Genomic DNA, 72,089 nt, shown 5'->3' with positions numbered 1-72,089 from the left:
GGCACCTTGGCTCCCGCCCCTCCTTTCTAAGGAGGGTGGCTTAGTTCATGTCCCTTGTCAAGTGCGCACCATCCTGAAATTTATCACAACAACACAATTATCAATGATCCTCAGGATCTAGACCAAGAGCTCTAATACCAACTATAACAAGTTGGATTTTCAAGCCCAAAACAACGGTATATATATATATATATATATATATATATATATATATATATATATATCTTGTCGATAATCGGCAAACCTGTTCTTTCTCATTATCAAGATACAATCCATACACCAACTTCAAACAACATTTCATTTAAAAGTGAATCTTACATATACACATAATATTATGTTTGGATGATTATAAGTTCATATTAAAAATATACATACATAGATATGAGTTTGCATTCTTATCCTACTAATAGTCATCATGAATTTAAACAGAAAGATCTAATAATAGTTAAACATTTAGTACATTAATCCATACAAAATGCATCGTGATTTCTATGCAACTACATGATTCCTTACAAAAGTAGGTTTCTGTGTATTGGGTTTCTTAGGCACCTTGTTGGTGTGACGTCCCTATTACAGTACAAAACAATTAAAAGAATTCCATTACTTAATAATAATAAGTAGTATGGCAGTTTAATGAAGCATTAACATTATCAAATGTTTGAAGCGTAACATTCATAGTTCCTTTATGTATTTGGTATGCACAGCTTGGAGTATATTATTTAAAATTCAGTTATCCTCTTAAGTCATCATTAATCAAGGTTAATTGTTCACTTGTCCTGACTATTCACTTTGGATGCCATTAGCCGAAGCTCATCAACCATTTATCCCGGCAATCCATTTGGATGCCATTAGTCGAAGCTAATCATTCGTTTGTCCCAGCCATCCATTAAAATGCCATTAGGCAGAGCTAATCATTTAATTGTCCTAACCATCCATTTGGATGCCATTAGCCGAAGCTAATTAATCAATTATCCTAGCCATCTATTCGGATGCCATTAGTTGAAGCTAATCAATCATTTGTCAACATTTACCCATTTCGCAGTTTGATATCTATACTAACACAAAACGGTAACAATTCATGATAGAGCATTTCATATATCAACGTTATGAAAAAGGAAGGTGGAAGTCTCTTACCTGCTCCACCTGTGGGTTTTCCTTGTCCTGACGATGGTCCGATTCCAGCCACATCACCTTTAGGATCTAAGTTTATTTGGACAATTTGGTAGAGTTCCTTCTCTCCTTCTCCCGGTTCTCCTCCTTCTTTCTCTCTCGATTCTCTTTCTTCTATTAGTTTCTTCACACCCCTTCCAGCCCCCTTTTCCTTCCCTTTAAGCAGTTGTTCAACCTCCACTCAAGATCTCAACTCTCTTTCTATCACACGTTCACACAGGTACTCTCTACTGGTTTTGGTTCAGTTTCTATTGGGAAGGAGGATGAGAAGAGAAACATGTAGCTAGATATACAACTGCTGCTGGAAAATAGCTATCACAAAGATTCTACAAGAGTCTGAGCTATTACAAGTTGATTGATATAGATAAAGATTCCCTCGCTAGTGTGATGATGACATCAAGTTCTTGAATCCATAAATAACAACCATTGTCACCTCATGAAGGGGTAATTTATATTTTACTTTCTACACACATCATCATTTTTTCATCCTACATTTTTGTAACATCATGAGTTCTTACAATTGTTTGTCTTTTAATCACAGGTTAAATATGAGTCCCTCAAAGAATTGATTAATTAGAATCTATAACACTCGACTTAAAAAAAATTATGGAGAAAAAAAAGGGTAGAACTGGAAGTCCACCATCAAAAAGAGATGAGCAATATCAAAGGAGAGGTCTCTCGGCTTGACAGTATGCTCGAACAAAAAGCCCAATAATCCAAATCATTAGGACAACGACCATCAACATTACTTACAGTTACTACATGACCTATACATTTGCAAACAACTCTTTTCACCTCGTTCCAGAGAGTTTGGGGGTAAATGGCACTTTATTAGAATATTAGTTCATTATACATCTTCCAAATTTGAATGCTGATAAAACATAAATGTTGTAAGGGAAACTGATCTAAGAAGGGTTGTTGTATTGTGAATCCTTTGTTATGGAAATTTTATATTCTTGTTTTTAAGTATGTTTTCCATATGTGTTGGGAGTTCATTATACATCTTCCAAATTTGAATGCTGATAAAACATAGATGTTGCAAAGGAAACTGATCTAAGAAGGGTTGTTGTATTGTGAATCCTTTGTTATGGAAATTTCCTATTCTTGTTTTTAAGTATGTTTTCCATATGTGTTGGGCATCACATCTTTTTAATGAAATATGCTTTTACTTTATCTATTTATTTTTTGTTTTTGAAATCAACAAGTGTTTTTATGAAGTAATACCTAGTATTTTTTTGTTGTCAAACCCCAAGGTGTGCCATGCAAAATGCTAGGGGAAATACCTACCTTTTTTAGACTTAAAAAACTAAACCTCGTAACTAATCTTGTGGCTCTTTCAAAACATTATGACCAAATCAATTTTGTAAATAACCATTTGCGAAAATAATCATCAAAAATTAAATTTCTTGTTTTAATTTCACAAATAATTCTATATTTTCTCTAACAAGCATTTAGACACCTTTTTTGTAGTGTGGCAAACAAATCAATTAAGCAATTCTCATTCTAAAGTGACCAAACAATTTTGAACCAAAAGCCATGAAATGAAAAATATGCTATTACCCTTATACCATGTCTCTTGAGCAATGTTTTAGCTTTATGTACAATGACATGTAGTGGATTCAATATTAATAGCCTCGTGAAATGCATTTTTTTTGCAAGTCCAAAGCATTACACTAGATGGGATCTAAATTTATCAATTTTAACTATTTATGCTTAAAATGAGGAAATGACATCTTTGGTATCCTTTTTACATTAAAAAATAAATATACCCCTAGTCGGTCATCAGAACCTCCATGTATTAATTATGGTTTTACTATCACTAAAACAATATTTCATAGTATGATGGTGAAAATCAGGTCGAACCCAAGGAAAATTTTTACTAAGACTAGATTCAATGCAATTAAAAGAAAATGAGGGGGGTTGCTTCAAAAATTAAAGTAGCAAGATTCTGAAAATTCAAAACCTAATCAATATCTTGTTAACTCAGATCAAAGGGCTATATATCCATCCTTAGGAATTTTTTGATCATAGGAGCAAAATAATTGTCCTTTCAATTCAAGTCAATATACACAATTTCTTTTGAAGCTAAGGAAAATTGGGAAAATTAACAGCCAATTAATTAGGCAAATTTCTAATCAATTTCTTAACACCAAAAAATTCAATATTGAAATGTAATTTTCATTCACTTGGTTGCCTTAAGAGCAAGTACTATAAAATTTTACTCCAAGCAACCATTCAAAAGATTGAAAAATTTTACTTGATTTATTCCCCTAAACAAATTAAAGTGATAGATGAACAATCAAATTAACTTATTTGCTTCTTGTTCTTGTACTTAACAACAATTACAAATTGAAAGAAACTAGAAAGCATATATGTTATCTCTAAGAGATTGAACTAGCATGAATAGAAATCAATAGTATAAAATTTAAAACAAAGATGAATAAATAATTGAATGTTAAGAGATTACAATGGTATCATTACTTCTCACAACCAATAATGGAGATGGACTCTATTCCTCTAGAACTGAATGGAAAGATCAGTTGCTCATTCTTAAAGAATTGCCAAAAACTAAAAGAGAAAAGAGAGGAAACAAAATGATAATTTTTTATCTGATTCTTTTATTTTTCTTTTTTAACCTAAAAAGCGTAGCCTTAATGATAAGATATTAAGGATAAAAACTAGGAGATTTGATGTTGTAGAGAAAATTTCCCCAATCCCTTCAGATTTGCAACCCAAATATCAGTTTCCCACAAATTAGGAAATGAATCTTGCCTTCTAGCTTTCATCAAACTTTTTATATTGTTAGTGCAACCAAATTGCAGTTTGATTAAGAAAGGGTATTGTCTATCATCTTGAGAAATTATGACAACTTCCGCTCTTTTACCATATATGTTCACAACTTCATCAAAGTACATCATCCACCAATCATTCCCTTCTTCCTTTTCAATTGTTAGGACATCTTCATCTGGGAAGTCAAAGCTCAAAGGTTCATATTCCTCAATGGAATTTGTCAACCAAATGATTAGCAATGGTGCTTGATTTTACAAATTTTCTAGTTATGTACACTATGTCACACTTTAACAATAAAAGTTGTTATCTTGCATTCCGACCTGACAGTTATAGTTTCTCTAATATGTACTTCAAAGCAAGGTTATTAAAATCGCGATTCAACTCAATCTTACGACGAAATATAGGCTTTACGTGCTAAATCATACATAAAACTCGAAAATGAGTAAAATCAGGTCAAAATCGGGTAAAATCGTTAAAATCAGGTGAAATTGCGTAAAATCGCGATTTCACCACCGATTGAACAAGTTTGCCCACAGGAAATTTTAATTCAATGTTGCTGCCACGTGTCTCCCTCCTATTGGCTCTAACAGATCGAAGGCAATTAACTTAATGTGGCGGGTTGTTCTCTTCTCCTTTGTCCAGTGACTCCAGTCTCTCCTTCCTCCTCCTGTTCGTTTGTCTCCTCTCCACTTTTGCCTGGTGCTGCTGGAGCTTGATGACGAAGACAATGGCGGAGATGTGTTGATTGGCCAAAGCTAACTTCTCTCCTTCTCTGTTGCTGTCTCTGCTGCATGCTCCCTTTTGTTTTTGTTTTTTTTACTGTTGTTTGTTCTTTTTCCCCTGTATTCTTCTGGTTTTTCATCTCTGTTTCCTCCCTAGTTTTGTTTCTTCTGTGTTCTGGGTTGTTCTTCCATGTTCCTTCCCCTTGCTCCTCTGTTACGAAGACGATGACGACGGCGCAAGTGTTGGAGACGATGAACAATGCTTCCAAAACGGCGCCGTTGTGTCCTTGGGCATGGCTGTTTTTCACTTTAGTCCCTAGACAATTTAAACTTAACAATTGGGACCCTAATCAGAAATAATTGATTTCTAATTGTGCCCTTGGATTAAATTCAATTGAATCCTTGAGTTATAGCGCTATTTACACAACAGTCTTGGGTTTTTGGACTATTCAATTTGGTCATTGAATTTTAATTTTCAAGCAATTTTTCCTTGAATCAGCTCCAAACTTTGGTATTTTTTCAATTACACCCCTGATTCCTTTAATTAATTAAATCAAAGTTTAATTTAGTCCTCAAACTCATTAATTCTTCAATTAAACTCTTGATTTCATTAATTAAAAAATAAATTTTTATTTCTAAATTTTTATTTGAAGCATGTTTTTTAAGGTGCTTGAACTATGTATGAATTTTTTATTTGAAACATGAATTTTTTTAATGTATTTTAAAATTCCTTACGATTTTTACGATTTTACGATCCGAGTTTGTGTAAGGCTTTCCATGCTGTGTTAAAATCGTGATTTTAACAACCTTGCTTCAAAGGATCTATTTTGGAGATGAGCCATGTGGTGTAGTATAATATATATTGACATAGTATAATATATACTCTTTTTATTTTATTTTATCAAATATAAAAAAATATTATAAATAAAAAAGAACAAGGCTGGAGAATCTACAAGTACAGAAAGGAAGACAAATATACAAAAAATAAGCAATAGGGGAACAAAACTCCTTGAAACAAGACCATGTGTTACATTGGTTAGCTTAGAAACCTAATCAAAGATAAGGTGTCCAACCTAACCAAACTGAACAAAGAAACCAAATACAATTAATCAACATAAAAACTAAAACCACGGATCCATCACTCAACAATCTGTCCGGCTAGATAGCAAACAAAGAACCAGACAATTCTCCCTGAAACAGCATACACAGCCATATAGAATATCATACAAAGCAGTAGACACTCGACATCTGCAACCAGTAAACTATGGTAATCAACAAAACTATGCTCACAAATCCATCAAGATAGGAATCCCAGCTGCAACTAGCTTAATCATTCAACAACATTGTATAAAAGATGATTGTTTTCATGAAAGTGTAGAACTGTATAAACAATATCTGGAACTTATGGAAGATGGTGTCAACTATTTTAAAAGAGGCTTCAAAAATTCTTTTGTTTCGCTCCTCCCAAATTAGGTACAAAGCAAAGCCAGGGACACTTTTCTCATTCTCTATTGTAGCCCTTTCCTTCTACCATTCAGACCTCTAATTGTGTTGCTAAGTGTAAGCATAGCTTGATTGATTCGAAGCCAACATTTTGCCATGCTCCATAATAAAGAGGTTCATTCATAGCTAAAAAAAAGGTGGACATGAGACTCCTCTCTGTGTTTGCAGAGTGAGCATAAATTTTATATGGAGATAAAGTTAAGCATGTTTCTTGTTCTAAATTTACCGAGGACAACCATCCATAAAATGAAACTATATCTTAGCAGAGACCACTGCTCCTAGACCACACTAACCCATGAAACACGATCACTTTTAAATCTAAAGAACTCATGTGCATTTGCAATGAAAGAACCTGATCCATTTTTCTAACTTTAAAGTGTAGAAGTTGCATCTGAAATTCCACCGCATTATTCTACCAGCTAGTTTTTTAGGGCACAAATGGATTTCCATAAAGGAGAAGATGTTTTCCTTAAATTCAAAAACCATATTAATAATCAACCCATTTAATACAACAAGAGTCCTTTATGAGATGTATGTTTTAGAGCTATTTAACTAGAAAACTATTGTTTTTAGCCTTGATATCTAGGAGAGCTAGACCACCTTCTTTTCTAGGTAGACATACCTTCTTCCAGGTGACAAGAGCAAAGTCACTTGTTAAAGGATTATCGCTCCATAGAAAATTACGGCATAGACTATTGATCTTGCTGAGAACTAAAGCTGGCATCGGAAAAATACTAATCCACAATTGGACCATGCCATGTAAAATTAATATGATTAGCTCAACCCGACTAGCATATGAGAGATGCTTGCCCATCCAACTCTGAATTGATGATTCTAGCTTGTGCAAGAGAGGGGAGAATTGGCTAGCCAATAATCTGTGTGGACTTAGAGGAACGTCAAGATATTTGAAAGGGAAGCTCCTTTTTGGAAAACCAGTGTGATTTAAGATGGATTGCTTAATGTTGTCTCCAACACCACCGAAATAGATGGATGATTTTGAAGGATTAGTATCAAGTTTAGACATTCCTCCAAAAGAGAGAAGTTGTTGGTAGAGAATGTTAACTGACTGCACATCACACCTGCGAAGGCAAAGAATGTCATTTATAAAAGCCAAGTGACATATTCCGAGGGCACTACATTTTGGATGGAAATTTAAATCTGATCATTGTGTGCACTGCTTAAGCATCTTAGAGAAATATACCGTACATACAATGAAAAGAGATGACGATAGTGGACCCCTTAGTGAACACCAAATTTTCCATTGAAAAACCGTAACAAATCACCATTCACCGAGATAGAATAAGAAGTGGTCTCAACACATTTCATAATAAGGTGCACAAAATGAGCCGGAAAGCCTAGTAACAAGAGCAAGTGCCACTGAAAAAGCTACTGAACAGAGTCAAAAGCTTTTCTAAAATCAATCTTAGTGATACATCTAGGAGGTGCCTTCTTTCTTCCATTATGTCGAAGGAGCTCCTGTATTAGATGAATATTATAAGCCATATTTCGACCTCCAAGCAAAGCATTCTGAGCAGGGCTGATGATATTTTGTAGCATAAGAGCCATCCTACTGGCAAGAATCTTAGAAATCACTTAATATATAACATTGCAACAAGAGATTGGCCAAAAATCTACTGCCGAGTTGACATTGGCTGATTTCGGGATAAGAGCAATGATCGAATGGTTAACTTGCTTTAAAATCTCCTCAGCAGCAAAAACAAATCCTTAATAGAAGCATAAAAATCTTCTCCTACGATGCTCGAGGCTCTCTTGGAAAAAAAAATAAAGAAGAGTAACCGTTTGGCCCTAGGGCCTTCGCATTTCCAATTCTAAAAAGGCCATGTTATTTACTTTTAATTTATTTTTAGCTGTTTTTATTTTTGTTATTTTGTTGTTTTGGTGTTTTTTTTGATAATGTAGATAAAGTTTTGAATTTGTCACATTATTAAGGTATGTATATTTCGTTCCTTTTATTGATGTAGGTTTTTTTTTTTGAATTTTTTGAATATTTTTTATTGTTTTGTTGTCATAATTATAATGATTAATTTGTTGAATTATAATTGTTAATGTTGAATTATAATGATTAATTTGTTGAAGTATAATTTGTTGAATTTATTGAATTTATTTTTTGTCATATTTTTTATTGTTTTGAATATAATTATTGATTAATTTGTTGAATTATAATTGTTAATGTTGAATTGTAATGATTAATTTGTTGAATTATAATTTGTTGAATTTATTGAATTTATTTTTTGTCATTTTTTTTTATTGTTTTGAATATAATTATTGATTAATTTGTTGAATTACAATTGTTAATGTTGAATTAAAATGATTAATTTGTTGAATTATAATTTGTTGAATTTATTGAATTTATTTTTTGTTATATTTTTTATTGTTTTGAATATAATTATTGATTAATTTGTGAATTGTAATTGTTAACGTTGAATTTATCTTAGGATTAATAGTTGAATATGTTGGAATAATTAGTATAGATTGGTTCAATTGGTTGTGGTTATTGTTAATATTTGCAGGTTTGTGGATTTGGGTAGTATCCAGTATAGGGGAGGTGCTGCCGATTTTTTTTTAACTTTTGAATTTTATTATACAATTATTAATATAAAATTGTTTAGATGCGCAAAATAAAAACCAGAGTTGGTCGTTCACGTCCAGTCGAATCAAGTTCGTCTAGCAGCGATGATGATGTTTCCTTAGGTGCCTCTCAAGAAGAGGCACCTACACCACCTGCGCCGTCAACCGATGCTGCCTCTTCCAGCGATGTTTCACATCGCAAAAGCGGCGTGTCTTCGAAGCGGAATTAATTTACCCGCCAGTACGAGGCACAGTGGAAGGACGATCTTTCAATGTAAGTTTGTTAAGGTTTTAGTTTTTTTTATATAAAAAAAACAAATTTAAAACATAATTTATGAAGTAATCACAAATTAATTTCATTTCTTTTCAGGTTCACAAACATTGAGGCTGCCCGAGTAATATCATCGGTGTTTAAAGCGTCGATGGAGATTCCATTGTTTCAATGGAGTCAGATATCCAGACATCCTGAATGGATGCCTCAAATCAATGCATGGTTTTGTAGATTTGAGGTTCGTGTTAATATATAATTTTCAGCTTATTTCTAATAAATTCTAGTTATAATTGTAAATAAATTATTAACATTTTAAAAAATTATTTTTTTATATACAGCATCGATTCTACTGGGACGATGAACATGACACTGTTGTGAGGAGGGTGTGGGAAAATCACGTCGCAATTAGGTAACATCGAAAACAATACGACTTTTTTTTACATAATTATTTATGTTTCGAAATGTAATTTTTTCGTGCGTGAATTAGGTTGCGTGATTTTTTGGTATGACACCCAGAAAAAAGCAAAAAAAAAACAGCAAGGGATAAGGGGTTCCAAGGCTGGAACGATGTTGCGGTTTGGAGGGATTTCAAACCAATATACATCCTGGAAGATATATGGCCGCACTATCTTCAGCACGTGACATCTGAGCGGTTCACTCGACGCTCACAGTCCGGTGCTGGCAACCGGAATCGACCAATTCATGGCTCGGTGACAACGCACACCGGCGGCTCCGTTCTGTTTTCTGCACATGCGAAACGGATGGTAAGATTAATTTAAATGAAATATATCATTCAATTAATTCGTTGTTAATACATTTTTTTCATTATAGGCTACGTCTCTTGGACGTGAGCCGAGCCCTATGGAGCTGTTTGTGAAGACGCACGTGCGAAGTCATGACTGCCAAAAGGGGATGCAACAGTTCGTTGACAACCGTGCTCAACATTTTGTGGTATGTTTGTTCAACCATTTTATTTTGTAAGTTATTATTATGTTTATTGAATTGAATATGATGATTTTTTTTTTCAGGAGACCTATAATAATCGGTTGAGGGAGAGATACGGGGACGATCCATCGACCCATCCGGAATTCGATCCGGATTTATGGATGGAGGCTGGATCGTCAGGTGGACCCGATAAAAATCGGGTTTACGGGCTCTCCAACACTACCGTGGCCAACTTGCGGTTGACCGGTACTGCTTCAACCGCTGGGAGCTCCCAATCTGTATCGAGCTCCCAATCTAAGGAGTTTGTGGCCTTGCAGCAAAGGTGCGACCACCTATCAGAGGCATACACACAACTCAAAGAAGAGCAAAGATTGGCGAACGAACAACACAGAGCAGAGTCTGAACAACAAAGAGCGGCCTATGAAGAGCTTCGGCAAATGGTCATGAACATGACACAAAGTGGAACATGTGCGCCTAATCCTTTTTGGCTGCCTAACCCCTATCCTCCTCCTCCTCCTTCTCCTCCTCCACCTTTATATTAATTTTTAATAAACATTATTTACATTTAAAATTTTGTTTAATGTTTTTTTGAAACACATTCATTTTGTAATGAATATTATTTCACTTTGAGTTTTTGTTGCTTAATATAAATTTTATTTGCATAATTGGTTTGTATTACCATTAATTTATATTATTTTTTCAAAATAATTAAAAAAAAATTAAAAAAAAAACAATTACACAGGTATTTGCCGACGGACAAACTCCGTCGGCATTGGACAGTGTCTGCCACGTCACCGACCATCACCGACGGAACAAATCCGTCGGTATAAACTTACCGACGTATATACCGACGGAAATATTCGGTCGGTATAAAATATCACCAACACTTTTGCCGACGGAGTTATTCCGTCGGTATATTCCAAGCGGGAAACGTTTTTTTTTTGGCGCGCACGGTCCGTCGGTAAAAGTTTTTTTTGTATTTCCGACCGATATAGCGACGGAATGTGGAATCACCAACAAAAGGTATTCCAACAGGAGTATTCAGTCAGTAATAAAGTCGGTAAATAATTTACCGACGAAAGTTCTATCACACACCGACGGAATATTTCCGTCGGTAAAACTGTGAAATCTTATAGTGGTTTGATATCATCATCTGTTATCGTGGCCAAAAGGGAGGCATGAGATGCAACATCAGGACATGGTCCACAATGAATGACACTCTCAATGATCGGATGAGTGGGCTTTGAAGTGCCTAGAAGATCCCGGTAATAATTGACAAACACTTGTCCCACCTCTTTAACCGAAGAAGCAATCACACAATTGGAACATTTAATAGCAGAAATATGTTTTCTCCGGTGCTTTTGGTTCATCAAAGCATGGAAGAACTGAGTACCTTTATCAACATCCTTTAAGAAAATGGATTTGAGCTTCTGACCAAAGAACATTTTCTCCACGGACTTTAAATTCACAAGCTTCAATCTGAGTTGTTTATCTTGCAACAGGAACTGAACATTATCTCTATCCTGGCATAGGAGAGATTGATGTCTATCCAAATCACTTTCAGCCCGTGCAACCCTTTCATAAATGTGGTTGTAATGTAGTTTGTTGAGCACCTTCAAAGACCTTTTCGGGATCTTTACTTTTCTGCAAAGAGTGAACATACGGGTTCCATGAACATGAGCATCCCAGGTTTGCGCAGTTAACTCCAGGAACTAGGTGTGATCAGCCACAGAATTTGAAAATCCTTTTTCTAGGAGGCAGCTGAGAACCAATCCTAATAGAAGCTAGGGAGTGATCTGAGAAAGCACCAGGGTTACCAAAATGTACATGAGCCTACTTCTGCAAAGTGAACCAAAGAGGATTTACTAAGACCCTATCAAGTTTGCACCAGGCATGCCCATTTGACCAAGTGAAGAGACAACCCATTGAGTTTAAATCTGCACGTCCCAAATCATCATAACACTCCCTAAAGTCTGAAACCTCATAACTAGAAACAGGTGCACCATTGTATTTATCCTCCTGGGAGAGCATAAAGTTGAAATCATTAAGAACTAGCTATGGAGAATTAGGACTCCACCTCCTCGAATCATCCCATAGGGCTCTCCTAACAGTAATGGTGTTAAAGCCATACACAAAAGTAGCAGCAAAGATAAAATGGTGAATGAGACACTGAATAATAACATGGAGCCTTTGATCAGACATTGAATTAAGATCAATATGAATAATATTAGGATTCCACAAAACTATAATTCTTGCATTGCTAGCAACATCAACATTAGAAAGTAGTTTCCATTGTTTTAACCAAAACTTATACATATGACAAAGCTTAGAAGATAGAAGCTTAGTTTCTAAAAGACCAAATACATCAATATGTTGTTTCTTCACGAGGCCTACAACCTCATGTTGCTTCAAAGGGCGGTTAAGACCTCTTACATTCCAACAGTAGACTAATATTACAAAGGGAGAGGGGCAGGAGAATCCCTACCACTGCCTGATGCTCTATTGGTGCTGTACTTGCCCATATTGCTGGTGACTGCAGTTTCCAAAGATACAGCTAAAAGTTTGCCTTTCAAGGTTGTTATAGGAACAACTATTGCCTTCCCTTTCTTACTGCTATGGTCAATCAGAGGACCTTCACTGTTAGACTGTTGCAATGTTGCAGTCGCACAAACTAATTAAATAAAATCACAAAATTATTAATAGAACAAACCTTGGTTGTAAGTAAATATTCACCTACAAAAATCAGAACTAATCATAGAAATGAGATGTCAATTTATACTCTGAATATCTATCTTTTCTTATGTTGATTAGTTAACAGATTCACTGTATAACTAATCCAAACCATCAAACAACTACAGTGTCTGCACTATTGATTTTATTTAATGGCAGCCTTAAGAACTAAATGAATTGATTAATCTAATCAACTTAATTGTCCATAGTCCATGTTTGATTTGATAAATCGAATGCTTTCCCTAAGATTACTAATCTAGATTCACCACAATTATTAATCTCAGTTGCTTCACAAGTTTATATACCACAACTCCGGTTTTGATAGCAAACTTAGCAATAGATTGTTCACATTAACAATTTAGAGTCCTCTCTAACAATTAAAATAAACAATAATAGGAAATACGCATACAAAAACAAACATATTCATTCAACATATAAACTAAAAAGAAAAGGAAGAATAAATCTCACAGTTCCTGAAATCCAAAAAGTTTATGTATCCTTGCAATAATGAAAAAGAGTTTAGCCTTGCATGTTTGTTGAACAACTAATTAAAAAGGAAGAAGAAAACATGATTTCAGGTTTTTGGAGGAGAAGGGGAGTTTTTTCTTTCCTGGTTGGTTGTTTTCCCTTCTCTCCTCTTATTCTTTTTATATCCTATGAAACCCTAGTCTCTATTTTACAAAATAGTCCTCCTTTAAGTAGACAATTTACATTTAAGTACTTCAATAACTATTTTCCTAAAAAAGAAGAAATAGCCTTGCATGAAATCTTCAAGCTTTGACTTAAAGGAGCTAAATTGCTGAAATAAAAACTTGGATGTCAGTTTGGAAGCTTTGGGATGTAATTTGCACTCGTTTCTTCACAAAACCTATTTGTTGGCAAAATTCATTTGTCATCTAACAAAAATCATATTTCCCTCATATGAGTTCTGCTTTAATTTGGTAGGCTAATAGTTCTTCGAGTCAGGGATCCAACACAATTGAGTTTGCATTAAATGGACTTCTATAGCTCAAGATATTCAAGTCAAAATAGCCAAAAGTCAACCATGATAGATTACGAGATTTGACTTTGAAGGCTGTGATTTCCATGCGCTTCCTTATTTTATTTTCTTTCCTTAGATGTCTAGAAATGTATGGATGTAAGCTTTTTAATTCCACTAGAATCACTTTATTTTTACCTTTACAGCTTACGCTCTGCACAAAACATCGATTGAAGCTCAAATCTGCCAATTACCTCTAATTTACTCCTTTTTGCATCTTTCATCCAAGAGTGGCTTCAAAACATAAAACAAAGAATATCAATGCATTATATATATATATATATATATATATATATATATATATATATATATATATATATAAGAAAACACTAGTTAAATATGGGTGAAACTATCGAATAATATGGTTACATCACAGACAAACCCCTGTTGCGAGTCTAGTACCTCTTTTAACTTTTATTTCTACCCCTGGTAGTTTCCCACCCCTCAGTTACAGCTTCAGCCTCAGCTTGCATCGAATCATCAATGACAATTACCATGGTTGAGGAAGCAATATGGAGATGATCCTAACTAGTTTGCATATGAGTAACAGATTCCTAGCCACCCTTTTTGTATCCTATACTAGTAGAGCTGTTGTTCCTTGCACATGGTATGTCCCCCCTATCAGTCACAACCTTAACTACAAGTTCAATTTGCATATGCTCATGTAGATGCTCACCATGAGGCATATTCCAATTACCCTGATTGCTTGCAACAACAGTTGTCATAGCATAAAAACCAAGCTTTGTATGAACAGAGCCCCTTTTGGCCCTCCCAAAGTTTGGCTGGATTATCTTCTCTGCATTGGTAAATAAAGCTTTGGAACAAAGCATGCGCCTAAGGAGCCTATAGTGCTTGCAAAACTTTGAGAGAGTTTCATAAACAACAAGTTGTAATAAAGGCACTTCACTGGGCAAAGTGATATTAATTGAATTAGGAAAATCAGTAAGCATGTCCAACTCGATGAGAACTTTAGCATATGAGAGCCTAGACATAAAAGAGGTGAACATATGACATTGAAGAGGTTTGCCAATAACACTTGCAATTTTAGACAAACATGTTGAAGACTAACATTTGAGTGGAAGATTAGTAAATTTAACCTAAACCGAGGCTGTGGTCATGGTAGTAGAAGCAAAGTCAAAATATTCAGGCATGGGTTTCAAAACCAAAGGAGAAGGAATTAGTGAATTACAGAAAATGGGAGATCTTAAAGTTTGTCATCGTGAGGGAAATGATTTCCATGACAGGTAGAGCTTATCTCTCTAGTTTCTCTCTCATGGGTTTTTTGGTGTTACAATAAGTACTTAATCATATTATAATGTGCTTCACAATTTATGAACTTCTTATTGATGTAATAAATGGCCTTTTCTTTTCTCCTTGTATCATCGTGCTGTCCTAGCACGCCACCCATGGCTGCTTCATTGACTATTAAATATAGTACCAAGGGTTTCCTAGGAATTAGTGGAACTAGTATCGGTGGGTTCATAAGGTATTGCTTAATCTTATTAAAAGCTTCTTGACAATCTTCATTCCAATTCCGGGAATTATTCTTCCTTAACAACTTGAAGACTGGTTCACATGTATTTGTCAACTAGGAGATAAAACAAGCTATGTAGTTTAGCCTTCATAAAATGCCCTTTACTTCTTAGTTTTAGGCGCTGATATCTCTTGGATGGCTTTGACTTTGTCTGGGTCTACCTCAATTTTACTTCTAACAAGGTATTGACTTTGTTTGGCTCCTCTTGACAATCTTCATTCCATTTCAAGGGGTTATTCTTCCACAACAACTTGCCTTAAAGTTTGCACATGATTTTCTTTCGTCTAGGTTTTGGCGATCATATCATCAACGTATATTTAAATGTATTTATACATTATATCATGAAAGAGTGTAACCATTGCTTGCTAATATATGGCTCCAACATTTCTTAAACCATATGGCATTACCTTGTAAAAAACGTTTACCATGGCATAACAAAGGTGGTCTTTTCCTTGTCTTTTTTGGCCATCTTGATTTGGTTATAACCTGAGAATCCATCCATGAAAGAGTAAGTATATTTCCTTGCAATCTTGTCAACAAGCATGTCAATGTGAGGGAGTGAAAAGTCATCTTTCATCTATTCAAGTCCCTAAAATTCACATATAAAACCCTCAAACTTATATCTTGAGTTAGTATTATCAATTAGGTGAACATATAGAAAAACATCAACAAGAAAGAAAAGACTTATGAAAAGCATGAAAAGACTAAACACATCATACATAAGCATTCTTGCATAAAGTTACTTTTTTAGGACAATTAGGGTATCTTGAGTCTCCTAACTATTCAGTTCTTCTCCTTTGACAAGCTTCCTTATGAAACTTTCTATAGGAATGCCCTTAAGTGTATTGATTATTAACTAGGCTAAGAATAGCTCAAAAAGGTTCTCTTTAACTTTCTTAGCTTCTTCCAGACAACTGATTATAGAACTGGCAAAACTTTCCTCCAAGTCCTTCTGCCCTTGTCTTGCCCTTGTCATATTTTTTCCTCATTGAGCTCTCTTCCCATAAATACAAACCATTTTTCTTTCCCTTTAAATTCCTACTACCCTTGCTTAGTCCTTATTTAAGGGCATGAACCGTAACCTAAATCTTTGATCATCTACTCGTAAATTTCTTATGTTTACCCTTTTAACAATATCGATGATTAGGTCATACTAAAAAGATATCCCATCCTTGAAGAAGCATTTTACGACCATGATCGTAACTTCTAAAAAGCCTTTGTATGCTTTATATGGTGTTTTTGGGCACCCACCCATCATTTATGATTTTAAAAGCATGTAGATCACCATTTGTATTGTTTCCAGCTTGAATAAATAGAATTGAAAATGCTTATAATGATGGCCTTGGTGTTCCATTATAAGGTCTTATAATCATGGTATTAAGTTTCATATGAGAAGCATCAATGAGCATTTGGTCCATCACATGTTTTGGTAACACGTTTAGAGCAGACCCGTTGTTTATGAGCACTTTGGCGATGACATAATTTTTACATTTCATTATGATATATAGTGGATTATTATGCCTAGTTCGCTCGGGATCATATTCATCTTCAATGAAATATAAGTAGTTGGCATACTAGATTCTCCCTAATAAATGCTCCATAGAGTCTTACATTAGATCTTAAGGAACATAAGCTTTATTACAGACTTTTTAAAGTGTATTTCAATGTGATTACGAGCTTAGGATTGAAGATATTGGAGAAATTTTGGTTAGTGTTTTCTTTAGCCGATCTACCACGTTGTACTCAGTAGCTTCCTCCTTACTCACTAGTTTGTTGACCTCATAAGTTTTGATTAAATTTGTCTCATCCTTTCCCCTGGCTTTCCGTTGCTTTTCCAGTTCTTCAGGGGTAAAACACCTCTCACTTCTCATCAAACCTCCAATTTCATCATGGAAAATTGGTGCATAAATTATGGTAGGGTGGGATTGTCTATAATTATAAGGCAAAACATTATAATTTCCATTTTTATTTATCATCGTCTTAGTCAAAACTGATTTTGGTGGCCCATTCTCTGTTGGCTGATATCTGCATGCTTACCCAACCACCATTCCTTCCTTCTCTTCTCTTCAAGTGTGTCAATTCTTAGCAACTCTTGTGGCATCATAACTTTCACTTTATCATGAAATTCTTCGCAGTAATTAATGTTGTGCCCATTGTGCTGGTGATATAGGTAGAAGTTATTATTTTTTATGGCTTGTTTTTGTGATGATGTTTTGAGAGCTGGCATTAGAACCTTGTGTAACTCACTCATGGTTATCCTTATAGCTTTTGCTTCCTTCCTTCATGCCTTTACAACATTGACATTTGTACTTCCCGAATTGTGGTTAGGAAGAGGATTGGAATTCACATTCGGTGTATCATCAAAAGTAATCTAACCAGCTTTAATGAGTTGAAGGACTTTCTTTTTTAAAGTGAGGCATGCCTCAATGTTATGTCCTAGAGCATCGACATGATATTCACATTTTAAGTCAGGTTTGTATTAGTGGGGGAATGGTGGTTGTTTGGTTAAGAAGGGGATGTGTGTTACTTGGCTGATATTGAAGAGACATTGATATAACTTCTTCTTTTTTTTATAGAATGTAAGCAATTTTATTGATAAAAAAAAAACTAAGTTGGAAGACCAATGAGTCAAAGATACAAACATGTGCAATCTAATGAAAATGAACATAAGGGAACAAGCTCCCAATATGAACATAGTGAACCAAAACAAACAATGTAAAACCAAAGTAGTGTTCAAAGGGAATAGGCTTCCTGAATAGTGAACGCATGTTAAAACTAGCATGAGTTAGGCCAACCAACACAATGTAACAAGCTCCCTGAATAGAGAACACAAGTTGAAACTAGCATGAGCATAGGTGAAGACCATAGCTGCCCAATACAAGCAAGCACAACAAATTAAAGCTCATAGTAGACAAAAGTAAGAAAACCATCACAGAAGCCATTTTATGCCACAGGGTATAGTAACCAACCAATGAACAGTAGGCCAGCCAACACAACGTATAGGAGCTAGCTTTCACTAAGACTTAAGAGCAAGGCTATGGCAAGCACAATTATTTAGTGCAATGGATCACATATTAGTATGAGTGCCGCTGGGTACAGCCCTACAGACGATATCATAACAAACTTACATGCACAACCCTGCATGTAACAACAACCAAAGAGAAACAAAGTTGGAGACCATCAAGTTCAAATGTACAATAAACACTAAGTAACAAAGGGAACATACTCCCTTGAACTAGAATTAAATCCACATACAAAACATACTGTAAAACCAAAACAAGACTACATAAAATAGCGTCAAAATCCAAATGGAGTCATAAGGAAGGAGAAGGGGAATTTGAACCCTCATGCCTGCCCTGAAGCCTATTGCCTACCATAGGCCGAACCTTAGCATAACAAGTGCCTTCACAAAGAACAACAACATTAGTCTATGCATGCTGGTCAGTATTTGTAGAACCAACAGCTCTACTACGGGTCGTATATTACTTCCTGCCTTTAAAGGGCTCTCCTCATGTAGCAACAACCACATCCTATATAGAATCATCAATAACATGCATGATTTTTAAAGGAGCACAAGACACAGCAGCTAGGAGGGGGGAGGCATGTGCTACTAGCCCAACTTGAGCATATTTAGCCTTCTTATGACCAGGATTTGCAGCCCAGCTATCAACCATCGCCACCACTTCAGCACACATTGGTATATCATTTTAGGGATATGAGAAGTGTAGGAAGTTGTTCATTGTTTCTCTAAAAGTCATTTTGAGGGCGAAATGTTCTTTTAGTTGGGTTAACTTGTTGGTTTTTTGGGGGTGTTGGGTTGACTTTTTGAAAAAGTTCACATTGGATACAAATGAGGGTTTCTGGTAGGAATTATAATAACTCACTTTTTCAAGGTTGTTTACATTTGTGTCTTTCTTCTTCCCAGTAAATCCTTTCTTTTTAGTTGGGTCCATTATTTTCCTAACTCTAATGGTTTGCTCCATTTGTTCAACAACAATCATAATATATGTGAAATGTTGTGTAGAGACACCTACTAGATGGTCAAATAAAGGTGTTTTAATGTATTAGAAAATAAATTGATCATTTCTTTTTCTAATAGTGAGGGCTCAACTTGGGCAGCCTTCTCTTGTCACTTTTAGGCTAGATCTATCTAGTTCTACCAAATCTTTTTGTTGGGGATTGTCTTACAAAAGCTCCTATCAAAATCTTTCCACCCTCAAATCTTGGTATTGTTGAGCCTCATATCCCTATATAGCATAACATCTTTGAGGCTATCTTGGAAGAAGTGGATGAGTAGCTTTTTTTCATGGACCACTTGAGCCATTTTATTACAGAAAGCCTTTAAATGAGTGAGTGGGCATTGCATTCCAATTTTTTTGATGAATTTAGGCACTTGAATATCCTTTGGAACTATGACATTCAATACCAAGGACATTTTAGCTGCTTTCATAGGGTCACACATATTAGACCCCCATATCACTTTCTTCCTTTTTTTCAATTATATCTACCTGTCATAAGTCTTGTCACCAGGATTCTTTTTAGGAGCTTCTTCACTAACTAAGCCTACCATTAAAGGTAGCCTTATGGGGCAAGCATGTGGGATGTATAGGAAACTTGTGAATTAGTTTCCAAAGATGTCCTAATAAGGCCTAGATTCCAATGTTGAGAGGGAAGTGTAACTGTTGGATGAGGGGTTACTTTAGTTTGAGTAACCAAAGCTTCCACTATTCTTGCTCTCAATGCTTGTTCAAATAGGCTAGTTAGCCTTGCCACATCACCCTTAAGATTCTCCATTTCCCTCTAATGTTCAACTTTTAAGTGTGAGCACTCTTCGTTCTCCATTAGCTTTTTTTGGATCTTGTGTGATAAATTCATTTAACAAGAAAAGTATATTTCAACTCCTGTATATGCATATGTGTTAAAAATGTTTGCATGTTGTTGCTTATGTATTAGAATGCATATTGGATATGGATTGGCATTTTCCAAACTGATTCATGACTCCCATAGTTATTTTAGAAAGATTTATGAGTTCAACTAGTTGCTATAAATAAGCATTTGCCAAGTTCTTATCATGTTTGAATTACCAAATATATTAGAAAGAAAGATAAGTTGTTACCCTTTTATAAATAATACAAGTGTTCATACATTGTTTAAAAAGTTCAAAACTCAAAAGCCCTATACATCACTACTCACAAAAAGCATCACCTCTATTAGTCATGTTTTTAATAAAAGATGTGATGGAACTAATGTGTTCTCGATACTTCATAACATCATTTCCAATATGGGTGGCCCGTTATTGCAACCTTTTAGCATGACAAGTGATTAGTACTTAAAAGTGCATGTTTATCAAGGTTTTATATCATCATTTTGCACTTGAAGTATCAATCACTCCTTAACTAAATCATGTTTTATAATAACAAGTTTGATATTATAATATACCTTAATTTATGGTAAATGCTCATTTTAAATGCAGGACTATCACATAAATAAAAGGATTGATTGATGAGTTTAAGCATTGAAAGTTAAAGGACAAAGAGATGACCAAACTTAGAAAAGAGATGTCGGTGCAGTCCAAACCGGAACATTGCTCGGTAATTGGATCATATCTCGAGCTCTAGATCTCGGATTTAGGTCCATTTTTTATGGATGGAAAGGTAAAACATAGGCCTACAACTTTCATTTGGACACCAAGATCTAACAAGGCCGTTTTCAAGTCCAAATTATAGGAACAACGAAGAAGTCCGAAGCTGTCCTGCAGCCCAGACACTATTTAGTGTTCAACCCATATCTTGAGTTCTAGAAGTCCAAATGACCTCATCTTTTTTTTGTTGGAAAGCTGAGACAATTTCCTAGAACATCCCTGAGGATTCTGGGCAAATTATGATGTTAGCAATGACGTCTTGTTCAGACAAGAAGATAAGGATTGTTATCAAGTCAAGATGTGGCCACCCACTCATCAATTAATTAACAAATCAATAGTTCCAAATTTTGGCCTATAAAAGGAGGCACTTACCATGTATTGAGGCATCTTGGTTTCCAGATCAAGATCATGCTCTTTCTTTCTCTCTTTGTATTGCTTATGTTTTGCTTTCATTAATATCAAGTTTATGCACTTTATTTCCTTTCCTTTACTTAGTTAACTTCTTTCTCATTTATGTTCTTATCTTGTTCATTTATGTTTCTTTCTTTCATTATGTTCAGCTAAGTTAATTATGTCAAGGTGAAAAGGGTACACTAATGGTGTAAGAATAAGTATAATATAAACTTAACATGGACCTTAACGTTGGATACTAACATGTTTTATATTTGTTATCTTGTTCACTTTTAATACTTTGCTTGTTAAATGGTTAATCTAGATTTATGTTGTATAACACTTGGTACAACAAATACTTGGCACTTTCATAGCTCATACTGTATGGTATAACCAACACCTGAGCTATGAAAGGAACTTGATTTGTTGTTAACATAAGTTATAATCATGAATGCCTGCCAACATTTACAAGTATTAACTTTATTCGAATAAGATAACTAATGTAATCATGTTAACAATTTATAATTTGATTGGAACCTCCTTTATGTGTGGTTTCCAATTGAGTAATAAGAGTTTATACTATACTTGTTTGAAGTACCATTAGTGGATCCTCTAACCTTGACATTTGTTTTTATCATTGTTTAATCCTTACATTAATCTTTCATCTCAAAGTTCTCATTAATTTCTTCATCTTCTGCTTTTATTATTATTATTATTATTATTATTATTTACATTATATAATATATATCTTTGATCTTTTCATAAACTCAGTATATAGGCTGGAAACCTGTGACCCGATCTTTAGATCATTCTCAGGTATAACAACGCCACGTACTGAGTATAATAATTATTATTATTGTTATTATTGTTGTTGTTGTTGTTGTTATCGTCTTGTTATTTATAATTTATACAATTAACCTCTCTGTGGTTCGACCCCGGTCTTGCCGGGTTATTTATTACTTCGACACTCCTGCACTTGGGAGAAGACATCAATCGTTTGGCCGTGTCAAGTTTTTGGCGCTGTTGCCTGGGAGGTAAATTCTTGTATAAATTATAATATTTATTTATTTTCTCTTTTCACTTTTCATTTTTCTAACTCTTGTTTCTTTTTTTTGGTTTTATTTCTTGTTCTTTTCTTTTGATTTGTTCCCTTTATTCTCTTCTTACACGTGTATGAGAGTTTGGTCACGTACATTAAGTGGTCGACTTTGTAAGGTATCCTCATCATTTTCAGAAAATATGGCCGAAGAAGATAATCAATCACTTCATAATGAGAATAATGAGAATAACCGTATGAGAACACTTAGAGACCATATGAATCCCACAATAACAAGTGCACCCTCATGCATAGTTTTCCCTCCTGATGCATCTCATTTTAATTTTAAGCCAGGCATTATTCAACTCCTACCTTCTTTTCATGGTTTAGACTTAGAAAATCCATACTTGCATTTAAGGGAGTTTGAGGAGGTCTGTAATACCTATAATGACTCAAATTGTAGCATGAACACTATCAGATTAAAGCTTTTTCCTTTTTCATTAAAAGATAAAGCTAAAACATGGCTACAAAATTTGAGACCAGGATCCATTTATGCTTGGGATGATATGCAACAACAATTTTTAAAGAAGTTTTTTCCATCTCACAGAACAAACTCTTTCAAAAGACAAATCATCACTTTCACTCAAAAACCAGGAGAAACATTTTACCAATGTTGGGATAGGTATCGAGATTTGCTTAATACTTGCCCACATCATGGTTTTGAAACATGGAGATTGGTTTCACATTTTTATGAAGGTTTAACACCTAGAGATAGGCAAATGGTTGAATTGATGTGCAATGGAACTTTTGAAGATAAAGACCCTAATGAAGCAATGAAGTACCTAGACTTACTAGCCGAAAATGCTCAAAATTGGGATACCACAGGTACTTATGAGGCACCAAGTAAAACTCAACCTCATACATCTAGTGGAGGTATGCACAACCTTAGGGAAGATCATGACCTCCAAGCCAAGTTTGCATCTTTAGCTAGAAAAGTCGAGGCACTAGAATTGAAAAAGAGTGGTCAATTAAAATATGTTCAAGACATTGTGTGTCAAATCTGTGAAACAAATGAGCATGCAACCAATGATTGTCCAACTTTGCCTTCTTTCAAGGAATGCCTCCATGAACAAGCTCATGCTTTAAACAATTTCCAAAGGCCCAACCATAACCCATATTCGCAAACATACAATCCTGGTTGGAGAAATCACCCAAATTTTAGTTGGAAGAGTGATAGCAACAATGCACAAACTTCACAACCACCGTTTCAAGCACACCATAATTTTCAAAATTCTAATGGATATGCACCTCCTTATGCTCCACCTCCTAGAAGAAATCTTGAGGAAACATTGCATACATTCATTGTAAAGCAGGAGACAATCAACACTCAACTTGCTCAAAGCATGACAGATTTTAAAGATGCTCTTGCAAAATTAACAACTGCTCTCAGTTTCCAAGAGAAAGGTAAGTTTCCTTCTCAACCACAGCAAAATCCAAAGGGGCAATACAATGCAAATGAAAATGGTTCTGGAAGCCAACACATGGATCAAGTCAAATCAGTCATCACTCTTCGTAGTGGTAAGGTTATTGAAAAACCCATTCTTGAACCTTGTGAGAAAGATGATGAGTCTATCTCTTAGGGTAAGGAAGGGGTTGAACCTGAACATTGCAAAGAGAAGCCTGATTCCCCGCCAGCACTTCCATTTCCTCATGCCATGACAAAACAAAGGAAAGTCAATCACAACTCTGAAATCTTTGAAATTTTCAAACAGGTAAGGATCAATATACCTTTGTTGGATGCTATGAAACAGGTACCTTCCTATGCTAACTTTTTGAAAGATCTATACACTGTGAAGAGAAAACTGAATGTGAAAAAGAAAGCCTTTTTAGCCGAACAAGTAAGTGCCATTCTTCAGAACAATAATGCTTTGAAATATAAAGACCCTGGTTGTCCTACAATTTCTTGCTTTATTGGAGAACATAAAATTGAAAGAGTCTTACTTGATCTTGGAGCTAGTGTGAATTTACTTCCATATTCAGTTTTTCAGAGTCTTAATCTAGGTGAGTTAAAACCAACTTCTGTAACTCTTTTACTTGCGGTAAAAGTGCTTAGAGGAATAGTTGAAGATGTGTTAGTACAACTCGATAAATTTATTTATCCTGTGGATTTTATTGTCTTGGACACGCAACTTGTTGAAGCATGTAATTCATTTCCTATTATTTTAGGACGTCCGTTTCTTGCAACTTCTAATGCATTGATTAATTGTAGGAATGGACTCATGAAGTTATCATTTGGAAACATGACATTGGAGATGAATATTTTCAACATTTTCAAGCAGCCCGGAGATGATAATGATTTACAAGAAGTAGATCTTATTGAAGAATTAGTTCATGACCAACTTGAATCTACTTTGAGTAAAATTGAGTTGGATGAATCTGTAGATTTGCAAATGATTTATTCCCAGGAAGAAATCACGGATGAAAAAGGCACCAAAAATATTGATGCCGATCTTTTGTCAAGAGTGACAACAGATTTGACATCTGACATCACATCAATCGATGATTACTCTCCTAACAAATCCTTACTTTCTCTTAGTTCAATGCCTTGGTTTGCTAAAAATATCAATTTTCTTGCTTCAGAAGATTTGCCAGCTCATTGGAGTACTGAAGACAAAGGAAAGTTTTTGAACGAAGTGAAGAACTTTTATTTGGATGACCCTTACTTATTCAAAAATTGTCCTGATCAAATATTTCAAAGATGCATTCCCGACAATGAGGTACGTAGTGTCATTAAACTTTGTCATTCTAAGGCATGTGGGAGTCATTTCTCGTCAAAAATGACGACTGCAAAAATCTTACAATCTAGATCCTATTGGCCCACCATGTTCAAAGACACACATGTGTTCTGCAAAGCTTGTGAAAATTGTCAAAAGTCAGGATTTATTTCAAAACATAAGGAATCTTTAGATAATTTTCTATTGACTTTTGCAACATATCCTGGTGGCAATGTGCATTGTGCATTTCATGACTTATGACCCAATTTTCATAAAGAACATGCTCGACTTAGTCTTGGGAATCTGACTAAAAAAGACCCTGTTTGCCAGTTTTTAAGAAAACTAGATGGGAAGCCTATCCCCGACCCATAGAGGGCGTTTAAGCCGTTCTTGGACGTAAAACCAAGGGAAGATGTGAGCCACAATCACAACTACCTGTACATACATGCTTTTTCAAAATAAATAATTAATAAAGAGAGAGTGTGAGACTACAGTTGGCCTACATATAGGTGGTATGATTGCATTTTCCATTTTTCATCTATAAATTCTTCTCTTCCTTCCCTTCATTTCTACTCATCCCATACATTCATCAAATATAGAAGTGTGTAGAAATGACAGGTTCCTCAAGTCATCACATAAAAAATATTTGTGTTTTCAGTGGATCCAGTCCTGGGAAAGAAAAAGAGTTTTTAGAATCAGCAAATCATCTTGGTCAGATACTAGCTGAGAGAAAGATTCATTTAGTGTATGGGGGAGGCAGCCTTGGGTTAATGGGAGGTGTGTCAATGGCTGCATTTTTGGGAGGCAGTCAAGTTTTGGGGGTTGTCCCCAAAGCTTTAGCAAATGGGGACATCATTGGAAAAACAATTAGAGAAGAACTACAGGTCCCAACAATGTCTGACCGACTGAATACCATGTTTAACCATGCTGATGCCTTCATTGCCTTACCAGGTGGTCTGGGCACATTGGAAGATATCTTTCATATTTCATCTTGGGCCCAACTGCACATTCACCATAAACCTATAGGTTTGTTAAATGTTAATGGTTTTTATGATAAGTTGCTGTCTTTCCTTGATCAAGCTGTGGAACAAGAATTTCTAACATCTTCGGCACGGCAAATCATAATCTCTGCTACTACTGCTGAACAATTGATTGACCAACTACAATCTTTCATCCCTGTCATTGATCCTTGCATGAGTCGCCTAAATTGGTCAACTAAGGAAAGTCGTAAAAAGCTTAGATTAGATTTGAGCCTTCATCTGTGAAACCTTGTGTCTTTTGGTTTTATTAATAGCATAGTATTTTGTTTTGTTACTTCTTATATTTGTTTAAGTGTGTTTCAGGTTTGTTATTGTTCGCTGTTTCAGGTGATGTCTTCTATACTCTATCTTTCTACCTTAGGACATTGAGGACAATGTCTCGTTTTGGTTGGGGGGGGAGGGTAGTAGTTAAAAAAAAAAAAAAACTAACTTACTAACTGTAGTTGCTATTATTAAAACCATTTGACAAAATTGTTATTAGGATGGCAGAGTATGGAATCAATTTTATTGACTCTAGAGACGCATCTTAGTAAGTTTCATTACCAAGGTCTATCATAATACTTCTTGAAATATTCAGGTTTACAAACTCTCGCATTGTTATCACTTGATTCTGCTCATATACTTATTTAACAAGTATTATTAAACCTTCATTTTCACACACACACTTTAACATATGATTGTGGGTTGCACATTGGATTATTACATTATTTATGTTCTTTTGTTAAAGGTAACAACTAAGGGAAAGGGATAGTATATAATTTGCAAAAAAAAAAAAAAAAAAAAATGATAATATTGATGATAATAAAAACGTAGATAAGTTTGGTTTTGTAGCCTCCTTAACCTAAGCAATTAAGCCCGAAGGGGTGTTTTAACATCTAATACCCTAAAGTCAACTGACTTGGGAGCTATTGGCCCAAAGCTTGTTACATGGGTTAAGGAGAAAAGCTTAAGGGAATCAAACATTGCACTATCTACGTATCAGTATCTGCAACCCGAGTTGTTAAGCTCGTAGGGGTGTTTCAACACCTAATGCCCTAAGACCAACTGGTCTGGGAGTCATTAGCCTAAAACTCGTTACATGGGTTAAAGATACATTGTGTTTTAAGTTGTATGTGTACATAAATAAAAAGAAAAAAAAAAGAAAAAAAAAAGAAAAAAAAAAGAAAAAAAAGAAAAAAATAAAAATAATAATAATCTCAACCCAAGGAAGTTCACCTTAAACATTTGAACATAATATTGTTTTCTTCCAACAAAAGCCCCATCATCTATGTTTTCATTGAGCACACAAAAAGAAGGTTTATTAATATCTTGTTTAAGAAGTATGAAGCAGGAATATAAATTTAATGAGAGTTTGTTTATCTGGATAGATTAATGGAAGTTGAATGATGAATGCCTTGCTTTGTGGAACTTGCAAATTGTTTCTCTATTTTAACGCTTTAGATTACTAGGGACTAGTAATAAGCTGGTTGAGGGGTGTGATTAGTACTTAAAAGTGCATGTTTATCAAGGTTTTATATCATCATTTTGCACTTGAAGTATCAATAACTCCTTAACTAAAGCATGTTTTATAATAACAAGTTTGATATTATAATATACCTTAATTTATGGTAAATGCTCATTTTAAATGTAGGACTATCACATAAATAAAAGGATTGATTGATGAGTTTAAGCATTGAAAGTTAAAGGACAAAGAGATGACCAAACTTAGAAAAGAGATGTCGGTGCAGTCCAAACCAGAACATTGCTCGGTAATTGGATCATATCTCGAGCTCTAAATCTCGGATTTAGGTCCATTTTATATGGATGGAAAGGTAAAACATAGGCCTACAACTTTCATTTGGACACCAAGATCTAACAAGGCCGTTTTCAAGTCCAAATTATAGGAACAACGAAGAAGTCCGAAGCTGTCCTGCAGCCCAGACACTATTTAATGTTCAACCCATATCTTGAGTTCTAGAAGTCCAAATGACCTCATCTTTTTTTTGTTGGAAAGCTGAGACAATTTCCTAGAACATCCCTGAGGATTCTGGGCAAATTATGATGTTAGCAATGACGTCTTGTTCAGACAAGAAGATAAGGATTGTTATCAAGTCAAGATGTGGCCACCCACTCATCAATTAATTAACAAATCAATAGTTCCAAATTTTGGCCTATAAAAGGAGGCACTTACCATGTATTGAGGCATCTTGGTTTCCAGATCAAGATCATGCTCTTTCTTTCTCTCTTTGTATTGCTTATGTTTTGCTTTCATTAATATCAAGTTTATGCACTTTATTTCCTTTCCTTTACTTAGTTAACTTCTTTCTCATTTATGTTCTTATCTTGTTCATTTATGTTTCTTTCTTTCATTATGTTCAGCTAAGTTAATTATGTCAAGGTGAAAAGGGTACACTAATGGTGTAAGAATAAGTATAATATAAACTTAACATGGACCTTAACGTTGGATACTAACATGTTTTATATTTGTTATCTTGTTCACTTTTAATACTTTGCTTGTTAAATGGTTAATCTAGATTTATGTTGTATAACACTTGGTACAACAAATACTTGGCACTTTCATAGCTCATACTGTATGGTATAACCGACACCTGAGCTATGAAAGGAACTTGATTTGTTGTTAACATAAGTTATAATCATGAATGCCTGCCAACATTTACAAGTATTAGCTTTATTCGAATAAGATAACTAATGTAATCATGTTAACAATTTATAATTTGATTGGAACCTCCTTTATGTGTGGTTTCCAATTGAGTAATAAGAGTTTATACTATACTTGTTTGAAGTACCATTAGTGGATCCTCTAACCTTGACATTTGTTTTTATCATTGTTTAATCCTTACATTAATCTTTCATCTCAAAGTTCTCATTAATTTCTTCATCTTCTGCTTTTATTATTATTATTATTATTATTATTATTTACATTATATAATATATATCTTTGATCTTTTCATAAACTCAGTATATAGGCTGGAAACCTGTGACCCGATCTTTAGATCATTCTCAAGTATAACAACGCCACGTACTGAGTATAATAATAATTATTATTGTTATTATTGTTGTTGTTGTTGTTGTTATCGTCTTGTTATTTATAATTTATACAATTAACCTCTCTGTGGTTCGACCCCGGTCTTGCCGGGTTATTTATTACTTCGACACTCCTGCACTTGGGAGAAGACATCAATCGTTTGGTCGTGTCAACAAGCTACTTGTTCAATTAGTTTTGTCTTTTGTGTTATTTTTTCATGGAATATAGTACTATCAGTGATCAATACCCCGTTATTGGTTGCTAAAGCCTAATTGCATATCTCTAGCACTATAGTGTCTAACTATGCTACCTTTGATTTTGTTCTTTGCAGCTTCTCTCTCTCAATGTCAAACTTAGTTATTTTAATGTTAATTTAAACCTCAAAATTATTAATATAGTCTTAAGATCCTTAACGTTATTGCTTAATCATAATTAACTATTCCTCCATTTCAAAGTAATTGCTTCTTAACTCCTTTTTACTGCTCCTCTCAGATTTCCAACTTCATATTACAATGCCATGATTTCTCCCTATGAAGACTTAGATCTCTTCAAATAGTTCTTATGTTAGACGCAATAGCTTTCCTAGTGCTCCTCTCTTCCTTAGACTACGCTACATACTAGGACTGCATTCTTCTTTTCTCTTACATATCAATCCTAGCTAACCAATTTTTATCTTTTTTAGTATCCAACTTCTTTCTAAAGCTGTCTCTTTCCTTTTTTAAAAAAAAGGAATATATTATTCCTTTATCGGTATTTATCTTGTCTTTGGATGACCTTTGGCTTTGGCCAACTCCTTTTCTTTTAGAACATGTTTGTTAACTAACTCATCGTACTTGGTTATTTGAGTTCTCAACTCATTTTAGATACACCCTTGGTTATTTCTTCGGCTACCTTGATCTTTTTCTGCCATTCTCTTACTGCTTCATAATTATTTTTCAAAGCTGGTTCAAGCAATTCCTCATCTTATCTTCCTCTTCCAACTATTTTCCAAGAGCTATTGTTGCCTTTTGTAATGGTAGAAGTCAATTCTACACTTCTCTAGTTACTTTCATAACTCTTCCTCATTATCAATCCATTTTCTTTTTTGTTGCTCCACTTCCAATTCTAAATTTCTATGCTTTGAGAATCCTATCATTCTATAAAGCTTTTATTTATCCAAATCATGTAATTTTGATTGGATGATAATTCAACCCCTTATTTCTGCCACCTTCACCAATAGAAGCCTTCTCCTATCTTGTCTAACAAGTTCCATCTCCCTGAAGATAATTGATGTCTAACAGACTGGTGAAATCTGTTAATCGTAGAGTTCTTAGTACATACTACATTCCACTCAATTATCTTGTTACAAGTCTAGGTGTATAGTTGATATATCAAATTACACCAATCAGAGGAATCCATATCTTTCTACCATAACTCATTATGTAGACTACATCATTCATCCATTGTGTCTTGCACTTGAAGTTGCTTTGCAATAATGTGGCATATTTCTCTACACATGCTTTCTTATCCAAATTCTTCCAAGTCTCATCTGTAATAATCTTTAATGGTCGAAAATAAAGCCACCAAAAGTTATTGAAAATATCTTTTGGTGTTTTGATATGACTGATAATCTATAAATGCAACATTAGAACACATTATCTCATAGCTCCTTTCCTATGCACCCTCAATGGTTAAGTGATAGCATGGTTTTAACAGAAATTACAACAAAAAGGTTGATTCAATCATGAAAGCATACTTTATGAAAGCATTTGTAGCTTTTAAACTGATGACTCTAATTTATGATGGGCACAAAACTAACCCAATTATGGCAAAGGCCACTAACTTATATCATTCATCTCTTAATTTTTCTTCCTCAACATTCTTCCTCATTTTGGCTTTAATGATTTCTCACTTGAATCCTCCATCTGTTACCTCACACTAGCTGATTTTTCTTAATCCTAATAACCTGACTAGCTTAGAAGTTGTATCTTTAAATTTTCACATGAGGTAGATCTTATGGTTGTTGTTTGGAAAATCTAGGATCCTCTTATGCTCATCCAATATAGGTGTCATATCGATGTTCCTAAAAGTAAAACACCCATAACCAGGATCCTAAAAAATTAGTAGGGCTTTTACAACCATTACTTGTATTAAAAGCCTCATTAGCCATGTAATCTTCCCATATTTCCTCTAAAAGAAATTCTCATGAACATACCACATGATGGGTAGTAGTTTTCCAGGTCATTTACCATGCAATTTATCTTTGTAATACATGGGAATTCACTAGCATATATTCTTTGACAATTTCCTTCAACTAATTATGTCATTTTAGATTATTGCCTAAACACTTGAAAAGGTTGATATTTTATGGATGTTATGATTTCAATTTAGAATCTTGTACTACAAGATTAACATGGTCGGGCCAGTCTTGATGTAAATCATAGGTAGCACTTACAACTTAAGGACAATTTCTATTCATTAAATGAGCACGAATAGGTTTTCTACTTGGTCTCAAAAGGTCTTAGATTTTTCCAGTGATGGTCTTTGTAAAGACTGTATAGGGATGTTGCAAGGAATAATTAAGGCATGTATATTCACCATTATCAAGCAGACACTCAAATATGAGTTCGATGTTTCACACATTTGAACTCTAACTAATAGTTATAAGATAGATCGTTATCCCCCACCTATCCTAGAAGCTTGTGTGTGCTTTTAAAATTTAAAGCAAGTGATGCATAAGGCATTAATTCATATTAAATATACAAGTACATGCACGATATATATTAAACTATAAAGAAAAAAACCGCATGTTGATAAAACATGATAAACAAAAGCAATAAAAATTTAAAGCATAAAAAATGCATAGACTAACTTAAAACAAAACATAACAATCAAGCAAACAAAAAAAAACTTAGTTCATAGGGTGTCCCCAGTGGAGTCATCATTTTATTACACGTGTACGGCATCGTGATGATCGTCGTCCCAAGCTGTGATATTTGTGGTGATGGGTGAAAATAATAAAGAATTCTTGATATTTATCGGTAAAAAATGGATAGAGTCACCACCTAGTATTTGGATCACTAGGAACCCTGATTAATACTTAAAAGTATATTTTTATCAAGGTTTTATATCATCATTTTACACTTGAAGTATCAATAACTCCTTAACTAGAGCATGTTTTATAATAATAAGTCTAATAACATAAAATACCTTTAATTTATGGTAAATGTTCATTTTAAATGCAGGCCTATCACATAAATCAAATGATTGATTGATGAGTTTAACTATTGAAATTGAGAAGACAAAGAGAGGGCTAAGCTAAGAAAAGAGATGTTGGTTGAATTCAAACTAGAATACTTTTCGGTTATTGGATCATAACTGGAGCTATAGAACTTGGATTTAGGTCTACTTTATATGAATAGAAAGTTAAGACATAGGTCTAAAATTTTCATGAGAGTCCAAGATTTAAAAGGACCATTTTCAAGTTTAAATTATAACAACAATAGAGAAGTCGGAATCTGTCTTGCAACCTAAACACTGTTAAGTGGTCAGCCCATATCTCGAGTTCTAGAAGTCCAAATGACCTTATTCTTATTTTGTTAGAAAACAAAGACAATTTCCCAAAACTTTTATGAGGACTATCTATTCAAATTCTGATGTTAGCAATGATGTTTTCTATAGACAAGAAAATAAGGATTGTTACCAAGCCAAGAGATGGCCACCCACTCAACAATTAGTCATCAAATCAATAGTTCTGAATTTTGGCCTATACAAGGAGGCATTTGCTATGCATTTTCGTATCTTGGTTGTTCAGATCAAGATCTTGCTCTTACTCTCTTTCTTTGTATTTTGTAATGTTCAAGTTTTATTTCATGTTATATTTTCCTTAATCTCTTGTTTATGCTTTTCATTTATTTTCCTATACTTATATAATCATGTTCTCCACTTGTTTATTTATGTTTATCTTTTTCATTATGTTTAGCTAAGTTTATCATATCAAGGTGAAAATGGTACACTAATGGTGTTTAGCTAAGAAACATGGACTTTAATGTTTGATACTAACATGTTTTGTATTTGTTATCTTGTTCACTTTTAATACTTTGCTTGTTAAATAGTTAATCTAGATTGGTGTTGTATAACACTTGGTACAACAAATGCTTACCACTTTCATAGCTCAACTGTATGGTATAATCGACACATGTGCTATATAAGCCTCAGGGACAACAGGAACATTGGTGGTGCATTATTCCACGCACCAGCGTCACTAGCGGTATGCGGGTTCACGCGTTGCCATAAAAAAAAACAGCAACAGGGGAGATCTGAAGCGGCTTCCTCCCTTCTTCCTCACCAGCGGTGACTACTACCTCTACCTGCATTAAGAATAACAAAAAAAAAACCACAAATAGTTTATTTTAGCTTTTTCTTTCTTTGTTTTTTTAGATTTGCATTTCTCCCTTCTCCTTCTTTGAATATGCTTCACATCGAGTTAGTTTGTTATGGGTTTCATCTTCTTCTCCTCTGCTTCAGGTGGCAGATCGGGTAGTGTTGTAGTGTGTAGAGGGCAACAATGAATCTATGGCCATGTATGGACGGTGCTGATGGCTTTATGGGTGCTGCTTCTCTGTTGTTGGTAGTCGGCCAAGGGAGTGTGGACGGTGCTGATGGCTTTGTGGCTGCTGCTTCTCCGTTGCTGTTGGTAGTCGCCCGAGGGAGAAGAAGGTGGTGTTGATAGGGGAAGGAAGGCAAATCTATTCTGGGGTTGCAGATCTACAGCAATATTGGAAGGAAATGGAGGAGATGGGCTGGCTGAGAGGCTGGTCTCTTTTGGTCGGTTTTGGAGTTGGGGAAGAATGGAGTGACCAAGGGAGGTTGGCACTAGCTTTGTGTTGATGAGAGGGAGAGGACTGGGGGTCGGTCTGGTGAGGGGGGTTGATCGACTGTGGAGCTGTTGGATGGGGGAGCTGGGTCTCCTCAAGTTAGATGAAGGAAAAGGGAGGGTTGGTGTTCGGTAGTGTTCAGGAACATAGATGGTCGGGGGAAGGAAGAACAAAGAGTTCTATTGTGTTTAGGGTTTTTTTTTTTTTTGCTGGGGGGGCAGGGCAGTTTGCTTGAAAAAGATGGGTTTTAGGGTTAGGGTTTTTTTTGTGTTTTTTCTAATGTTTCAAAATCCCCCCACCCTTTTATGTGTGTTGAAGGCTGCTATTTATAAGCCAAATGTTGCTTGAGCCTCAAAATTGGTCTCTCAACTTCTTTTTTTTTTTTGTAAATTTTTATTTTTCTTAATGTTTTTGTATTTTTTTTAAAAGAGCAATATCAATATCGACTCAATGAGAAAAATAAATGATTTTTAAAATAACGCGTGAACAGTCGAATGCGTTTGAAAGACCCTTGAAAATTTAAGTTTTTTTCTTAAATGACATTGAAAATGTTAAAAACAATGCAAATATATTAAAACCAATTTTTTTGGATTTTTTGTTGTTTTTCTCACACTAGTCTATTTTATGGGCGACTTGCCCAAGTGGAAAAAAGGAATAGTGGTCTCATTGTAATAGGTGACCAACCCAGGTGGAAGAATGGCCTCATTGTAATAGGTGACCTACCCAAAAAAAAGAGGAATAAGGGGTCTCATTGTAATGTGCGACATACTCAGGTGGAAGAATGGCCTCATTGTAATGGGTGACCTACGTAGATAAAAAAAAAAAAAACATGGAGAATTGGTCGCGTTGTAATGGGTGACCTACCTAGAAAAAATGTTGGTCTCATTGTATTGGGTGACCTACTCAAGTGGAAGAATGGCCTCATTGTAATGGGTGACCTGCCCAGATAAAAAAAGATGAAGAATTGGTCACGTTTGTAATGGGTGATGATTAGTACTTAAAAGTGCATATTTATCAAGGTTTTATATCATCATTTTGCACTTGAAGTATCAATAACTCCTTAACTAAAACATGTTTTATAATAACAAGTTTGATACTATAAAATGCCTCAATTCAAACCTTGATGATGCTAGTCAACTGTGAAAATTACAAATAAATGAGCTTTAGGAAATAAGAAATGATGCATATGACAATTCAAGAATTCATAAAGCAAGAATCAAAGACTTTCATGACAAGAAAAAACTGAGAAAAACATTCAATGTTGGTCAAAAAGTCTTGTTTTATAATGCTCAACTTCATTTATTTCCTGGAAAACTAAGATCAAGATGAAGCGGTCCTTTTATTGTGAAACATGTGTATCCATATAGGGCCTGTGATATCGAGAATCCAAAGAATGGAAATGTTTTCAAGGTAAACGAGCATCGTTTGAAAGTTTATTTTGATAATTTTCAGTTGAAAATGACTCTATTAAATTGAGTGATCCTGTATATAAAGATTGATTCTTTTTCTCACATTGTTTTGTGTTTTGTTTTGGTTTTGCTAGTCTCTCTCTCACCCTGGTCAAATGGCGGATAACGGTACTCCGTGACTTAAGTCAGTTCTTTTAGTTTCCCATAATAAGTGATATTTGTATATATTTGTACAATTCTTTGCTCTTTCTCCCTTATTTGAATCTCTTCTCCAATTCTCTTTTGAAAATGGACACCACTCTTGAAAAATTGAAAAGGTATTTTTCCGCTTTGCCTCCAAATGTGATTACAAATATTTGCCGTGCTAGGTGTGTAAGATTGAGGTTGTTAATGAATCATGGAGTTCCTGAAGATATTCGCTGGGTAATTGAAGCAAAGGTTCGATTATCAGGTGAGTCCTCCAATTCTTTCATTTCACACATGCCTGGAACAGGTAAAAGCACTTTTGTGAAGAAACGTCGTGCAAAATGACTGAAAGTCTGTTACAGATGTGCCAGATGGACTTGTAATGCGACATGTCGTTCTTTAGGAATGATATCTTTAAACCGTGAAGATAAAATACAATTCATTAAGGATGGCCTAAGTAAGGGGTTTTTAGACAATCTTCTATTGACCCTTGAGACGCATCCTAGTGGAGATGTGCATCATGCAATTCATGATTTATGGCCATAATTCCATAAAGAACATGCTCGACTTAGTCTTGGGAATCTGACTAAAAAAGACCCTGTTTGCCAGTTTTTAAAAAAACTGGATGGGAAGCCTATCCCTAACCTATAGAGGGGGTTTAAGCCGTTCTTGGACGTAAAACCAAGGGAAGATGTTAGCCACAATCACAACTACCTGTACATACATGATTTTTCAAAATAAATAAATAAAGAGAGAGAGTGTGAGACAATAGCTGGCCTATATATAGGTTGTATGATTGCATTTTTAATTTCTCATCTATAAATTCTTCTCTTCCTTCCCTTCATTTCTACTTAACCCATACATTTATCAAATATAGAAGTGTGTAGAAATGGCAGGTACCTCAAGTCATCATATAAGAAATATTTGTGTTTTCGGTGGATCTAGTCCTAGGAAAGAAAACGAGTTTTTAGAATCAGCAAATCATCTTGGTTAGGTACTAGTTGAGAGAAAGATTCATTTAATGTACGGGGGAGGCAGCCTTGGGTTAATGGGGGGTGTGTTAATAGCTGTATTTTTAGGAGGCAATCAAGTTGTAGGGGTTGTCCCTAAAGCTTTAGCAAATGGGGACATCATTGGAAAAACAATTGGAGAGGAACTACAGGTCCCCACAATGTCTGATCGACTAAATGTCATGTTTAACCATGCTGATACCTTCATTGCCTTACCAGGTGGTTTGGGCACATTGGAAGAGATCTTTCATATTTTCTCTTGGGCCCAATTGCACATTCACCATAAACCTATAGGTTTGTTAAATGTTAATGGTTTCCATGATAATTTGTTGTCTTTTCTTGATTAAACTGTGGAACATGAATTTGTAACATCTTCGGCACGACAAATCATAATCTCTGATGTTACTGCTGAACAATTGATTGACCAACTATAATCTTTCATCCCTGTCATTGATCCCTGCATGAGTTGCCTAAATTGGTCAACTAAGGAAAGCCATAAAAAGCTTAGATTAGATTTGAGCATTTATTTGTGAAACCTTGTGTCTTTTGGTTTTATTAATAGCATATTATTTTATTTTATTACTTCTTATATTTGTTTATGTGTGTTTCAGGTTTGTCATTGTTCGTTGTTTCAGGTGATGTCTTCTATGCTCTATCTTTCTACCTTGGGACATTGAGGACAATGTCTGGTTTTGGTTGGGGGGAGAGGGTAGTAATAAAAAAAAAACTAACTTACTAATTGTTTTTGCTATTATTAAAACGATTTGAATAAATTGTTATTAGGATGGCAGAGTAAGGAGTCAGTTTTATTAACTTTTGAGACGCATCTTAGTAAGTATCCTTATTAGGATGGCAGAGTAAGGAGGAAATTTTATTGACTCTTGAGACGCATCTTAGTAAGTATCATTACCTAGGTCTATCATAATACTTGAAATATTCAGGTTTACAAACTCTCGTATTGTTATCATTTGATTCTGCTTATATACTTATTTAACAAGTATTCTTAAACTTTTATTTTCACACACACACTTTAACATATAATTGTGGGTTGCACATTGGATTATTATATTAATTATGTTCTTTTGTTGAAGGTAACAAATAAGGAAAAGGGATAGTATATAATTTGTAAAAAAAAAAGGTAATATTGATGATAATAAAAACGTACATAAGTTTGGTTTCGTAGCCTCCCTAACCTAAGCAATTAAGCCCAAAGGAGTGTTTTAACACCTAATACTCTAAAGTCAACTAACTTGGGAGCTATTGGCCCAAAGCTTATTACATGGATTAAGGAGAAAAGCTTAAGGGAATCAAACATTGCAATATCTACGTATCAATATCTGCAACCCGAGTTGCTAAGCTCGTAGGGGTCTCAACACCTAATGCCCTAAAACCAATTGGTTTGGGAGTCATTAGCCTAAAACTCGTTACATGGGTTAAAGATACATTGTGTTTTAAGTTGTATGTGTATATAAATAAAAAAAAGAAAAAAAAGAAAAAATAATAATAATCCCAATCCAAGAAAGTTAACCTTAAACATTCGAACATAATATTGTTTTCTTCCAACAAAAGCCCCATCATCTATGTTTTCATACATTGAACACATAAAAAGAAGGTTTATTAATATCTTGTTTAAGAAATATGAAGCAGGAATATAAATTTAATGAAAGTTTGATTATCTGGATAGATTAATGGAAGTTGAATGATGAATGCTTTGCCTTGTGGAACTTGCAAATTTTTTTTCTATTTTAACACTTTGATTACTAGGGACTAGTAATAAGCTGGTTGGGGGGTGTGATGAGTACTTAAAAGTGCATGTTTATCAAGGTTTTATATCATTATTTTGCACTTGAAGTATCAATAACTCCTTAACTAAAGCATGTTTTATAATAACAAGTCTGATATTATAAAATGCCTTAATATATGGTAAACGTTCATCTTAAATGCAGGCCTATCACATAAATCAAAGGATTGATTGATGAATTCAACTACTGAAATTGTAAAGATAAAGAGAGGGTGAAGCTTGGAAAAGAGATGTTAGTGCAGTCCAAACTGGAATACTGTTCGGTAATTGGGTTATATCTCGAGTTCTAGATGTCCAAATGACCTCAATTTTTTACACAAATTAGGTAAGACATAGGCCTACAACTTTCATGTGGAGTCCAAGATTTAAAAAGGCCATTTTCAAGTCCAAATTATAGCAACAATAGAGAAGTTCGAATCTATCCTGCAGCCTGAACACTGTTCAGTTTTCAGCCCATATCTCGAGTTCTAGAAGTCCAAATGACCTTAAATTTTTTTCCTGAAAAGCTAAGAGAATTTCCTAGAACGTTCATGGTACAGGTGGTTCCAGTTCTGATGTTAGCAATGACATTTTATTCAGACAAGAAGATAAGGATTTTCACCAAGTCAAGATGTGGCCACCCACTCAACAATTATTCATCAAATCAATAGTTTCAAATTTTGGCCTATAAAAGGAGGCATTTGCCATGCATTTAGACATCTTGGTGTTTAGATCAAGATCATGCTCTTGCTCTCTTTCTTTGTATTTTGTAATGCTTAAGTTTTATTTGATGTTATATTAATCTCTTGTTTATGTTTTTCATTTCCTTTCCTTTATTTGTATAATTATGTTCTTATCTTGTTTATTTATGTTTCTTTCTTTCATTATGTTTAGCTAAATCTATTATGTCAAGGTGAAAAGGTTACGCTAATGGTGTAAGAATAAGTATAGTATAAACTCAACATGGACTTTAATGCTTGTTACTAACATGTTTTATATTTATTATCTTGCTCACTCTTAATACCTTGCTTGTTAAATGGTTAATCTAGATTTGTGTTGAACAACCCTTGGTACAACAAATGCTTGGCACTTTCATAGCCCAACCGTATGGTATAACCTACACCTATGCTATGAAAGGAACTTGATTTGTTGTTAACATAAGTTATCACCATGAATACTTGATAATATTTACAAGTATTGGCATTACTCGAATAAGATAATTAATGTAATCATGTTAACAATTATAATCTGATTGGAACCTCCTTTGTGTGTGGTTTCCAGTTGAGTAATAAGAGTTTATACTATACTTGTTTGAAGTACTATTAGTGGATCCTTTAATCTCAAGGCTCACTTTTTTATTACTATTACTATTATTAATATCATTATTATTATTATTATTATTATTATTATTGGTATTAGTATTAGTATTATTTTACTATTACTATTATTATTATTATTATTATTATTATTATTATTATTGTTGTTGTTGTTGTTGTTGTTGTTATTGTTATTGTTGTTGTTGTTATTGTTGTTGTTGTGTTGTTATTTATAATTTATATAGTTAACCTCCCTGTGGTTCGACCCCGGTCTTTCCAGGTTATTTATTACTTCGACACTCCTGCACTTGAAAGAAGACATCAATCTTTTAGTCGTGTCAGGTGACCTATCCATAAAAAGGATGGCGAGGGCTCAAAAGCACACTTGAAAGGAAGTAGGGTTAGAAAACGCACTATCTAAGAAGTGAGGGCTCAAAGACACGCTTAAAAGGAGTTAGGGTTAGAAAACGCACTACCCGAGATGATGGCTCAAAGGCGCACACAAAAAGAGGTGAGGGCTCAAAGGTGCACTCGAAATGAGGTAGGGTTAGAAAATGCACTACTTGAGAAGTAAGGGCTCAAAGGCGCACTCAAAATATGGTAGGGTTAAAAAACACACTACTTGAGAAATGATGGCTCAGAGGCGCATATAAAAGGAAGTGAGGGCACAAAGGCACACTTGAAATGAGGTAGGGCTAGAAAATGCACTGATACGATCCAGGCAAGGTTAAATTCGGATTTTAACGTAAAATGTGCAACTATCCAGTTTTACGGCAAGAGTCATAATTCTCAATCCTACCATTGGATCGGGCTGAAATTTTACGTGGAATCTCCTGACATGTTATCCTACCTTGGGTTAGAATATCATGTCAATCAGAGTTCGGCAAGGCATACAAACACGGGTCAACATAAGCTGTACAGGTTTTGTTGTTTACATCATTTTGACTTGTGGACTTCCTATTTAGCTAGGATTCTTTTCCTAAAAGGATGTGGTAGCTTATTTTGGGAATCTCCTAATTCTACAAAGATCTTCAATAGGCTGCAACATAGTTTCCAAGTGTGGCAAGGATTCATAAATGTTTCAGAATCCTTTTCTTACAAGGATTCCTTATTCATCCTAGCTACAAAAAAAGGGAAAGAAGATTTCAGAATTAATTCCACCTTCAGATTTGATTCTCCTAGCTTATATAGGATTTCTAAAGGGCAACAAATCTAATCTTATCATATTTAGGATATTAAATTCGAATTTATTTATTTTATTGTTATTTTCTTCTTAGTTTGGGGTTTATTTATATTATTTGGGTTTAATTATAAGTGGGCATCATATAAGTCCACATAAGGGGTCCATTAGGGTTTATTTTAGTTTGCAGCCACTATAAATAAAGGCATAACCAGATATGTAAGGTTAGACAATTCATATTAATAAAACTTCTTGTTTGTCGCTCTGTGTCTGTGTGTGTTGGTGAGATAATCTCCCTTCCATGGTTCTCTAAAGAACTGAAAATGACTTATCAAAGAACAACTGTCTTCGTGGCGTCATCCTTATACTTCTCGTTCGCAAATCAATATTCGTTGGGTGGGGGTCTCTGTTTCCAATAGTGCTGGTGCCTAGGTACAAGTTATCTTTGTGTCACACTCCTATCAAACTTGATTTACTTGGCTTTTCGGGAATTGGTGTCTTTGTGTGTGGGTTGCGTGACCATGCGATCACGAGGTTCACATCACGCACTACCCAAAAGGTGATGATGAAACATTGATTTGACAATGTTGAAAGCCATGCATGTATACTTATGATCAATATGCATGAATACTTACTAAAGAAATATAGGTCCCCATTTCTTGATGGTGTCTTTCTTTTCTTAAAAGTTGGAGTGTTGGTAGTAAACTTTGATGACTTTTTCACTCTTACTTACTCGAGTCATCTCTCGTGATCTTAATCTCTAAGAAGGACTTGATATCATCATCATTTGCCATCCGCCTTTTATCTCAAGGGTTGCCAATTTTGCCTGGCATTTTTCTTAGAAAGGGAATCATGGAGCCAGCCTTACCAGGTGTTTTTGATTGCCCCCTAGCTTGATCATACCCCCAAGTATTCAATTCGGGTTTAAGGATAAGGCTATGTGAATGAAGGTTTGACAAGAAGTTGTTTTCATGTAGAAATTTTGGAATTTCAAAGCTATTCTAAACATAGAAATTATTTTGACATCGATTCAAAGCGAACTCATTATGAAGAAATTCAAGTGATTCCTATAGAGAGGTTTTCAGAAGTGATGAAAACTTTTTTTGTTTTGCTTTTGGTGACAAACATGAAGTGACATTTGGCTGGTCGAAAATGGTTTAAGATTTAATTTGAGGGTTATAGAGAACTAGTCTTGAAAGCATTAATTTTATTTGCATGAATAATGATTTAGTTTGCATGAGAAAGCATTGCCTACTGATCTAGATTGCTTGCCTTTAATCAGAAAGGGCTTGATTAGGCACGTAATGTAGACTTGGGCTATTGGTTATGAAGAAAAAGGATATTTACAAGCTCAAAAGGTGTTATTAAGGGATTTCAAGACTAGATCACTTGTGCTTGTTTTTTGACCTTCTGTCTTTTGAATTGTCTTTCCAGAATGGTCTATTGTGCCCCCTAGTATTGGGCTTGGGCTCTTTCTCTTTGTTTTTGTTTTCTTCATTTGGTTCTGAGCATCATCATATTGTTTTGTTTTGTTTTTTTTGCTCAAAATTTTTGGATCCCTTGATTTTTTCTTCATACCCCTAGTGACACGACCAAAAGCTTAATGTCTTTTCCCAAGTGCAGGAGTGTCGAAGTAATAAATAACCCGGCAAGACCGGGGTCGAACCACAGAGAGGTTAATTGCATAAATTATAAATAACAACACAACAATAACAATAATAATAACAATAGTAGTACTAGTAATAGTAATAATAATAATAATACTCAGCAAGTGGCGTTGTTATACATGAGAATGATCTAAAAGATCGGGTCACAGGTTTCCAGCCTATATACTGAGTTTATGAACAGATAATAATAATAATAATAATAACAACAACAACAACAATAAAGAAGAGAAGGAAGAAATTAATGAGAACTTTGAGTTGGAAGATTAATGTAAGGATTAAACAATGATAAAAATAAATATCAAGGTTAGAGGATCCACTAATGGTACTTCAAACAAGTATAGTATAAACTCTTATTACTCAATTGGAAACCACACATAAAAGAAGTTCCAATCAGATTATAAATTGTTAACATGATTACATTAGTTATCTTATTCGAATAAAGCTAATACTTGTAAATGTTGGCAGACATTCATGATTATAACTTATGTTAACAACAAATCAAGTTCCTTTCATAGCTCAGGTGTCGGTTATACCATACAGTATGGGCTATGAAAGTACCAAGTATTTGTTGTACCAAGTGTTATACAACATAAATCTAGATTAACTATTTAACAAGCAAAGTATTAAAAGTGAACAAGATAACAAATATAAAACATGTTAGTATCCAACGTTAAGGTCCATGTTAAGTTTATATTATACTTATTCTTACACCATTAGTGTACCCTTTTCACCTTGACATAATTAACTTAGCTAAACATAATGAAAGAAAGAAACATAAATGAACAAGATAAGAACATAAATGAGAAAGAGGTTAACTAAGTAAAGGAAAGGAAATGAAGTGCATAAACTTGATATTAATGAAAGCAAAACATAAGCAATACAAAGAGAGAAAGCAAGATGCCTCCATACATGGTAAGTGCCTCCTTTTATAGGCCAAAATTTGGAACTATTGATTTGTTAATTAATTGATGAGTGGGTGGCCACATCTTGACTTGGTGACAATCCTTATCTTCTTGTCTGAACAACACGTCATTGCTAACATCATAATTTGCCCAGAATCCTCAGGAATGTTCTAGAAAATTGTCTCAGCTTTCCAACAAAAAAAAGATGAGGTTATTTGGACTTCTAGAACTCAAGATATGGGCTGAACACTAAATAGTGTCTGGGCTGTAGGACAGCTTCGGACTTCTTCGTTGTTCCTTCAGTTTGGACTTCAAAACGGCCTTTTTAAATCTTGGGCTCCCATGAAAGTTGTAGGCCTTTGTCTTACCTTTCCATCCATATAAAATGGACCTAAATCCGAGTTCTAGAGCTCCAGATATGATCCAATTACCGAGCAATGTTCCGGTTTGGACTGCACCGGCATCTCTTTTCTAAGTTTGGCCATCTCTTTGTCCTTTCACTTTCAATACTTAAACTCATCAATCAATCCTTTTATTTATGTGATAGGCCTGCATTTAAGATGAGCATTTACCATAAATTAAGGTATCTTATAGTATCAAACTTGTTATTATAAAACATGCTTTAGTTAAGGAGTTATTGATACTTCAAGTGCAAAATGATGATATAAAACCTTGATAAACATGCACTTTTAAGTACTAATCACCTAGCTTTGTTCGGACACCTTTGATGATTGAGAATTTTCTTTTATGCCCCCATTGTTGCTTGGGCACTTTAAATAACCGAGGTTTTTCTATGTCATCGCACTCAACCCTAGTGTAGGGTGTGATCCTAGCCAAGGTTATTTATCTCAAGAAAAGCATTAGGTTGTTGTGGCTGATGGTGTGGATGGTGCTGATGGCTTTGTGGGTGCTGCTTCTCCATTGTTGTTGGTAGTCGGCCGAAGGAATGTGGATGGTGTTGATGGCTCTATGGGTGTTGCTTCTCCGTTGTTATTGGTAGTCGTCCGAGGGAGAAGAAGGCAGTGTTGATGGGGGAAGGAAGGCAAATCTGTTCTGGGGTTGCAGATCTACAGCAATAGTGGAAGAAAATAGGGGAGATCGGCTGGCTGGGAGGCTGGTCTCTTTTGGCCGGTTTTGGAGCTGGGGAAGAATGGAGTAACCGAGGGAGGTTGGCGCTAGCTTTGTGTTGATGAGAAAGAGAGGACTGGGGGTCTGTCTGGTAAAGGGGGACATCGGTGTGGAGTTGTTGGATGAGGGAGCCGGGTCTGCTTGGGTTAGATAAAGGAAAAGGGAGAGCTGATGTTCGATAGTGTCTGGGAACAGAGATGGCCGGGAGGAGGAAGAAGAAAGAGTTCTGGTGTGTTTGGGGTTTCTTTTTCTTTTTCACTGGGGGGGCGATTTGCTTGAAAAAGATGGGTTTAGGGCTAGGGTTTTTTTGTGTGTTTTTTCTAATGTTTCAAAATCCCCCCTTATATGTGTTGAAGGCTACTATTTATAGGCCAAATGTTGATTGGACCTAAAAATTGGTCTCTCAACTTCTTTCTTTTTTGTAAATTTTTATTTTTCTTAATTTTTTTGTATTTTTTGAAAACAAGCAATATCAATGTCAACTCAATGAAGAAAATCAATGATTTTAAAAATCATACGTGAATAGTCAAACGCATTCGAAAGACCTTTGAAAATTTAAGTTATTTTCTTAGATGACGTTGAAAATGCTAAAAACAATACAAATATATTAAAAACATAATTTTTTTGGATTTTTGTTGTTTTTCGCTATTTTTTATTTTTTAAAAAATAAATTAAATAGTGGGGTCAAAAATTGGGTAACAACAGTATGTATAAAAAACAAGTATTTAGTCATCAAAAGCATGTAATTAATCAACCATTAAACATCATAAAACAATAACAACCAATCATATTACAAACTTGTATTCAAAGTAAATTGAAAATAGATGCTAAAAAAACAAACCAAATGAATCATGTCACACCCAAACATCGTCGTGACTTGTTAAAAAATTTCAGTTTATTTATCGAACAAATAATGAATATCTGGCATCTCATTTTTTGGGAAATGATCTAGTTTAAGGAATCGCCACCTAATATTATGGTCACTAGGAACCTTAACTGATCAACAAAGATTCTTTGGTACGAGACTTGTTATGAAAAAGGAAAGATACTATCACATCTTAAGCGTTCTAGCCATTGTTGTTAAAATCGCGAGTTAACTTGTAAAGTCATATGATTTTACGAGTCAACATGTATCTAACGTGCAAAATCGGACTAAAACTCAAAATCCAGTAAAATCATACTTCACTCATGCAAAATTGGTAAAATTAGTAAACTCGGTCTGATTTTACGAGTTAACTAAATTTATGATATGAACCAAGTGACGTCCAAATTTGGCCTTAAAATGTCTGCTGACCAATTTTGTGAGATAGAGCATACCTTTCAAATCGTATATTGGATAGAACTGACATTTTATAGGAAACTATTAGACACAAGAAAATATATTGTGCTAAATTTTTAGATCAAATGGAGTTTGGGAACATAATATCTTAGAGGGTCAAAGTTAGTAGACGAATCTTGTCAAATATCTCAAACTAGACCTTCATGTACTGTTTGGGACATATATGGAGCTACTAGTGGAATTTTGTTGCGATTAAAGTTGGGATAGAAACTAAACATCTGAAGCTTTCCAACCATATATTATAGACCTAGTAATTCATCCAGATGAGAGAGAACGACATGTTTGAAATTAGAATTCAAATCTGACAAGAATATGCGAAAATTAGAGATTCAAGCTACATGGAGAAATTTTAACATGAAGACTTTTTTTATTATTCTATTTTATTTATTTAATTAATTTTAAATAATTATTTTTAATTTGATTTTTTTCCTAGCACATCAGACATTGTTTAGGGGTTTATTTCATTATTAAATTTATGTTAGTTAATTACTAGTTTAGGCTTATTAGCTTGCAACCCAAAAGGGGTCCATAAGAACTTATTGTGATGGGAACAACCAAGTTGTCACTAAGTTCATGTGTACTTCATACCATTCAATGATTTCCTTGTATTGAGAAGTTTTTTTTTTTTCCTAAGACTTTTTATTTCTCTATGTCATTAATTTATTAATTCATATTATTTATCTCTCTCATTTTATTTAGATCACTCATTGATTATAATATTATTGACTCTCTTTATCAAATTTTAATGTAATTTAATTTCTTGACTAGAATTATCAATATATAATTAGTTAAAAAAAAATTACTTGTGATTTTACTATCCAAGTTTATATTGTATTTTTCATGTCGTGTCAAAAAAGCACTTTTGACAACCTTGATCTTACCTAAGGTAGGTTGCATTGCTAGTTTTGCCTAAAATTGCTAAGAATTTATTCTCCTTTTTTTTCTTTCCATAATGTTCCTGACTCTGGCGTCAATGAACATTTATCTACAAATATTTCCAACTCTGACGTTGATAAATATTGCACAAACCCAAAAAGTGTGATATTTCTGACTTTGGCACTAGTAAATAAGTTTGCAAAATTTTGAATTTTTTTTATAAAGAAGAAACAATTTTTTCTGTGCCTTTTTGTGTTACTTTTTTTTTTTGCTCTTTTTAGACAAGAATAAAAAAAAACATTGCAGAATAGATTTGCATTTAACAGTAAAGGTTTATGGATTAAGCATATAACAGAAAAAAATAATACAAAAAAGAAAAACAAAACGCTAGGGCCCCCTAAATAAATCAATGAAGATTCCTAAATTTTTCTAGAATTTTCTGATATAAAAAAGGGGCTCGTTTAGATAGATATTAAAACAAAAAGGGGATGAAAGTGCATGGCAAAGGCATAAAGGATGTTTTGCTAAACACACCCTTAGCAAACACAATTTGGGTCAGCTGAGCTTGAGGCCCAGACCTAGACTACTCTTCTTCTTCTATTTTTTTACTAGGGTAGATCTAGCCCAGCCTGGTCACTAGCCTAAGCCAGTGACCCGGCTGGGCAACAGGCACACATGAACTAAATCACATGTGCACTGTTTTGAGAAGTTTAAAAATGCAAAATAGGGTAGGAGAAATAAGACTTAGCTAGGCGTGCTGCTAGAGATGAAGACGCGAGGTGATGGTTTCTTGGCTGATCAATGCTCTCCCCTCTATGTTTTTATCCTTTCTTGCTTTTTGTTTACTCTCTTCCTTCTCTCTAGCCTCTCTCTATCTGTGGTTTTTTTTTTTTTTGCTATTTTGTTTTCGGTTCTCTCTTGGTTTTTTGGTTCTATCTCCACCCTTTTTTATATGCACCAAGATTTGTATTTATAAGTAGAAACAAAATTTGAATTTGATTAAAAATCAAATTTGAAAAAAAAACTATACAATTATCTTGATGATAAGGAGAGAATGAAAAAAACACATTGTAGTTCCTAGTTTTCCCATAAGTTGACAAATCACACTTTTTATCGAAATAAATCCTTGATCTTTTAATTTTAAATTTTAATCCTCATAAAATTAAATTAAAAGCAAATGGGCCAATGAAGGGAGGGGTACTCTCAATGAGTTGTACCTTTCCATCAAGTTGAATAACTTACCCTTAAAAGATGATTGGGACTGGTTTTTGTTCCTTTTTGCTTGGTTTAAGCAGATTCTAATGGCCTTTTCTAAGAGCTTCTAACCTTCTTCTCACAATATCTTTTTTTTTCCCCTTTTTTTTCTCTTTTCTTTTTGTTTAATGTTGGATTGGTTTCTTTCTCAAGATTTCTTCTCTTGACATGTCTTTTTCTCTCTTAAACAACCCTCATGTCTTCTGTTTTCCTACTCATTTTATAGACTCAAAATCATGAAAGAATTTTTTAAGTTAAAATTATACCTACTATTAGAGATTTTATGTACGATGAAGCAGTAGATTGGATTTTGCACCAGGTGCTAAGATTAAGAGCCACAATTTGCTTATGACCTAGGCTTATTCATCACCTCATCACACATAATATTATGCAAAAAGAAAAAAAGCATTTTGATGAAGTTACATCAATAGATATATGATTGAGAGATTGCTTGATTAGAGGTCATCATATCAATCTTCCTTATATTATGATAAGGAATATTGTGGCTTATGATAAAAAATACAAAAATCTCTTCTATATGGTCAATGTCTAACCACTATATTTTTTGTACTTTAAGGTTTTACTCACCAATACAGATAGTAACCTAAATTCAAAGGCTATAGAAATAGATACTAGAACCGTCACTTAGATGGGATATATACTGAATGAGGATGGGGATTAGGTTTCTAAAGACTAGATTGGAGGTCATGTTGAGAAAGAGCATGAAGAAGAAGAACAACAACATATTGGTGGTGATAATGAGTTTGCTGATATGTTTAAGATTCCACCTACAACTTCCTCTTCTAAAGATGCTGGTACTAGTTCTTGGTGATCTAGGATGGAAGATTATCTACAACATATTAAAGGAGAAGTGCATCATATTTGAGAGGATTTGCATGACATAAAGGACATGATGGTTAATTTACTTTCTCGAATCCTCCACCCTAATCAATTGTACCAAACATAAATTTCATTTTTTTATTCTTTATGTTTGTGTATTTATTTTCCTATTTGTAATGGATATTACATTTTGAACACTATGGAATGTTTTTATATTAAATATCTTTATGGTTTATTATGCTTTCCTTGTTACTTTTCGTTGACGACAAAAAGGGGGAGAATAGATATAAAACAATTGATTATATGATTATTGGGGAGAAACATATATTTATAGATTGTTTATAATTGTTAAAGTCTTCAAGGCACTATAGTGCAAAATATAGGGTGAAATTCATTTTTTATATCTATATTTATAACATTAATTGTCATCATAAAAAAGAAAAGATTGTTGATCTTTGGGTCACATATTAATATTTATATATTTTGAGGGGAACAATTAAATGAAAATAGACTAATGATATGATTGGTTGAGAATAAGTTTAGACAAGTTTCATATGAATATCACATCAACAAGCATGAAGAATTGAATGAAGAAATAAATCAACAAGTTCGGGATGCAAAGCAAGTGAAGACTTAGTTCTTAAGGATTTATTTTAGTGAAAATTGTATAAATCTTTGTATCTTATGTGATAACACAAATTAAAATGAATTCAAATACTTCACATTGCATGCATTGTAAGATTGATATACATGTAATCGATTTAAGTTTCACCAAGTTTAAAACTGTCAAATCTAAGTTTAAGTTGAATCGATCAACCACATGGCTATACCAAATGAAGCGATGGACTGCTTGTTCATCAATGATGAACACTTGGGAATCTAGAGGAATCGATCAACCAATTGTCCTGACTAATATGAACCAGTCGACTATTTTATCTGTCAGAGGAAAAGTAACGAAAATAAAAGAACTATTTTTTGCTAGAAACATATATATAGTTTGTCTAATTACAAAATTATAAAAAGAATAAAAACATATATCATATACAAGCTATCTTAATAGCAAAATCACTTCAAAATCATTAATTTCTAATTATACTCATATTTGTGCATTAAAACTTTCATATTCTTATACAAGAGTATACATTTTCATTCTCATAACATTTAAACAATTTTCAATTCATTAAGTGCTATCTTGTGAGATATAGAGAGACCAGGACTTTTAATTGTATTATCTACTCTTGAGAGAGTGTTGTTACATTTTAAACATTTCTATTTCTTCAAGAATTTAAGTAAAAAACTCTAGGTCATTGATGAGGTACATCACAAATGTGAAAAATCTTTAAAAGAATATTTCTTCAAGTGGTGAAAAAGGACTTAGCAGGATTCATCAAGGACATTATAATTTTTGGCTTGGATTAGTAAAGAATACAATACTCAAAACCAATTTGATGCTTGAGGTGTGAATGTAAACTTGTCGAACCACGTTAAAAACCGAGTTTGAAATTTTTACCCATATACTTTTTACTTTAAGCATTTTAATTATATTGTTGGTTAATTATGTTTAATTGAGTTAATAGCAAATTTATTATTACTAGTTGAACACATAATTCACCTCTTAGGTGTTATTGTTGCCTTAATCCTATAATAACATAATAATCATTCATCTTCTTCGTCTTCTACTAGTCACATATCTTGGGCTTGCCTTGTGTCGCATGAATTTTTCTTTAACTACTCTAACAACATAGAAGCTCGACCTTTTAATCTAATAGTGATATGTTTCACCTTCATCTACTCCAAGATCTTTTTGTACTCAAAGACATGTTCAACTTCACAAAGTCAATCAACAATCCTTTAAAATCTCTACAAACTCGGGGAGTTTCAATGAAAAAACTAATTTTTCATTGTAATCACCCCAAACATGAGGCTACCTACTTTGTGCATGCTTATGATATGAGTTCTCAAAACTAGATGTGAATATGCTATCATTCATCTCACAATCCTTTAAATCATGATATCCATCAAACAAGTTAACTTCCACAATCTACATTTGCAAGTCTTCAATCATAATGAATGTTTAACTATTAGAGAATGACCTCCTTTGTCTAAAATCCATTCCCTCGACCATGACCACATCCTACTATATGACCTCTAACCATGATAATTCAAGATAGAAAAATCACTAGGACAATTAGCCTTTAATAACAACTAACACACCTAGAAACTAGATTAGTTAGAATTGAAAGGAAAACTAGGAAGGGTTGAATGAAAAAGGCTTGAGAAAAATAATAGACATCGTAGATAATCCTTCACACGAGAAAAATAGAAGAAGCTCTTTATTAATTTATGAAAATACCAAAGCCAAAAAAACAAATTAAATATCTCTATTTATACTAGCTCTAAAAATATACTATAATCCTTAAAAAGAAAAAAAAATCATAACAAATAATTATAAATTTAATATAAAATTCACCGAACATTAGAAAACTAAACCAAAAAAAATAACTAAAAATAACAATCTCCTAAAAGTATCCTACATCAGACATATGGCAAAGAGAAAATTATTTAAGAATGCTGCGATGTGTAGCGCACTTATGTTGTTCTGATCTCGCTTCCTTTTCCAGCAAGACAATCGGATACTATCACCGCTGAAAAGAGCTAAAGGCAAGGAATGTAATCCCTTCTTTATCTAAGATTAAAGTAGAAGAATCAAGGCAGCACAAAAAAGAAAAGAATTTTCCTTTTTAAACTTTTTGCATATGGAGGAATGCGAGGCAGTTCAAAAGTTGGAGATGGCTAACTAGAGTAACTTTTATATATATATATTTAAATATCAGAATTATTTAAATATTCCAAGGCCATCCGTCCAAAAATCAGAATCGGAGAGAACAATTGAGGGTCAGGCGCTGTCAAAAAATTAAGAAATAGCAGATATATATATGATGGCCTTGGAATATTTAAATAATGGTGCTAGTGTAAATGTGGTTGAAAATGTTAATGGTGCTCATGATTACAGGATTGTAATAGATTTGAATAGGTACGTGACTAATTTGATTTGATTTCCACTGAGAATTTATAATATAAAAGGCATAATGGCTTTCATTCCGGTAGAAATTTGGTTCATATATATGATGCTGATCGTCTGAATACTTTTCTGGAACTGATTAAAAGTTATTTTTCGTCGTGCTTTCAGATGTGGGATAAAAGGTTGATGAAATATTCAGAGATTGTGCAATGTTTAAAATCTGCATTAAGCAAATAACCAACATTTATATAAAGCTAACTTCATTAACATAAGAGAACATATTACACACGAGCTAATCACAGCTAAGAAATACTTAACACAAACAACTTCTACATGGACTACTAAGCATAGAACACACTAGCTAGACTACTAACCAAGCCAATTTTTATTCTTCCATCTTCATAATGAAGTGGTATATTAAGATTAGTTCTTGTAGGGTTTGAGCATTTGAATGAGTGAGCCACTTAGGTGGAGGGACATGACTTCGTTCGTGGAACCCATCAGCTTTCCACCGATAAAAACAGCCGGTACAGGCGCGTTACACCCCAACCTTGTGAGAGCCCTTTCCATTTCCCTGCCTTCAGGGTCTTGGTCAATCTCATAAACCAGAGGGTCCACCCCAATTTCTTGGAATAGAATTTTGACTGCATAACACAAGCAACATGAGCTCTTGCTGAATATCACTACCCCCTTCTCAGAGGCCAATCCCATCACCTTATCCATGTAATTGTCACTCCTGATTAAGCCTTCTTAGTTTGTGCAGGAGTATGATCGTGAAGAAGTCTTTGGTTTTCTCTAGAGCTTATTCAGATCCTAAAATTCAAATAGAATTGGTTCCAATGGTGAGAGTAGGCAAGAGAGAAAAGGGTTTCAATTAAAGCTGAAGGTTGTTTGAACTTATGCTTTCATGCTAGACTATATATAGGGACAGCTTAGGGGGAGTCATCAAAAGTCGACGAGCTTTACTTAGATGCCCATATGGGTGAAAGATACTTTCAGAGATGGGGACTACTGTGCCTCCATGAGCTGAACAAGTTGACGGACAAATTTTGCTGCACCGGTGTATATTGTTCCAGTACTTACGATATTGACAATTTACACATCTATTATAACCGTATGATATGACAACTAATTATATTTTCTGAAAAATAAATATATAGTGGTTGTTTCCTTAAAAAAATTTACAAAATCATTAAATAGATCATAAAATCCTATTTTTACTAGGAAACAACTAAAAATCTGAAAATCTAAAAAAAATTAAAACAAAATCCAAATTAAAACAATAAATCCATAAATACCTAGAAAAACTAACAAAATTGACTCAAACAAAAACTTCTAAACCTAATTTTGAAAAATCCAATGCTATGATAAATAATATAATGGCTTCCTGAAACAAAACTACTTAAGAAAAATTTGAGTTTGATTTAATGGTTGTATTTTTTTTTTTAAGATACTAACTTAGTTTTGCATATCTAAATATTATTTTAATTCTATAAAAATATTTATTAGACCATCCATATATAGTTTCTAGGTCAGATCTCATTTGGTTATATCATATCCTAACTTGAATACTCACAAACTTTAGGTTTTACAAGCATCAACTACTGCTTCATCTTCACTGATATGGAAGGATCAAAGCTATGATCATGCTGTGATATCGATTCATAGAATCGGACACAATTATAACAAACGTGTTCATGCTATTGACCATTTGTCCATCTTTTGCAGATTTTATGGACACAAATATGATACTCTCTATAAATACACACAAAAATAGAAAATACTATGAAGCTAGTCAATTTACCAGATTCCCACAATCACCTTCTTTGAATCCTTTTGTTGAAAGATTGGGAACGAGATTGCTTTCGGTGCTGCGATTCTTTGTGCTGCGCCTACCAACTTGCATGATTCCTTCGAGCCCACGATCATGTGAGACTCTATTGTATATAATACCGCTACATTCCAAACTGTGCAAGCTCTTGCATGTCAACAACGTCCGCACGTGCATACCAGAAATGCATCTCTTCTTGATTAAAATGGACAAGTGTTGTGTGTAAAGAATAAGTGAGTCCTGAGAGTCACCATAATTTCCATCATAGTAAGAAGAGTCCTGCAAGATATAAGAACCACGTTGTATACACACAACACACATGCTGACATGCAGGCGTTCAGATTTTCAAGTACATAAAATGTTCCTAGTGTAGATTTCCAGATCATCATGTACAAACATTGGTGTATATAAGCGAGAGAATATTTATGCATAATGCATGACTACTGCCATATCTAAATATGCACATCTATGAAACCATATGCATGCATCTCATATTATATTTATAAGTTAATTTAGCATTAAAGTCATGTTAGAAAGTTTTTTGCTTTTCGGATATGAAGGAATACATGGGAGGCATAAAAGTTCCAGCATCACCTTTTTGTCTTTCCCTTGTCAAAGGTAATCCATGTATATAATATAAACTAATTAAAAGGTCTCGATTCCAAATTTTAGGAGTAACCAAACCATGTTTAAGGTTATAATAAATCTTAAAATTACTTCAAGGAAAAGACACCATTTTATCCACAAATATTTCCCATCGGTTGACCGATTTTGACATGTGATTTTATAGATAGGTATTCATCCAACATAGTAAAATATGCAGAAAGTTTGGCAAGTATGTTTTTGAGTATGACAGAATTGAAAACATCATTGAAATCTTAAAAACCCACTGGAAACTGATCTTCAGGAATTCTTTTCATAATATTACATTTTTGCACACAATGTAGTCAGGGAACTCAAGAAAAAGAAAAGCCCTTAGTACAATTTTGTTCTCAACATAGCATAAGAGCTATTTTCATATATATTATACAGAATCAAAACTAAAGTACTATATGTGGCTTATTTGAGAGGTACTATAGCTAGAACCAGATTGCTTTTGCTTCCATGAGCATTTGTTTCAAAGAGCCATCCAGGTGCAGGGATAGCACATCTTTTGCTGATCCTACCCATTTTCCACCTATGAAGACAGCTGGGACGGTGGGATTGCACCCTAGCCCACGTAAAGCCCACTCCATTTCCCTCCCATTGGTTTCACGGTCAAGCTCATGAATTGCAGGGCTTGCTCCTAGTTCATAAAAAAGTGTCTTGATACTATGGCACATGCAGCATGAGCTCTTGGTGAAGATAACTGCAGCGTTCTTTGATGCCAACTCTCTGACTTGATCCATTTCTGAAACCTTTTCTTGGTGTTGCTAAGAAATGAAGTGATTCTTTTGCTAGATACAGCTAGCTAATTGCTAGTAGCTAGAATTTTCTTGGAAGAAACACAAAGTGAGGAGAAAAAAAAACTGCAGGGAAGCAATTGGCTGATCAGAGAAGAAGCTTGTAACTAGCTAGTTACTTAGGATTAGCTTTGGTGGACTTTGAGATTCATCGGGCCTTATTTATAAGGGCAGGTGAGGGTGGTGGATTGCATTGTTTAATCCATACTCCATAAAGGAAAAACAAAATACAGGATAAAAAGAGAAAGATCCTTCAGATATTTGTTTGGATAAGAAAAATATTGCAACTTATGATTTGTTTGATGTCGACCCCTTTGTGTCATAAACAACTTCTACCATTCATGTATAACTGTAATTCAAATCTAGCATATAGATTTGTTTGTTTACATGAGATATAGCTAATTGATTGATTATAATCGGCATTAACTTTATTTATGTAAATATATTTAATTTATTAATAGTTTTATTTATTTATCTTTAATATTCAGTAAATATTTAATTAATGAATCTAATATTTGATTAATAAATCTATAGTAAAAATAAAGTTTTTGGAGCAAAAGTATTTTGCAAAGGAAATTATAAAGTTGTTATAATTGTGAAATTTTTATTGCATCAAAAGATTGTTCCTAAATATTCTTGGTCAACACTTTATTAAGACTGGACATTAATTAGAATTGTTGAGACTGATACATATTATGTTTTTTTTCTTTATGAAAGAAAGTAATTATTCTCATAAGTTGAGGTATGAGGGATATCTAGAACTAATATGCTGGTGTTTGTCGGATGACATATACTTTGAACTAACCCACGTGAGAATTTCATATGGACAAATCATTTGTGTTTAAAGAAAGGCTCACATGATAGTTGTGTAAATGATCTTTGGACTTGAGATCACTAAATTATCTTATATACGAAGTATTATGTTTTGATCCTACTACAAGTTCTCATAATCAAGGATATCAAATGGACAGGGTACAAAATGAACAGATATTGGATATAACATGAACTATATGAAGACATTTAAGTAACCAAGAGAGGATTCATCACCCTAAGTGAATTATAAAAAATATTTAATCTGTTGTCAAACTGTATTGATTGTAAATCTTTGCGCAAAGTCACTACAAGATTTCACAGTTTTACCGACGGAGAAATTCTGTTAGTGTGTGATTCATAGTTCATCGGTAATTTTATTATCGATGATATCACCAACAAAAACCGTTCGTCGGCTTTTCTTTTGTTGGTAATACCTCATTCCGTAGCTAAAGCGGTCGGTAAAAAAAAACATTGCCGATGGTTTTACAAACGGAAATTGCGTGCCAAAAAAAAAGTTCCCGCTTGAAATATACCAACGGATTTATTCTGTCAATGAGAGTATGCAATATCGACAGACTATTTCCGTCGATGATTGTGAAATTTGCACTAAGCTACTATGAAATGCCAACGGATTGATTCTGTCGCTTAACCCATCGGTGATTGCGAAATGTGAACCAAGCTTTTGTGAAATGCCGATGGAATTATTCCATCGGTAAATTCATCGCTAAGATCCCCGCTCTTTGTCAAATGCCAACAGATACATTCCGTCGGTAAAACCTCTTGGTGAGTATTTTTTTATGTTTTTTATTTGCATAATTTTTTTTTAAAAAAATTAAATTATTTAGAATACATAATATAAAATTATATAATTAATTGTAAGAAAACCAATTATGCAAATAAAATTTTTATTAAACATCAAAAAATAAAGTTAAATAATATTCATTACAAATTAACATAATGGTGGGGATGGAGGAGGAGGAAGAGGAGGAGGTTGGTTGTTATACGGCCAAAAAGGAGGAGGCGCACATGGATCACCACTATGTGATGCCATGTTCATAACTATTTGAAGAAGTTGTTCATGATTCGTTTTGAGTTTTGTATACTTCGTCGATAGGTGGTCGTATGTTTCGGTGAGCTGAGTCATGTGTTGCTCGAACTCCTTAGATTGGGTGCCCGATACTGATTGGGAGCTCCCAACAGTTGAGACACTACAAGCCGCTTGCAAGTTCTAGATCATAGTGTTAGAGTTCCCGTAAACTCGATTTTTATCGGGTCCACTAGATGATCCAACTTTCATCCACAAATCCAGATCGAATTCCGGATGGGTCGAAGGATCGTCCCCATACCTCTCCCTCAACCAACTATTATAGGTCTCCTGAAAATGAAAAAAGTAATCATCATATTCAATTCAATAAAAATAATAACTTACAAAATAAAATGGTTGAACAAACATACCTCAAAGTGTTGAGCACGAATGTCAACGAACTGTTGCGCCCTTTTTTGGCAGTCTTGACTCTGCACGTGCATCTCAATAAAAAGCTCCATCAGGCTCGGCTCACGTCCAAGAGACATGACCTATAATGAAAAAAAAATTAATTAACAATAAATTAATTTAACAATATATTTCATTTAAATTAATTTTACCATCTGTTTTACATGTGCAGCAAACAAAACGGAGCTGCCGGTATGCGTTGTCATCGAGCCATGAATTGACTGATTCTGGTTGCCAGCACCGGACAGTGAGCGTCGTGTAAACCACTCAGACGTCACTTGCTCAAGATAGAGCGGCCATATATCTATTGGGATATGATGCAACCATATTATTCGATAGTTTCACCCACATTTAACTAGTATGTTGCATATATTTTATATATATAATGCCTTGATATTCTTTGTTTTATGTTTTGAAAGCACTTTTGGATGAAAGATGTAAAAAAGAGTAAGTTGGAGGTAATTGGCACATTTGACCTTCAGTCGATGTTTTGTGCAGAGCGTGAGCTCTAAATGTCGAAATGAAGTGATTCACGTGGCATTAAAAATCTAACATCCATACCTTTCTAGACATCTAAGGCAAGACAATAAAATAAGAAAGAGCATGGAAATCGCAGCTTTCAAAGTCAAATCTCGCAATCTGCTAGTGTTGACCTTTGATCATTCCGACTTGAATATCTAGAGCTACAGAAGTCCAATTGATTCAAACTCAATTTTTTTGGATTTCTGATGTAAATGCCTATAAACGCTCCAAATTTCAGCCCAAAAAGATTTCATTGGAGGGAGATATGATTTTTCAAAAATGACAACTGAATTCTACCAGCAAACAGGTTTCGTGAAGAAACGAGTCCAAATTATGTTTCAAAGCATCTAAACTGATATCCAAGTTTTTATTTTAGCAATTTAGCTCTCTAAGTTAAAGCTTGAAGATTTCATGCAAGACTATTTCTTCTTTTTTAGGAAAATAGTTATTAAAGTACTTAAATGTAAACTGTCTACTTAAGAGATGACTATTTTGTAAAATAGAGACTAGGGTTTCATAGGATATAAAAAGAATAAGAGAAGAGATCCGTAGCCAGCCAACAAGAGAAAAATGCCCACCCTCCTCTAAGAAACCCTAAATCATGTATTCGTCCATCTTTTTGATTAGTTGTTCAACAAACATGCAAGGCTAAACTCGTTTTCTTGGTTGCAAGGACACAAAAACTTTTGAATTTCAAGAACTGTGAGATTTATTTTACCTTTTCTTTTTAGTTTATATGATGAATATGTTTGTTCTCCTATGCTTATTTTTCCTATGATTGTTTATTTTAATTGCTAGAGTGGACTCTAAGTTATTATTGTAGACAATTTATTGCTAAGTTTGATATTAAAACCGAAGCTGTGGTATATGAACCTGTGAAGTAACTGAGTTTAATAATTATGGCGGATCTACGTTATTAATCTTAAGGAGAATATTCAATCAAATCAAAAATAGACTACGGACAGTTATGTTTTCTTGATTAATTAACTTATCTAGTTCTTAAGGCTGCCATTGAATTAAATTACTAGTGCGGACACTGTGGTTGTTTGATGGTTAGGGTTAGTTATACGACGGATCCGTTAACTAACCAATGTTAAGAAGCGATAAATATTCAGAATATAAATTGATGTTTTGTTTTCATGATCAGTTCTGATTTCTATAGGTGGATGTGTGCTTGTGACCAAGGTTTGTTCACTTGATAATTTTCTGATTTTATTAAATTTTGTTTGATAGTTTTCTATTTTATTTTGTTTTAGCCTAGATAACGTCCAAAACCTCCCCCCCCCCAAATTGCATATCATCTAGCATAAAAATCTGACTTGAACCTTTCTCGTGGGATCGACCCTTTGCTTGCTCTATACTATCTTGTGTGTTGTGTTTGAAGCTAAGGTAACTAATTAGTGTGACCGCCACATCATTCCAACCTTGGAGACCATTATCTCTCGCGGTTTTTTTTGCCTTTTTTTGTGCTTCATACCACAAATCACACAACCTGCTTCCATAGTGAGAAATTAAATTTTCAAACATAAATTGTTTCTAAAAAAATGTTGTATTGTTTTCAATGTTACCTAGTTGTTGTGTGATTTTCCCACACCCTCCTCATAGCAGTGTCATGCGCACTGTCCCAATCGAATTGTCCTATATATAAATAATTAATTTTAAAATAAAAACAATAATTTATTTACAATTATATTAATAATTTATTAGAAATAAGCTAGAAATTATAAATTAACACCAACCTTAAATCTGTCAAACCATGCATTGATTTGAGGTGTCCATTCAGGAGGTTTGGATATGTGACTCCATTGAAATAATAGAATCTCCATCGACGATTTAAACGCCAATGATATTACTTAGGCGGCCTCAATGTTTGTGAACCTGAAAATAAATGAAATTAATGAAATAGTGATTAGTTGTTTATAAATTATGTTATACTTTTTTAAAAAAAAAAACTAAAACCTTAACAAACTTACATTGAAAAGTCGTCCTTCCATTGTACCTCGTACTTGCGGGTGAATTGATTTTGCTGTGAAGGCACGACGCCTCTATGCTGTGAACTAGCACTGGAAGAGGCAACATCAGTTGACAGCGCAGGTGGCGTAGGTGCCTTTTCTTGAAAGGCACCTAAGGATATATCATCCTCGCTACTAGAAGAACTAGTTGTGATCATACGTGACCGATGAGCTGTGAATTTTGTTCTATGCATCTACACAATTTTATATGAATAATTATATAATTAAATTCGAAAAAAAAATTCGACAGCACCTCCCCTATATTGGATACCATCCAAATCCACAAACCTGCAAATATTGACAATAGCCACAACCAATTGACCAAATCTATACTAATTATTCCAACATATTCAATTACTAATTCTAAAGTAAATTCAACATTAACAATTACAATTCAACAAATTATTCAATAATTATGCCAATACAATGATAAAATATATTCAATAAATTAAAAAAAAAACTCTAGACTAACAATTATAATCAATGGAAATAATTAAACACAAATCATGCAATAATAAAGTAAAATTACTAATTATTCCAACATATTCAATTACTAATAGTAAGGTAAATTCAACACTAACAATTACAATTCAATAAATTATTCGATAATTATGCCAATACAACAATAAAATATATTCAATAAATTCAAAAAAACTCTCGACTAACAATTAAAATCAATGGAAATAATTAAACACAAATCATGCAATAATAGAGTAAAATTACTAATTATTCAAACATATTCAATTACTAATTCTAAGGTAAATTCAACATTAACAATTACAATTCAACAAATTATTCAATAATTATGCCAATACAACAATAAACTATATTCAATAAATCCAAAAAAAAACTATAGACTTTAGAAATGAAATATGCTTACCTTAATAATGTGTTTATTTCAAGACTTTATCTACATTATAAAAATACATCAAAACAAAAAACATAACAAAAATAAAAATAGCTAAACTAAAAAAAATCCTTAAAGTAAAATGAAATAGAGGAAACACATAACTTTTGATTTGATGAAGATTCAAAAATAAAAAATACCAACCTTTGCAGAAATCTTGAAGGAAATGAGAGGGAAAAAATCGAAGAAGAGGGGAAATTAAGAACGGAGGAGATGAAAAAATGAACTGAAGGGGCGGTCGCTGGGATTTATAGGGTAGTTTTACCGATGGTAATAAAAAATATATATTATTTTAATTTATTTTCAAAAATCTATTGGTAAATTTTGAATTTCACACCAATGTTTTTTAATTACCCTCCATATTTCTTGTGGTCCGTTGACAACCTAACACGGCCAGAGATGCATTTAATGCACCACTCTTTGTAATTTGTACATTCCGTCAGTGATTTTTTTGGTAATATTGACCCGCCAATAACTTACCAACGGACTGGAATCCATCGGCAACGTCATCGATGATTGTGGCATTTTTGGTGATTATTTTTTAACTCTCTGTGAAATGTTGACGGATGGTTTTCTGTCTGCAAAGTCATCGGTAATTGTGGCATTTCAAGTAATTATTTTTGAACTCTCAGTGAAATGCCAATAGACCTTATTCCATCGGTTTGGACATCGGTAATTGTGGCATTTCAAGTAATTATTTCTAAACTCTCTATGAAATGCCAATGAACCTTATTTCATTAGTATGGAAATCGGTAATTATGGCATTGTACAAGAAAGATTATATTTGTATTACCAATTTACCTTCCTACAAACATTTAAATGATAAACTGTCCATCGCACAAAACAATAACAACAATGCTTAAACAATACATAAACTTATAAAATAAATATTTCGTGTTACAAAATATATCATCCATAATATATATTACATGAAAAAAACATTTTACATAGGCTTCATTTTGATAGTTAGTCAAAATTTTCTTCTTCTTTGTCATCAATTGAATAGTCATCACCTTCATCGCAATCTTCAATATGGATATCATCATCTTCATCGACATTTGCTTGTCCACTAGAGCTCAAAACAACATTCAACTCCTCTACATCAACATTAACAAGACTATTATTGAAAACATGAAAATTTGAATTTTCTTCCAAGTCAATCGAAGGAGCAACTCGATATGGTTTAGCCTTACTCACTAACTTGAAAGACTTCATCTCGCATACTTGTGTCTTTGTTCTCATCCTGAACAAGTTCAACACGACCCCTGGGCTTCATTTTTAAAACGGACAACCAATGCACTCTTGATCGATCCTTTCTAAATGAAAGGGTGTATGTGTACTAAACTTGTTGACATTGCTTTGCGAAAACAAAGACATCATTTACGTTGCGGAGTCTAGCTTTTGAGTTGATTTCGACCAAACTATAATGTAGATCAACTATGATTCCTCTGTCAATTGTGTCATACCAATAGCATTTGAATAAAAACACTCTATTCTGCTCGCTATGATATTGTAGTTCAACAACCTCTTCTAATCTACCATAGTAGTCAACTTCTAACTCATTACTAGTCGATCTCTTAACACAAACACCGTTGTTGTATGGAAAACATATCCATTGATAAAAAAAACCCGTTGTAACACTTAATGTTTCTTTTAGGGCCCAGGCTTAGTGAAGACAATAACTTAACAACACTCCTTCCTATTTGATAAACCTTGTGCAGCGAAACAGAATTTCACTGCCCAATACACAAATCGGCAGCGAATATTAATTCGCTGTAGGAGGTTTAGTCGCGGCAGCGAAACAGAATTTCGCTGAGCAATACACAAATCAGCAGCGAATATCGATTCGCTGCAGGAGGCTCAGTTTCGCCAGCGAAACAGAGTTTCGTTGCACAACACACAAATCGAAACCATTAATTCCAGCAACAACATCACAGCAAAACACATTAATTCCAGCAGCAACATCACAACAGTAAACATTAAATTTCAGCAACAACATCACAGCAGAACACATTGATTTCAATAACAATCATCACAGCAGAACACATTAATTCCAGCAGCAACATCACAGCAGAAAGCATTAAATTTCAGCAGAACACACACACACATGCATGCTGGCCTACCCCATAGTTAAAGCCAGCCTTCTACCATAATTTGTTAGATGTTCTGAAATTGACTTTATTTCACTTCTGTTTGCTAGTTCTCCTAGTTAATTTTAGTTTCCCTCATAGCTGGCTTAGGTCTTAGATCAATTTTTCTTAGGGTTTTTCTTCTTCATTTTCGTTTTTGATCTTAAGGGGGAGAGGAAAGGAAGTTTCATGACCCATACCTTTTGAATTTAACTAAGTTTGAGGAAGGTTTGACACTATTCTTTTCTCTTCAGCTGCTGGTTCTCCTCCTTCTTCTTTCTCTCACGTTTTCCAGCTCTCTTTTTCCTCTCCTCTATGCTGCTGCCCACTCCTCTCTCAAGGTCTCATCTCTCCCTCACAAGCTCACAAGGCAATCTCTATTGGTTTGATTCACGTTTTTGTTGTGAAAGGGGAAGGGAAGAATGGCATGCAGCTGCTGGTTTGGGAAGAAGATGGGTCATTCTCTCTCCCCTCTTTGTATTTATACTACCCATCAAATGAAATGGGTTGTTTGGGGGTTGGTTTAGGTGTGTCCTTATCCTTGTTTGGTTTATCTAAAACCAGTTTTACCCCTCCCTCCCAGCTCTGCGTCACTGTTGATTGAGAAATCGGCAGCGAAAACTGCATCGCTGCCGATTTCTGCCTTGGCAGCGAAGACTGCGTCGCTGCCGATCCAGAAATCGGCAGCAGAAACTGCGTCGTTGACGATCAAGAAATGGGCAGCGAAAAACTGTGTCGCTGCCGATTTCTATATCGGTAGGGAAGGTTGCGTCGCTGCCAAATCCAGAATCGGCAGCGAAAACTGCATCGCTGCCAATTTCTGCATCGGCAGCGAAAACTGCATTCATCATCATCTCTCTCTCTCTCTCTAAATATATATATTTTTGTTTGGGTGTTTACAGGATGAGTGTTTGCATAAACACGTGGCAATCATGACTCTTCATTCCATATAATAAGCATTCCTCTATATTAACCAGCCTTGATATGTTCGAGGCATGTCCATCCGGAAAACGCAAACTCTTAAGCCATTTGTAGACTAGTGGTTGTGCGTGTTTCTCTAACACAAAGCTTGTTCTTGGTTTTGCTACCCGTGACTCATCACAAACCAACTTTATATTTTTTCAGTTATAGAACAAAGCTATATCCAATCTAACCTGGATGTTGTCCTTTTTCTTCCCTTTCACATCCATGACGGTGTTGAAAATGTTCTCAAACATGTTCTTTTTAATGTGAATGACATCACGGTTATGGCGGAGAAGATTGGTCTTCCAATAAGGAAGCTCATAAGAGATACTTCGCTTTACCCATTTATGGGTCAAACCCAAACCAGGAAACTTTTGCTTACCTGATTGAAGACCAAACACAATGTCACTGTACTCTCATACAACATCATGTAATTCTTCACCAGAAAGACACGGGGATGCAACATCCTTTTCAACTCTAACAATAAAGAAATCTTTTCAGTTCTTTCTGTACCTATGATTATGTGGCAAGAAACGACAATGACAGTAAAAAAAAGAAGCTTTACCTTCGTTTGTTAGCATGAATGCCTTGTTGTTTTCCATGTAGTATGGACATGCTAGTTTTCCATGTGTGATCCAACTAGAAAGCATTCCATAAGCTGGAAAATCATTGATAGTCCACATCAAAGCCGCCCTCATAAGGAAATTTTGTTTCCTTGATATATCATAAGTCAAAGCTCTGGAGGACCACAATTGTGTCAACTCATCAATCAATGGTCGAAGACAAACATTTATATTGCAGCTCAGGCTGCTTGGACCGGGTATGACACTAGATAAAAACATTAACTCCGGCCTCATACATATTTTTTGTGGCAAGTTATAAACCGTAAGTATGACCGGTCAACAAGAATAAGGAGTAGCAAATGACCCAAATGGGTTGAATTCATCTATACACAACCCAAGATACACATTCTTTGATTTAGCTGAAAAGTGAGGATGCACACTGTTAAAGTGTTTCCATGCTTCGCCGTCAGAATGATGCACCATTACTCCATAAACTGCATCGTGTGATTAGTGCCATGTCATATGCTCAGCAGTTCTTTGTGACATGAATAACCCCTGTAGTCTAGGTGTGATTGGGAAGTATCTAAGTTTTTTATATGCCACTAGAGTCTTTCCCCTGCTAGTTCTGGGTTTATAATGGGAATGCTCGCATGTCATGCACTCGGTCATCTAAGCATTTTCAAGGTAGTATAACATGCAAAAGTTAAGGCACATGTCAATTTTCTAGTATCCTAAACTGAGGGGTTTCATCATGGACTTTGCAGTATAGAAGTTATCTGTCAGCTTGTTCCCTTCAGGTAAAATGCTTCTCGCCCATTCAATAATTTTTTCATACCCGACCTTACTCAACCCGCGATCTGACTTGATGGTGAACACTTATGTTACGGTCAATAATTTATTGTGGTTTATGCAACCATCCTATAATGGTTCGTTAGAATCTTTCAACAAATCAAAAAACCTAGTTGCATCTACATTAGGTTCTTCTTCTATGATTGGACATTGACTGACATTACCTTGATTTATTCTCATTGCATTCATAACCATATTCCTGTAAGGATTAGTGTTGTCATTTGTCGCTTCATGCACATTGCTAGCACTAGAAGTTGACCCAACCACCCTTTCTCCTATTCTCTTCTTACTAACAAATACTTCTGCATATGCATACCAACACTGGTAATTCTCTATAAACCCTTTATATAGAAGATGCATCATTACAACATCTGAATGCATATACTTTTTATTTTGACACTTCCTGCATGGACACTTAATATCGCTTCTAGTAAAATTTCTAGGAATAGATGTTGTGAAAATAATAAAACCCTAAACCCCGTTACAATAATCCATCCTCCACAATCCTTGTGGTGAATAGTGATACATGAATGAACGAACATCCATGACTTATATCAAACCTTTATAAAATTATGATGACAACATGTATTAATTAACTATGTTAGGTAAATAAACTTGCAAAAATATTGGTTTACCTCGAGATTATCCAACAAACCAATTACAACTTCTCATAAATATTAAATATTCATTATCAATTATCAACATCCATACAAATTAATGCATATCAATTTATGAAAATTACAACTCCACAATACCATTGATAAAACTTAAAACGAACCCATTAAACAAGCTATTAATTATTTCAAAACAGCACATGTAATTCCGTAATTCAATAAAGTTTCAACAATTTACAAACAAAAACAATCTTACAAAATCTAAAACAAACCATAACAAGTATAAAACTATACATTCATTTACTAAAAGTTTGTTTGAGAAATAACAATAAAACATGTACATCTACTAACAAAATACATATACTAAAAAAACAATAAAATTGACATTTAAATGTTAAAATTTTAAAAGATTGAATCACTTATAAAAATTGATAAAATCCGTTGGTAAATCAGAACACGGATGTTGTGACAACAAAACTTGAAGAAATATAACTTGATGTGCTGAGAAGAGGGAAATTTTTTTTTTGGGGGGGGTTTGGTTGTTTGCAGTTGGGGAGAGTTGGGATGGGGAAGAAGAAGGAGAAATAGGGGAGGATATGTTCGATAGAGTGGGCATATATTAACTTTTGCCGACGGAGTCACCAATGGAAGTATTTTGTCGATGAGTTTGTTGGCTATTCTGATGGCAAAAAGGGCACGTCGCTGTACGGATCTTCCATTTTGAATCCCTTGGTAATTCCATTGGCATTTTAAACGATGAACCAGTCACGTCACCATATGGAGTTGTCGTTTTTAATCCCTCGATGATTTCATCGGAAAAAAACCACTCGCAAAAACCTCCACATCAGTGAACCACCTTTTTTTTAATTCTAAACATTCTGTCTATAATTCAGTCGGCAACTACCGACCGAATGTTTTTGTCGATATTTACCGACAGAATAATGGACGGAAAAAATTGTGTTGGTAATTTCGACCTCAAATTACTGACAGAAGTATTCCGTCGGTAAATCTGTTGGTATTAAGCGAATTTCTGGTAGTGGGTAAAATGAGATTTGAAAGGAGTTTTAAATATTATTTAAAGCATAAATGACTATGGTGTTGAGAACAAAATGATTTGGTAGAGTAGACATACTTCATACTATAATGTCTAAATTGGAAAATTGTTAATGAAAGGATAACAATTACATGTGAGCTATATGAAGCTATTTAAGTAATCAAGAAAAGATCCATCACCTTAGGTGAATTAGAAAAAAATGTTTCATTTAGTTCTTAAAAAGTATTGATTGTAAATCCTTGCGTAAGGTAGAATTAAATTGGTCACTAAAGGGAAAATGTTTCATTTGTTCTTAAAAATGAAAAATCATTTTTCATGGCTACCAATAGTGCTAGACGTGAGAGATAATAGCTTGTTGTTGCCTCGACAACACTTAACCAGCACCAACCCTAGGCTACTGTTGGAGTCCCTGCTCCATCCATTAGCACTGGGTAGAGAGCCCACTGCTGGTAGAAGCTATAAAAAGTAGTGTTTAGGGGCACAATTTTGATTATGCCCCTTATGCCTTTTTAGGATTTTAAAGAGTATAATTACAATTATACTCTTATCACTTATAGTTAATTACAGTAGAGTTTTAGGGTGTAGTTTACAAATTTACCACTACCATTTATTCCTTTTTACATTATGGAAACTTGTTGATCTACTGGTGTGGTCGTTGTTGGTGCAGAGGGAGGAAACTTGTTGCTACTGCTATAATAATTAATCATCTTTCCTTATCCAAAGGTCCTGTTCTCTTCCTTCTTCAAAGAGTGAGGGTGGTGATGTCTAAGCTTTGTTGGCCGTGGGGAAGGAGTCCTGTATTCTTTGTAGGTAGCGATTGAGAAGAATAATGGGTGGCTTGGGGCTGTTAAGGTGAGCATCAACCAGGGCTGCTGAGGGAGGCTTTGCTTGGTGGAGGTCCCTAGAGGTCGGGCTAGAAAAAAGAGGAAGGGGCTGAGGGGGGGTGACTAGTATAGGGTTCGCCACCCCTCCTCTCTTTTGTTTTATGTTTCTCTCTTTTAAAGTTTCTGGTAATGGCCTCTGTCCTGGGGTTTCATGGGATTGTTTCCCAGGGTTCCCCCCTGTTTTTCATGCACATAGATTTGTATTTATAGTGCAAGAGTCTCATTGTGTGTAGAAAATAAAGTTTCAATCAAACTTATTCTCTTCTTCAAAGTTTGAATTTGATTAAGAATCAAATTCAAAAACGGATAACTATCATTATCTTGAAGATAAGGATAAAATGACAAAAGCTGATAAATCACAAGCTAAAAGTATTTCCTTGTTTTCACGTAAGCTGACAAATCAAACTTTTCATCAAAATAAATCTCTAATCTTTAATTTTACATTTTAAACCCTGTAAAAATTAAATTAAAAGCCAAAAGGCCAAAATTGGGTTACAAAATGTGTATTGGTCCAAAACCAGAAACAGTTTAGCCATTTTAAGAAACAACTAAACCAATTTAATAAAACAGTCGCATCATTTCTCGAAACGGTTAGACCATTTTGACTTCTACTTCTCTTAAAGCTGAATATTCAACCATGAGAGGAAAAAGGTGTTTTCTCTTCTTTTACTTTTTCCTTTTACCATTGAAGAGTTATAAAAGTGATAAATATGAGTAAAAATAAATGGTTTTGAGAGAGAAGAATGCATCCATGCTAGAAATTAAGAAAAAAATCAAAGAGAGGAAAGATTGAGTTAGAGAGATAAAGTGAAGAAAAAAGAGGAAAAGGGGGAGAGATATGGAAAATTTTCATTGGTTGGAACTAGAAGTTGAGAATAGTACTTTGTAAGGAGTTGTAAACATAACCTAGCAAGCTTATATGTAAAGGAAGGTAATTGAGGTTGAATTCATGAATTTTATGTTAGGTTTTATAGTAGAAATTTAGGGGAAATGAAAATTGAGATTGAGTTAAGATTATGTTATGATAGGTGTTAAATTAGAAAGAAATAATGAAGAAAACAGGGTGTCTCTAAAGGCTCAATGGCTAGCCAATAAGGGACCAGATTGCATGTGATGAATTTGTGTCTATTCAAGTGTAATGATGATATATTAGTGTATGTGTGATGAAAATGAATACATAATGTGTCCTATATGAGATAAATTGAAGAGAATTTGCATCTTTTTTTGTTGTGCATGTTTCGACAGAATGAGAATAAAGATTAAAATTGGGATTTTTAAATGTAAAATGATTTAAAATTTCTATAAATTAATGATGAATGTGTTAAGGAATAAATGGTTCTTTGTGTCTTTTAAGAAAAGAAATGAAAGTTCAATGTAAGTTAATTCTTATACAATAGTTAAGTTGAAAGAATACAACTTAGTATTTTATTATATGAAAAGTAAATGAAATGAAGAATAATGTGGTATACTTATGGATCCAGGGGTGGTCATAGGAGTTGTGTAGTAGCAAGGAGGTACTATCAGAACTTCGACAACAAACAAGTGTCCAATACCTTAACACTTTTTTTTACCATGTTCATTATGCTAGATATTAAAATTGTAGAAAAATATTGTGATTTCAATTATGGATTAAAGATGTGAGGAACTAGATTTCCCGGTAATGGGACTGGTGCCTAGAAATGGGTAGAGAAACTAGTTTTTTCCGATAATAGGACTTGTGCTCATCATAGCAACTAAAAATAACATTACAAATTTAACAACTTGCCATAAAATACATGTATGTGGTTTCCATAGGGAAAGAGACCAATATGCTTATCAAGAATTCTTTTAACATCAATTACATCATATACATATTGAATTACGCACTAGTTGTTATGACATCTAAGTTCATATTTGTCGTTTTCAACGTTGCCTTCATGATAAATTACATGATACATTCAAATCTAAGGTTGCCGACTATACATCACTACATAGCAACTCCTTTTCTCAATAGTTGATTCCCTAATCAATAATTAATATTTCATTTCCTTAGTCATCGATATCCATAGGTATAATCCTTGAAATAACCACACATATTAATCTCATGTTTCTACATCATCATCATCGCTTAACATAATTTGTTTGTAAACATTACCATATTTTCTATTTTCTAAGTATCACAATCGTTTGTTACATTATCACCCTATTAACATTTACTTTAACTTAGTAATACATCAAACAATTTTAAGTCTGAGGTATAAGCATTGACTAATCATCCTCTATAATGGTTTTCAATATACAATCGAGGATAGTTTTAATGGTTTTTATTATTTGAAAACAACAACACTATGGTTTCCACTAATTAGAAACAACAACACAATGGTCTCCATTAAAAAATAAAAACAAACACATGAATTCTTTTTTTATTTGAAACAACTAGAATGTAACTTTCATTGCTCATGATCTAATTTAAAGAACTTAATAACTTAAATACAAGTACAAGGAAAGGAGAACTTACATCATCATCCTATAATTAATCTACGTTCAAAACTAATACATAGAGCTACAACTTTCATCAAGGACACAACGTCTAGTGTTGCCATCTACATGTCTAAACTCACTCATTACAATAGCATGAAAAATCTTTCCAGTACTATATTAGTGTAGACCTTTACTCAGTGTTTTACTCATATACGGTGTCATATAAATTCAAATAAGTCAAGACTAGTTCCATTGGAAATGTAACATTTGATACCTACAACTTTACAAAGACATTAGGTCCAAATTATATTGTTTTAAGGCTCAAAATGAATAATTATAGTTGCACCCAAAATCTGTTCAATTCTATATTTGTTTGGACGTTTACTTAGTGTTTTCTCATATTTAGAGTTATACAACTCCAAATAAGGCAAGATTAGTTTCAATTGAAATATAACATTCATACCTACAACTTCAAATTACATTATTTTCAAGTTGTAATTTTAACTAGAAGTTGGCTAGTAAAACTATCAAAATTTTAGTGACATGAGACATAAATTTGACAAGCACACTAAGTGTTTTCATACATTACAACATCCATTATCCTTACTCACACTCCTACTTTACTATTTACAACTCATGTTTAGAATTGCACTAGTGATTCTAGATACATGCACAATATCAATATATGTTCTTACATCATTTCATAACAACCATTCCATACAACCAATTACAATCCCTATCGATCTTTCCATCACTCATCAATTTCCTTTGAACCATTCACATGGTCAACCTTAACATGTTCCATTTTCTATTTTCTTTCATTCTATTTGCTTCATTTTTCTATCTCAATCACACATACACAACCAACCATTTAGTTTTCTTACTTTAAACATCTTCACACATCAAGATATAATTCATATAATTCCTTCCACTTGTACAAGAACATATAATTCATCAATCTAATTAAAACTCATTTTAACCTCCACTTCTCTTTCACATGGCTTGTTCAAAAACATAATATTACCAATTCTAATCCAATTTTTTCACCATTCCTCTTTGATTAAAACTAGCTAGCTATATAGGTAAGATTTTCTTCTCAAATGTTTCAATTTTCTTCCATCATTTCTTTGGCTAAAGCCTTTTTTATTAACATCCTAATCCATTTGTTCAAAGAAACTCTCATTTCCTACACATCTTTAAAAACTCTAGGATCACAACATTGGGGGTTTTTCAATTTTCGTTTAATAACTATAAAGTCAAAGATGAAAAACTAAAGAAGAGTATTTTTATCTATAATTTCAGGTTAAAATTGAAGAGTTCTTTCCAATTTTGTTTTTTAATTGTTCTTCCTCTTCATCACCCATACTTATTAGTATGTCTTAAGACCCCACATAAAATTTTAGTCTGATTCAATGGTTGGATTAAGAGATACATTCAATATTGTAAAAACTGGACAGTCAGAAATTTCATGCCAAAAATCTGAATTTTGCATACCATGTAATTTACTTAAATTATCTTGGGACTTAAAACAATTCTTTGGAGATTTCTATTCATAACTATCATAAAATGTTCCTTAGAGTTTCTTACCTC

General features: G+C 34.0%; 2 protein-coding genes across 2 annotated transcripts; both read right to left on the bottom strand.

Moving 5' to 3' along the window:
* Positions 1–52,189: 52,189 nt before the first annotated feature.
* On the bottom strand, positions 52,190–52,871 carry LOC118032463 (monothiol glutaredoxin-S9). The gene has a single exon (XM_035037173.2). It carries the CDS (start codon positions 52,685–52,687, stop codon positions 52,388–52,390), a length of 300 nt encoding a protein of 99 aa, XP_034893064.1. The 5' UTR covers positions 52,688–52,871; the 3' UTR covers positions 52,190–52,387.
* Positions 52,872–54,665: 1,794 nt separating this feature from the next.
* On the bottom strand, positions 54,666–55,381 carry LOC118032461 (glutaredoxin-C11). Its single transcript, XM_035037171.1, has one exon. The coding sequence runs from the start codon at positions 55,181–55,183 to the stop codon at positions 54,875–54,877; it is 309 nt and encodes a 102-aa protein (XP_034893062.1). The 5' UTR covers positions 55,184–55,381; the 3' UTR covers positions 54,666–54,874.
* Positions 55,382–72,089: the final 16,708 nt, after the last annotated feature.

The sequence above is a fragment of the Populus alba genome, chromosome 2, assembly GCF_005239225.2.
Source record: "Populus alba chromosome 2, ASM523922v2, whole genome shotgun sequence".
NCBI classification, from domain to species: domain Eukaryota; kingdom Viridiplantae; phylum Streptophyta; class Magnoliopsida; order Malpighiales; family Salicaceae; genus Populus; species Populus alba.
The sequence above is the reverse complement of the archived record's forward strand: the minus strand, read 5'-3'. Positions and strand labels throughout refer to the sequence as shown.

Bases quoted from the DNA above. Each gene is read 5' to 3' on its own strand.
- LOC118032463 (XM_035037173.2), bottom strand. From the start codon at position 52,687: ATGGATAAGGTGATGGGATTGGCCTCTGAGAAGGGGGTAGTGATATTC.
- LOC118032461 (XM_035037171.1), bottom strand. From the start codon at position 55,183: ATGGATCAAGTCAGAGAGTTGGCATCAAAGAACGCTGCAGTTATCTTC.